Genomic DNA, 72,089 nt, shown 5'->3' on the forward strand with positions numbered 1-72,089 from the left:
GCGACACTTAGGAAAAGTCAGCCCTTTTTCCTGCCTGTGATTGATGCCGGGGGTCTCCGGAGCTGATACCGGAGCATGCATCCGAGGCAGGAAAAAGGCATTTAAAAGCCACTTCATTACCTTAGCGGCTAACCGCTAAGGCAATGAAGGGGTTAACCCACCGTGCCAGCGTTATTGTGGGTAGCGGGGATGGGTGAGGGGGGTATTTGGCCCTGGGTGTGAGTTTAGGACTTGCGGGGGGGATGCGGGGGCACTTAACCCCTTCACGACCGTAGCGGTTAATACCGCTACGGTCCTGAAGGGGTTAAGGCCTCCCGCTACCCACCCGCAAGCTCTAAACAACCACCGTTGGGGCTAATGCCCCCTTCACACCCCCCCACTACCCACAATAATAAAAAAAACACACCCCAGCCCCACAATAACGAATTAAATAAATAATTAAATAATTATATATATATATATATATATATATATATATATATATATATACCCAACAACACCTATACCCCCCTAACATACAGTATAGTAATGGGCAGAATGACTATTATCCACAAATGGATAATAGTGCAGTTGTCCATTTACAATACATACACAACAATAAAGACTTTAAATACATATAGCACTCACCCATGTCCCACTGCCACGATGAAGGCCATCCTCATCTTCATCCTGCCCATGCCCCATCCGCTTCTGCAAAACAAACACAAGAATTACAACATCCAAATTAATGTCCCCTAACCCCTTAATCACCATAGCGGTTATTAACCGCTACAGTTATTAAGGGGTTAAGCCACCATCACCCACATACCCTCCCCCACAAAGCCCCCCAACCACCCTCACCCAATACCCACAGGGGAGTCCTACCAAATACCATTGGGCCTAATACCCCCTCCCCCAGCACATACAGTACAATAATGTGCCAAATAACTATTATCCACATAGGGATAATACATTATTTGGCCATTATTAAACACATTCAATAACGTTAAAATGTAAAGAAAATTGTACTAACCTCATCAATAAGAAGTCTCCGTCGCCAGCATCATCCTTGGGGTCCGTTGCCAACATTAGAAATAGCCACAACATTTGAATATCATTAACATAACACTGAACCCCTTAATCACCTTATCGGGTACTAACCTGAAAGGTAATTAAGGGGTGAAGCCATCCTGCAATGCCTACAACAGTTATGCATAACATCCTCAGTGAAATAAAAACCAATTGCCTAACCAAATTCCATTTAATCATTCAATCTGTAGGCTCACATGCCTCATAAAACATTGCATTTACAGTGTATACATGTAGCATAACATGTAAACTGCATGTACACGCTGCAAATCAATGTTAACAATACAATAATGCCACTCAAATCGCCATACATCACAAGAAGTTTATTATTTAATCCAATAAACTCACCATCAATGAATTACCACACATCAATTACATCCCTAAACAATTAAAATACCATCCATACCAATTACACAATGAACTAAAGCTATCCTAACAGAGAACAACTTCAAAACATAGTCAAAAGTACACCAACAATTACAATATAATAAAGCAAGGCTTTCCATATCCTACTGTACGGCCTGGAAGCCCAAAACTTACATCTGTCTAAAAATAAAATACATTTAGCACACATCAATGCATAGCCACAATGATTAACAATACAGAATTAGAAGCTTTAACAACACTATCATTTCTTACCCTGTATATATATCTGTACACATACATACAGACATACATACAGTGGGAAGAAATGATATGCATTGTAAAAAATGAAAACATGAAAAAGCAACACAAAAAACAGTTACATTAAGTACATTTCTTTATTTAACTTACCATTACTTGCCCCCACCGACTCCCGTTGATCAGCTTACTCACGAACCAATCCACGACACCATCCACGACACCATCCAGGAACAAATCCACGACACAATCCAGGAACAAATCCACGAACCAAACCAGGAACCAATCCAAGAACAAGTGCAGGAACCAATCCAGGAAGCAAGCCACGAAGAAATCCAAGAAACAATCCACGACACGATCCAGGAACAGAACCCATAAAAGAAAAAAACATAACAAATTAAACATTAAAATAATAAAACATGACAATCAAGGGTTGTACTAGTTTTATTCTTAGTGAATCTGTATTACAATACCTTGTTCCGGGGTCTTCTTGACGTCCGGTGCCACGTCCTGGTCTTCAATCTTCAGGAGGAGGTCCGTCCTCCTCGGCATCTGCCTTCAAAATGAGACGACATAGGCTTTTAAAGGCCTATGACGTCACATTTGTCGTCATATGGTTCCCACGGCCCTGATTGGGCCGTGAAAACCATGTGTTTTGGCCGATGTAAAAAAATTGATGACGTCACTTAAAGGCAATGCCAGCACAGCCAATCAGAATGGCTTTGCTGCTATTGCCTTTAAGAAAACGTCATGAAATGACACATGGCCAGACTCACATGGTACTTGAACCAATCAGAGTAGGGATGGAGTTCCCACGCTCTGATTGGCTGGCTTACCATGTGAGTCTGGCCATGTGTCATTTCATGACGTTTTCTTAAAGGCAATAGCAGCAAAGCCATTCTGATTGGCTGTGCTGGCATTGCCTTTAAGTGACGTCATCAATTTTTTTACATCGGCCAAAACACATGGTTTTCACGGCCCAATCAGGGCCGTGGGAACCATATGACGACAAATGTGACGTCATAGGCCTTTAAAAGCCTATGTCGTCTCATTTTGAAGGCAGATGCCGAGGAGGACGGACCTCCTCCTGAAGATTGAAGACCAGGGCGTGGCACCGGACGTCAAGAAGACCCCGGAACAAGGTATTGTAATACAGATTCACTAAGAATAAAACTAGTACAACCCTTGATTGTCATGTTTTATTATTTTAATGTTTAATTTGTTATGTTTTTTTCTTTTATGGGTTCCTGTTCCTGGATCGTGTCGTGGATTGTTTCTTGGATTTCTTCGTGGCTTGCTTCCTGGATTGGTTCCTGCACTTGTTCTTGGATTTGTTCCTGGATTGTGTCGTGGATTTGTTCCTGGATGGTGTCGTGGATGGTGTCGTGGATTGGTTCGTGAGTAAGCTGATCAACGGGAGTCGGTGGGGGCAAGTAATGGTAAGTTAAATAAAGAAATGTACTTAATGTAACTGTTTTTTGTGTTGCTTTTTCATGTTTTCATTTTTTACAATGCATATCATTTCTTCCCACTGTATGTATGTCTGTATGTATGTGTACAGATATATATACAGGGTAAGAAATGATAGTGTTGTTAAAGCTTCTAATTCTGTATTGTTAATCATTGTGGCTATGCATTGATGTGTGCTAAATGTATTTTATTTTTAGACAGATGTAAGTTTTGGGCTTCCAGGCCGTACAGTAGGATATGGAAAGCCTTGCTTTATTATATTGTAATTGTTGGTGTACTTTTGACTATGTTTTGAAGTTGTTCTCTGTTAGGATAGCTTTAGTTCATTGTGTAATTGGTATGGATGGTATTTTAATTGTTTAGGGATGTAATTGATGTGTGGTAATTCATTGATGGTGAGTTTATTGGATTAAATAATATACTTCTTGTGATGTATGGCGATTTGAGTGGGATTATTGTATTGTTAACATTGATTTGCAGCGTGTACATGCAGTTTACATGTTATGCTACATGTATGCACTGTAAATGCAATGTTTTATGAGGCATGTGAGCCTACAGATTGAATGATTAAATGGACATTGGTTAGGCAATTGGTTTTTATTTCACTGAGGATGTTATGCATAACTGTTGTAGGCATTGCAGGATGGCTTCACCCCTTAATTACCTTTCAGGTTAGTACCCGATAAGGTGATTAAGGGGTTCAGTGTTATATTAATGATATTCAAATGTTGTGGCTATTACTAATGTTGGCAACGGACCCCAAGGATGATGCTGGCGACGGAGACTTCTTATTGATGAGGTTAGTACAATTTTCTTTACATTTTAACGGTATTGAATGTGTTTAATAATGGCCAAATAATGTATTATCCCTATGTGGATAATAGTTATTTGGCACATTATTGTACTGTATGTGCTGGGGGAGGGGGTATTAGGCCCAAGGGTATTTGGTAGGACTCCCCTGTGGGTATTGGGTGAGGGTGGTTGGGGGGCTTTGTGGGGGAGGGTATGTGGGTGATGGTGGCTTAACCCCTTAATAACTGTAGCGGTTAATAACCGCTATAGTGATTAAGGGGTTAGGGGACATTAATTTGGATGTTGTAATTCTTGTGTTTGTTTTGCAGAAGCGGACGGGGCATGGGCAGGATGAAGATGAGGATGGCCTTCATCGTGGCAGTGGGACATGGGTGAGTGCTATATGTATTTAAAGTCTTTATTGTTGTGTATGTATTGTAAATGGACAACTGCACTATTATCCATTTGTGGATAATAGTCATTCTGCCCATTACTATACTGTATGTTGTGTATTGCTGCTATGTTTATTGGGGGCACTTGTCCCCAATAAACATGCTACTATGCGTTAACCCCTTCATTGCCTTAGCGGCTATCCGCTATGGTAATGAAGCAGCATTAATGTATTTTAATAATATTGTGCGGAAGCAGGAGGCCCCCTGAGCTGAAGCGCATTTATTTGTGGCTCAGAGACCCCCTTCCTCCCGAGTTACAGGCCCCGGTTTGGGTCATCGGTTACAGTGTGGACGCCATGTTTATTGCGGGGACGCTATAAACATGGCGGCGACACTGCCACCCGATGACACATACCGGGGCCTGTAACTCGGGAAGCAGGGGGTCTCTGCTCCACAAAGCAATGCGGTTCAGCTCAGGGGACCCCCTGCTCACTGTACAGTATAATTAAAAAGACATTCATGCTGCTTCATTACCGTTGCACATAGCCGCCAAGGTAAGGAACGAGTCTTTATTGATGTGTGTGTGTTTTATTTATACTGTACATGTGCAGAGGGTCTCCGGAGCAGAACAGCGTTGGTTTGAGGTCTGGGGACCCCCTGCCCCCCGAGATACAGGCCCCTTTATGGGGTGCCGGTATCCCTCTGGTTTGTTTACAGGTCGCGGTCACGTGATCGGGACCTTTAAACGCCGAGGGATACCGGCACCTCATAAAGGGGCCTGTATCTCGGGGGGCAGGGGGTCCCCGGACCTCAAACCAACGCGGTTCAGCTCCGAAGACCCCCTGCACATGTACACTATGAATAAAAGTTGTTTTTAAATACTTTTTTTGGTGCCGAAGTTTGCGCTGAGAGAGCGGCTTGTCTCTCTCAGCTGCAAACATCTATCGGCACCAAAGGCTTATCGGGAGCCTTATCGGGAGCCAGGCTGTATCGCCACAGCTCATCGGCAGCTTTGCTTTCGCAGTGCTTCAGCAGGGATCGGAAGGATTCGGCCCTTACTGAATACTGCGAGGGCAAATCGCCCAAAAAAAACATTTTCGCAATTCGTGCCGAAAATTTTGTATCGGGGCTTACTGCATGAGGCCCAGAGAGAGAGAGGGTGAGAGAGACGGAGGGAGAGAGACAGAGGGAGAGAGACGGAGGGAGAGAGGGAGTGAGGGAGACATACACACACGGGTACACACACACACACACACACACACACACACACACACACACACACACACACACACACACACACACACACTGGTACACACATACACACACACACACACACAATGGTACACACACACACACACACACACACTAGTACACAGACTGGTACACACAATGTACAATGTATGTATGTAAAATGGTGTACTGAGGTAGGTTTTGGTTACCCCCATAATTTGGTTTGCCCCCTTGCTGTGATTTGTATGAGTAGAATAACATTCTTAAATGTGGGAGGAACCAATTCTCCTTTAGAAGTGGACCGGCATGCTTTGCTTTTCTGTAATCCCTAATCACATGCCCAAACCCTGTCTAAGCGGCTACTTTAGAAGCAGTTTCACTCTTGCTCTGATAATCCGATCGGTTTGTTAAAAAAAGCTTTCAACTGACAGTTTTTGCTCACAACTGCTATTCTCGTAGCTCCGTTATGCAGATCGCTTCTAAAATCGTGGATATTTTTTAACACTACCTAAAGCAGGGGTGCGCAAACTGGGGGGTGCAAAATTTTGTAAGGGGGGCGCAGAGTGAAGCAGGGTGGTGATAGATGCTGGTGGAGATGATGGAGGTGGGGTAAAAATTGCAGTCAGTATATGATCTTATACTACTATGCTGATTTATTTAAAAACAAACCTACTGTATAATATTTGTCATGTTTTACTGGTTTAAAAATGTTATACAGATTAATTAAAAAAAAAATCATGTGATTTGGATTACATCAGACACGGGGGCCCGACTAATATCACGGAGGAAATCGGGGGCTCGTTGTAAAAAGTTTGCTTACCTTGACATAAAGAGGGGCGAAATTGGTATTGCGAGTTACACCCGCTTTCTCAAAGTATAAAAGAGATCGATCAATATGCAAACCAAAGAAAGATATAAAATATGGACACGGGAATTAGATATGCTGCTACAAGATAATAATTGATTACACAGGCTGAATCCAGCGCAAGGTACTCTCAATGGTATATGAAAAAAAGGAACAAAGCATACAATAGTGCAGACGTACTAGAAGCAAAGATCATAAATAAATCCAACTTCCAAATGCCTACTCACATGGGGTAGGTGAAATCAAGCGTCTCAGATAAATCTGGTGGTAGATTTCGGCTGGACGTTCCATGGGTATAAAAGAGAAAAGAGAGATGTGCACGGTGCAGATCAATTTATATTAAAAAGACATAAGCAGTGAGCTACAGGCAACTCTCATGCTCCCAGTAAGGTAAAAGCAGTTTGACCACTTGGGTCCTGTAGTGGCGGCGCTGCGTTCTGTCCCTCAGGCAGGAAGATGTTAACCGTCTTCTCTCTGTCTTTCTGGCTCCACGGCGCTTCCGGGTTGTGCACACAGGCTGCGTCCAACGGCAGGGGCACAGACAGGAGAGAGCTCTGCGGTTCAGCAGCAGGGGACGCACAATGAACGGTGTATACCCCACAGCAGGCAGGAAAAGGACCACCCTACGCGTTTCACTTGACCCAGGTGTGAGCTTCCTCAGGGTTTTATTGATCAATACACTCATAGCTGTTTCTCTCATGAGTATAGTTCGTAGATTAAGATTTAGGAAACAAGAATTTAAATTAGCCCTATATGCTGGTGACCCAATGTACTAGTTTTTTGTTCAAATTTCTTTGATAATGCAAGAATTTACTACGTTTCAGTCTCTTGGGATACAAAATACTTTTCTCTAAATTCAACATTTTCTGGCTAAACAGGGATCAGGACAATCCCCAAAATAAAATGTTGACAATTTAAATCCATATCAGTCTCTGGTGTAAGTGCTTTAATTTAAATGGTCTCTTTCCCAAAGCGTATTTATTTATTACATTTATTACCTCTACTTTTAAGAAAAAAAGACATTCCCAGAATTCGCAAGAGATTCCCCAATTTTATTTGGAATAATAAATGTAACAGGGTATGTCAACCTGTACCTGTTTCTCTCCACATAGTGTATCTGCTATGTAAGCCCTGTTAAGATCCAGGCATTAGCAGGTTAATCTATGGGCCATTGACCCCCCCCCCTTCTGCTTCCCCAGAAAGTGAAGGAAGGTCTGTGGGGACTCATGGCCTGTGTACAGCTCCTTGGAGGTGGGTACAGTCCATGAGCCCGCCCCTTCCAGAAGTTTCTAGGGGAGTAGCCAAAAAGATATGAGTCTTCCCCTCAGCCCTGTATAGGGTGAGGTTGTGCTTGCCCCCTGCTCCTCCTGGAGTAAGGAGGGTGAGAGTGTTCCTCCCTGAGCCCTGGCGAGGGTAAATGAGGTCTATGCTCCCTGTTCCTCAGGGAGTGGGGTGGGAGCTGTGAGTCTTCCCCATGGCGGGGTAAGCTTGCTCATTTTAGGCTGGCTAGCCTAAAGACCACCTGGAGCAGAGCACTAGTGAAGAAGGTGCACCGGCTAGAAAGCCTGGGGCAAGTGGAGTGTGATATGCTGCTAGAAGAGATGTTGCAGAATGCCCTATTATAAAGTACCTTACAAGATACCTCTGCCTCAGGTGTCAGTTCCTGGGCAGGAGGGAGGCAATTGTGTAATGATGGGGGCTGACACCTACACTCCGTGGGATCCATCACTGCTGGAGGCGCTGACACCACCATGACGAACCCAAAGACCTACATGAGCCAGTCCTGTTCCTGTCTCCTTAACATCATGCAGACAACTCAGACCTCCTGCAAACCAACAGGTAGAGTACCATACAACCGTAGTAATGCGCCCACACCCATACACTAGTCCCTGGAGGGGTGGGGCGGTGGGGACACGTGTAACATTAAAAACATAAAATTAGCATATTTACGTTACAAATGATTGAAGGGGATGGTTTAAACGCAAACTTCAAACTCCGCCTGATTAACTAGATACAGTATTGCAGAGATTGGATTATTGATAAATCAAAATGTGTAAATCTTGAAATGGAAAGTCAATTGATCTGCCTGTATTATATCATATCAGCTGGTAGGTCCCACATTTGAACAGCTTAAAACCACATTTCAATTACCTAATAATCACTTTTTTTTATAAGTCCAATGCTATGTAACTCGTTGCTTAAATCTGCAGACCAAGCAATATCCTATGTGTGTTTTTTTTTAAATAAATTAATTCTGTACTATGAGAAAATACTTGTAACATTTAAAAAAACACCAACTCTGAATTACATTTTTAATGTATTATAATGTAACAAGCCTTTTTTGTTTCTATAGCAACCATTTACAAAGTCACACTTACTGCAGAATTCTCCTCTGCAGTCATTTAGTGAACCCCCGAGCCGAATCTTTGCGATCGATCGCAGGAGAACAGATCGATCGGCAACTTATCTAATTACTTATCATTGTGTGGATTGTATTGATGCACATATTACATAAAAAAATTTGAAACGGCAGCTTGGACTGCTGCTTTAAAATGAACTCACAATTGTTTATGACTAATCCATTGGAATCTAATATGAAAGCTTCATTGCAACTTGGTTTCACACCTAAAGTGACTATTTCTATTCCTTTAGTGGAACTACAAACTAACCCGCATTGGATACCCTTATTGAGTAAATGGCAAGTGGATTTTCCTGACCTGATCTGGAAATCCCAATTCCTGGCTTTCCAAGTGTTCAATTTCTTAATTTGACAGATTTAAATGAATGTTTAAATGAATGTAACCGTACATTTCTAGCGCCAAGACAGTTAAATAAATTCAACCACCACGTTTAGGTTAAATGTATGAAATGTTGTTCTGAAGATGATAACATTGCCCATTGTACATGGTATTGTTGAAGGAAAGTGAAAACAATTCTGCGTGAATAAAATGTTACATCTTAATCTCCCTTCTAAGTACGAAGTGATATGTTTTGGCTATTTAGATGAGTGGAAGAGAACGGTTATTAAACTACCACAACCAGCAGGTACAGGGTGGTTGCTTTGCCAGCGCGCACATCCATTCTGGTGCCTTGTGTACAGCAAGAGCAGAAGGCTCCAGACACTCGGACTTTCTGATGTCCTATGATGTCTACTCACACACTAGGATGACCACCTTGCTTAATTAAGATGACACCTTACTTAATATTCCTGGATCCCATTAGGTTTAGGTACAAACCACACTGAGCTCTAAAGAAAAGAATTCCTACAAAACCTTCCGCATGGACCGAGTGTTATTCATTAGATGGTAAAATACTCCTTAGCAGCGAGTCTCAATCATTAGTAGTATCACTGACGTAAGGCAGCCTTACATTTTTGGAGAGTGTTGGTTATTGGAAAAGCAGTACTAATCATTGGGAACAAATGAGACTCATTAGCAGTCACTTAATTGAAACACGTCTTAATCGTCAGAAGAGTCTCTTATTTGGTATAAGTATTACTATTTGAAGTGTCACTCATTAGCAGGCAGTAATTAATATGAAGTGAGTCTCAAACACTGCAGTATAGTTTCTTATTTGGGGCGAGTCTTGCTCATTAGGCGTGCCCCGCTCTGACTGGAACGCAGACTTAATCATTTCCATTGAGTCTCTCGTTGGAAGTCAGTCCTACATACATGTAACATTATTGTCAGCATTAACTTCTGTTGATTTTCTTTTTACATTAAACAGTTACTTTTTCCTTCAGCCTGCCCCTAATAATTGTCTCATCTCACTATTTGGGGGCAGGGTTGTCAGGTGTCCAGTATTGAACCAGTATACAACTGTCTTGTATTTAGACACTGTCCAGTTAAAATGTTTGAGGTAATACTGGACATGTATGTGTTCGGCATTACCTATCTGGGCGTGGGAACTGACCGGCTTGGGTGGGGGCTGTGGGATCTCCCTGAGCGGGGAGGGCTGTTGCTAGAGGGCTGGGCAGTTTACTCCATCCTGATTGCTGCTGGGTAAGGCCGCGCTTATAGTCCCGGCGACGTCGCATCAAAACAGATGTATTGAATCCGTCGCATGCGCTTATAGTAGGAGCGACGCGACGGCGTGACGGAGCGACGGCTTAGTCGTGATCGCTGGAATTTAATTTAATTTTATTTTTTCACCGAACACAGCGTGACGTCAGCGTCACTGTCGCAAGGACTATAAGCGCGGCCTAATGCAGCCAATCAGGAGGTGTCAGGAGCCTGGGGGTGGGACCAAAGAGAGGAGGAAACAGCATGGAGCGGTAAGAGGGGGGTGTGTGTGTCTCAAGCGCATCGCACCTTTCACCATTGTGTCCAGTATTTTTGGAGAAGCCACCTGGCAACCCTACATGGGGCCACAAGGCACTCAGGATTTGAGGTTAGCATTATACTAAGCCCCTTTAGCTTAGGAAATACAAGTCTTTATATATATATAGACAGTTATCCTCCGACCACAAGAAGCCAAAACCTGCAGAATTATTGTGTAAAGCATAAGGCTGCGCTTATAGTGCGGGGGACGGCGACAGCGCGTCAAAACAAATGCATTGCAGCCATCGCGTGCGCTTATAGTAAGCGCGACACGACGGCGGCACTATAAGCGCGGCCTAACAAGTTACATCAGGTAAAGGGGGGAAGGGGCTTTTAGTAACAGAGCTGCAGGATCCTCGTACACATGAGTTGGAAAAAGAAAACCTCAGAGCACATTACTTTGCCGTTGAATACTAATAACAGTAACACAGTGAGGGGATGTGGGCCTAGCTTTCCCATAGACCTATGTGTTTCCTGCCCCCAGCTGCTCTGTGTGCTCCTCAGCAGGAACAATACACTGTCACAGCTCTTAGCCCGCCCCATCCCATACCCGCTCTTCCAATTGGACGGTGCCTGCTGTGTTCTTGATTGACAGTTGCTTTATCACATGTACAATCAGGACCCCCTCCCCAAAGCATCATGGGAAGTGTAGTTCAACCCCCTCGGTGTCGTGGTGTCAGCAACTTGAGCTCAGGATGTGGGCCTATCCCAGTCAGTGGGAAGAGCAGCAGCTACATGTAAATATCCTGGCTACACATGCAGGGTGTCAGCAGGAGTTACACACAGGCCTCCAGCTGCACCTATTTGGTAGGCTCTGTTTGTCTGTTTTATGTCCTGTACCTACTGATAAACTGGTTATAGGGAATTATTATCCCTCCTATTGTGTGTGTACAAATATTATTAATAATATGATCTTTGCATATAGCAAATTACATGTTATTCACAGACTCCAACTGCACCTGTTTTTTTATGTCCTGTACCTATAAAATTCATCTTTACCCATTTAGCAGGTACTGTACCTGTCATGTCCTGGTCCTATTAAATACTTATTTACCTATTTTATCTATCTAGCAGGTACTGTACCTGTCATGTCCTGGTCCTATTAAACACTTATTTACCTATTTTACCTACTGTATTGATGCCAGTGGCTGAAGCTGCAGCTAATTCAGGGCTGTTCTGCAGTGTGTGCGCTTGCTGCGCTGTGCGCGCGCGGCATTTATAGTTGGCTGAGGTTAGTCGGCCATTCTATAATAGGAGCGCGCGTGCGCACGGCAGTGAGCGTGGGACCAGCCGACGGGGGAAGAGGAAGAAAATAAGGAATTCACGCTGCTACTGCCACTGAAATGTGTGTGTGTGTGTGTGTGTGTGTGTGTGTGTGTGTGTGTGTATATAAGTATATACAAATACATAGATATGTATATTTTATTGCTTGTATGATCTTTGCATGTAAGTAAATGGTTCATGTTATTGAGCTTCCTTCAGTGGGGTCACTTTCCTGCCAGCTCCTCTCTCCCACAGCGAGATACTGCAGCAAATAAAGTTACCTCTTCTGTATGTGCCAAATGTTGGCGGGTCTGTAATCATGTCTGTCAGAGTCCGAGGACGTGAGTTTGGTAATAAATTGCATTTTTATAGGAAAGTTTTCACTTGAAAAGGTGAGACTCCACTGAGGTATAAGTAAAGTCAATGTTATTAGTATTATTATTGTTATATTGTGTGTGTGTATGTATATATGTATGTGTGTGTGTGTGTGTGTGTGTGTGTGTGTATATATATATATAAATACTAGCTGAGAGACCCGGCGTTGCCCGGGATGTAAATGCGTAATAGGTAGTATTATTTATAAATCGTGGAACAATAGGTGAGTATTTGTTGTAAAGGTTTGGGGGGGGGGAGAAAGGGGAGCGGGGGGGGGGGGAGAAAAGGGAGCGGGGCGGGGGGGGAGAAAAGGGACCGGGGCGGGGGGGGAGAAAAGGGAGCGGGGCGGGGGGGGGAGAAAAGGGAGCGGGGCGGGGGGGGAGAAAAGGGAGCGGGGCGGGGGGGAGAAAGGGGGGGGGGGAGAAAGGGGGGCGGGGGGGGAGAAAGCGGGGCGGGGAGAAAGTGAGCGGAGCGGGGGGGGGGAGAAAGTGAGCGGAGCGGGGGGGGGGGGGAGAAGGGGAGCGGGGGGGGGAGAAAGGGGAGCGGGGGGGGGGAGAAATTTGCGTACATTTGCACGCCCCGGGCGAGTGGATTTAACATCGTGGCGAGCTCCTATTGGCCCAAGCAACACACGTGTGGTACTAGGTGGCGAGTAGATTTTTTTGTTCGGCGAGTAGATTTTTGGGTGATTTGTCGAACACTGTATATATATATATATATAATCAAAAAATAAATAGATGATACCGTTCTGTGGCTAACGAAATGCTTTTATTTGTGCGAGCTTTCAAGATAAACTGATCTCTTCTTCCTGCGATGTTACAATGAATGAAGCAAGCAAGGGTTTGCTTCAAAACAGCGTCTCTTGGAATGTTATCTGTGCTTGTCCCTCCCCCGGTGGGGATGTGATTCATGGCTAGAGGTGTTAAATGGTTCCTGAAAGTTAGTGATGTAAGAGTGTGTGTGTGTGTATCTGTGTGAATATAAATGAATGGAGAGCCCACAGTGTATACAGTGCTTTACAAAAGGTGTGTGTGGAGTAGGAGTTAATATAAATGGTTTGGGTAGGTGTGGAAATGTGAGAGATTGTAGCATAACTAGAAGTGTGTGTAGATACTATGTGGTCCCTATAGGTGTATAGGGATGGAAAAACAAGGAGTATAGGTATGTGTGAGAGACAGCTGTGTGTACATACATATACACTACCGACACACTTTATTGAAGTGTGGTCGGTACCGCAAGCCGGGAAATCTCCCGGCTTGCTAGTGGCCGCCCCTCGGCGTGCCGCGCGTCATAGACGCGCGGTCACGCGTCATCGGGAGCGTGCGCCCGCTGCACGCGTGTCCAGGGGCTCCCCGAGGGAGCCCTGGTGTCCCGCGATCGCGGGACAGCGGCAGGGGGTTCCGGGGGACCCGGCGGACCCGGCAGCGGTAGGGAGAGCGCCCCGATCGGAGGGCGCTCTTCCGCTGCTTCGGCGTGCGCCCGTCACACTCGGGCGCGCGCCAGGCTACTGCTGCGGCACAGAACGGGCAAAAGCTCGAATAAACTGTGCCGCAGCAGTAGCACAGTATGTGCAGACATGGCCTTTGCGCTCATGGGAAGAGAGTTCACTTGTGTCAGTAATGACTCATATAATTTCGATCTCTGTTTAGGCCACCGTTAAGTATCCAGAACAGTTGCATAAATTTGTATTCATGCAACCGTCTACCTTTCGGTGTTTTAAGATTCCCTTTGAGTATGGCAACCCTCAGATCGTTCATCTTATGGCCAGAGTCAGAGAAATGTTCGCCGACAGGACCGTCTCTTGTTCCGCGTGTGATGCTGTGGCGATGCAGGTTCATTCTCTTGTTAGCCCCTGCCCTGTCTCCCCTATGTAGTAGCAGCCCCCTGGGCATTTCATGCACATGATGAGGTACACGACATTGCTGGAGGAACAGGTGAACCTTCCTCTGATTTTGTATTCCCGATTCCTGTGTGGTATTTGTATTGTGTCCGCTGTGTAGAGCATTGCGCAGGTTTTGCATCTGGCGTCCTGGCATGGTTTTGTTCCGCATTCAGTGGTACTGCTGAATACTTTACTCCTCACCAAAATATTCTTGAGATTATGGGGTTGTCTGTATGATAATAAGGGTGCTTCAGGGAAGACCTGTTGCAGTCTTGTATCTTCCTGTAGGATGGGTTGTAGTTCCCTGGCGATCTTGCGTAGGGCTCCTAGGTGTGGGTTATATGTGACCACCAAAGGTACCCTGTCGCTTGTCTCCTTATGTTTGTATTAAAGGAGATCACTTCTTGGTATTTTGGTCACAGACCCCCAAACAATTTAAATCTGCACACACAAACCCATGTAAACTCAACCCCAGACCCACCTCACTATATATATTTGTCTTAAGGAGTGCTACTGGGCATGTGACATTGTACAGTATAAACACAAGGAAGAGAAGCCCAATGCAACATGATCCTCCGCCGACTTAAATTTAACATGTCAAAAACAGAACTCCTTATATTTCATGCCAAACCTGGCCCTACTACCACCTTCCACATTACTGTTGGAAGTACTACTATACATGCAGTAAACAACAAAACAGGTAGCGCTAACCGCAATGTGTATGGTGTAGTAACTATTACCTTATATATTGAATGAAACTATACATATGGGGCTGCCTAGGACACAAAGCCTGACCCCCTGGTCAGGAAAACAGTATGGACAGGGAATAGTTCCGTGAGCGCCTATAAATTTTACTACATAAAGGATATACGAAAAACCAAGCCTGTTGGTTGTGAAGATTGTTGATCCTCACGGTGGGCTTGAAAACAAAGAGAAAGCACAACACATAGCGTAATACTGTTGAAACATTAAACAAACAACATATAAGACAACATATAACAGCTGAAAACTGAAAAGGTATTTTTAGGACAATAAAATCATTTAATAACAATTAATAATTAATATAATGCACAATTTGCATAGACATATAGATTTAAGCAATTAAAAATCTGAATAGGTGGTTCTAGCACTCCGTAGCACCAATGATGATGGTTGCAATGCCTACTCACCAGATGGAATAGGTTTGCAGGCAGTGGATATTTTAGAGAGTATCCCCTCTCATCTGTGTGCTGCTCTCTGCTTAGCTGGCGTCTCTGTCGGCTCGTGGGTGCAGCTCATCAAGCGGGGACTCCTGCAGCTCCAGGAAGCACGTCTGAGCAGATGGAACTCAGCTGCAGCTGATTCAGCACGATGTCAGCCACGGGCCACCGTGAGCTCGTCTGTCTGCTGCTCACTGCTAGCTGGCGTCTCTGTCCGCTCGTAGATGCAACTTGTCAGCAGGTACTCCTGCAGGGCGCCAAGCAGGGCGCTTGAATAATGGGAAACCGCAACAGCTGATTCAACTCGTCGACGGCTACAAGAGATGGTTAGTTGGCAGCTCACGTTGATTCACCGATGTGTGGGGGATACTGCACCAATGTGTGCGGGGCTTGAACCTCCACCCTACGCGTTTCAAGAGCGATCTGCTCTCTTCCTCAGGGGTATATGAATTAAAAGGTCCAAAATGTCCTTTAAATACTGACTTCACCGTTTGGGTAAATAGTTCCACCTGTAGCTAATTGCACATGCGCGGTGCTTGTAATAAAGTTGCTCTTAGTGTGTTTGCAATCAGACACTGCGCAGTGAGAATGTCATTGAACAATATGGCAAAAAGCTACTTACTATTTTGTAAAGCTGTTATACATAATACACAACATTAAACATGACACAATAAACAATGAACATATACTACTAACAACATATATATTTATGTATATAAACAAAAAATGAATAAAAATGCATAATTTTAAGGTAGGACATAAAATAATATTTAATATAATATTGCGAATTATGATTTAATAAAATGTATTAAACCAGTGATAGTGTACTTATTTATGTAGGAGGAACCTACTGCTATAAGCGAATTTAAACGCTAATGTGTATGACATGTCACCTTATGTGGATGTATTTGGTACTAACCCACCAAAAAGGATTTCAAATCAAATTCTACATTTAAGCCCATTGGGGACAGAGTACATAACTCATAAATCCAATAGGACTCTCTTCTCCCCAATAGGCTCAATGTGTTACCTCCTCTCCAGTGTGGTACAATGCGCTCTATTCCTACGCACCTCAAACCTTTTGGGTCTTTATTGTGCACCTGAAGAAAATGATTAGACACATTGTGTGTAACTAAACCAGTTTTAATATTGTATAAATGTTCATACAAATGTCTTTTTATAGCTCGCGTTGTCATACCCACATACTGCAGACCGCACGGACACTCAAGTAAATATATAACAAAAGAACTACTACTATACATGCAGTAGCCCAAGCACGCTGCCCTGGGGGTCACAGACTCCTCTCTCACATTCAAAAGGTAGCTAAACCTGTCATTTTTTCCTCCGCAATATTACAAAGATACGCCCTTCCACTGTTGCTCGACAGCTAAAACTCTGACACAGACCCTTATTCTCTACCATCTCAAATACTGGAACCGTCTGCTGTCCGGTCTTACTGCCTCTCACCTGTCTCCCCTACAATCTATCCTAAACGCTGCTGCCAGAATCACTCTACTCTTTCCTAAATCTGTCTCAGCGTCTCCCCTGCTGAAATCCCTCTCCTGGCTTCCTATCAAATCCCGTATCTCACACTCAATTCTCCTCCTCACTTTTAAAGCTTTACACTCTTCTGCCCCTCCTTACAGCTCAGCTCTAATTTCTCGCTATGCACCATCCCGACTCTTGCGATCCGCCCAATGATGTCTTCTATCTACCCCTTTTGTATCTAAAGCCCTCTCTCGCCTTAAACCTTTCTCACTGACTGCCCTCACCTCTGGAGTGCCCTTCCCATCAATACCCGACTAGCACCCTCTCTATCCACCTTTAAGACCCACATTCTAACACATCTGCTTAAAGAAGCATGTGAGTAGCTCCGAGGCTGATACTATAGACCGCATACAAAAAGCTTGGCCCATTGCAGACGCACTTACCAGAACGCCCTCCTACTGTCTCTGTATGTTCTACCTACCAATTAGATTGTAAGCTCTTCAGAGCAGGGACTCCTTTTCCTAAATGTTACTTTTATGTCTGAAGCACTTATTCCCATGATCTGTTATTTGTATTATTTATATGATTGTCACGTGTATTACTGCGGTGAAGCGCTTTCTACATAAATGGCGCTATATAAATAAAGACATACAGTACATACATATATCCAACATCCAACATGACAAAGCATACAGTAGCGACATCTTTTATTCGAGTAAATGCCGGCGGCATGCCGGGATCTACCCCAGCTGCCGCCAGTCAGAAACGCGCGCCGCCGCGTTTCCCCCACGCACCCCCCCTCCACATCGCGCGCAATTACCCCCCCAAAGACATACAGTACATACATACATACAACATCCAACATGACAAAGCATATAGTTAAATATTTATCTGTTTCTCTCTCATATGTGGGGTCTGACTTACTTCTCTCTCTCTCTCTCTCTCTCTCTCTCTCTCTCTCTCTCTCTCTCTCTCTCTCTCTCTCTCTCTCTCTCTCTCTCTCTCTCTCTCTCTCTCTCTCTCTCGTATCATCAAGAGGGTAATCTAAAATTAATTTGCAGAATTTCAATAACCCTTGGCATTTGTAAATAGTTTCTTTAGTAAATAAAGAGTTCAATTGAAAATAGATACATTTTATTGAAGAGTTTTAAATATATTCTTAGTAAAATATGTTACAAACTGACTTATAAATATAAATCTTATTTACAGATATTCACAGAGCTTGGCATCAGTTACAGATTAGTCAGGGGTTTTTTTTGTTTTTTTTTGGGCCTAAGTAGCTCATGGGGGAAATAAGTCTGGATGGTGGGTATCCGTAACGTTTAGAGATGTTATGATCCTTCTGCCTCTGAACAAAGCACTGTAGCCTCCTTTTGGAGGTATGTTGACAGGCTTACTCCCTCTCCAGTTGTGCTTTCCTTTTCATAGCCTCTCTCTCCTCTCTCTTTTCTGGGGGAATAGGTATGGAAACCTCAAGCTCTTGGAGAGGCTGTTGACAGAAGGATGGAGTGAAGTTGTCCACTCTACTGGGTACATTGATAGGAAGCTGCAGGTTAGAAAGCTGGTGCTTCTGGTTGAAAGGAGCTTGAATGGGGATAGTGGTTTGGCTGACCTTTTTAATGCATGTCACTGCAGCTTTCCGTTCTATGGATATCACTGGGAAGTGTTTGGGATTCTCTATAACTGAAGCTTTGTTTTCCCCACGTTGTTTGATTTCACTGGTTTTAATGCCAGGAGCTGGAATGGGGATAGTGGTTTGGCTGACCTTTTCAATGCATCTTACTGCAGCTTCCTGTTCCATGGATATCACTGGGAAGTGTTTGGGATTCTCTATAACTGAAGCTTTGTTTTCCCCATGTTGTTTGATTTCACTGGTTTTAATGTCAGGTCTTGTGTACTCATGTATTTTAAATAGCCTAGGCCTGGCATTAATACCGACTCCTTTAATTACAGAAATACTGTCCTGTTTTTTGGCCATGAACCTTTTAATCGCATCAGTAAGAGACCACTGAACATGAGAAGCAGAAGTCTGGTTTTGGCTTCCTTGCATTGGTCCAAGCTTATTTCCAAGTGTAATGGATTCTGCGGGTGCCCCTGGACCTGTGGGACCTGCTTTTTTACCCAATGGGTGAAATACTTGAACAGAGTTAATCATTTGGAGGCTGAGGTTGCTGTGATGGGCTTTCACCTTTCCTTGTTCAGAAGGTTCCAATGACTTCTTGCCCTTCCCAAGAACTTCTGAATTCACTCCAGGCTGATTAGCACTTTTTCTTTTGAGAGCTTTGGGGTTATTATCAGTACCACAAGCCAGCGCTTGCTCAAAACTGAAAACGCTGGTCTGGTTCTTTGTTTTCTTCACTAGCTGCTTGATATTGCTGTTCTGTTTACGTTTGATCCCCATCTCTTGAGATGTCTTTCGCTCAGGACTATGAGTAACTGCAGGAGTTTTTGCATATTTACGTTTGATCCCCATCTCCTGAGGTGTCTTCCGCTCAGGACTATGAGTAACTGCAGGAGTTTTTGCATATTTACGTTTGATCCCCATCTCCTGAGGTGTCTTCCGCTCAGGACTATGAGTAACTGCAGGAGTCTTTGCATCTTTACGTTTGATCCCGATCTCCTGAGTTTTCTTCAGTTTAGGATTAATATGAGTAACAGCAGGTGTCTTTGCATCCATTGAACCTTCACGGCTTTGCAGCATCTTTTCAGATACCTTATTGGAAATGTGGGCACCTGAGAGACAAACACGTTTCATCTTTTTTAACAGAACAGGCTCTTCACCAGATTGTGGGCCATGGGGTGACTTCCCTGGTATAGGAGCAGAAGAATGATTTACTGGCTTTGACATTGGTTTTACCTTCTTTTGCAGTGCAGTTTGAGGGACTTGATCCTTTGCAGCTGAAGAAAGGATCTTTTTCTTCTTTGTTTCCACTGTGGAGCACTTTGGTACCCCCTCAGACTTTGACGGACACTCAGTCTTAACTGAACTCGGCACGTTATTACGAACCTTCTGAGCAATATGTGAGGGGGCCTTCACCTCTGAAGATCTCTTCTCCATATCTTTTAACCCACCCCTTTTCCACACTGGCACACATAACTCTTTGTTGATTTGCACATCAATATGTAACTTTGGGAGGTGGCTCAGCTTCCGAGCTGGTTGAGTTGGGTACATTAGAGGTGGTTCACTTTTTTCATTAGGAGCAAGCTGAACTGCTCCTTGTATAATTAAACTGGCCTGGGAAATATGTTGGGCTCCAAGCGAGGTCTGACACACTGTAACAAAATCAAAAAGGAGAAATAATCAATTATCATAAATACCAACACATTGTACATAATAACACAAAGAAAGAAAAGCAAACACATGCTTAATCCCTTCAGTATTGGCGAGGACTACATACTGTAGAGTTCTATATATTTGTAACACTACAGTGGCGAATGACCGTAATTAAAGATCTTTATAACAGGTAATGGTATCGGTCAAGGAGAAGATTTTGAACAATGATTAGTAAAGATTCTCCATATCTCACCTTGTAAGGTCTGCAACACAATGCAGTGGGGAAAGGGAATGAAGCTAATTACACATGGAAATCAGTGCAAAGAACTACTGTACACAATGCAAAATTATGAGAGATATCCATGTTTTATCACAATAATGATGGTGGAGTGATGAAGACGAAGAGAAGTAGGTTTTATTGGTGGGGATATCATTAGTGATAAAGAGGGCAGATTATGATAAAAGGCCAACAAGAGGTTCACAAGTCCCTGTGTGTTATTTGTCAATGGGAAAACCAAAACACTACAGTAGATACTCAGTTTGTTCATAAATTGATAATATGCAAAAGCGGCATTCAACTTAAGGAACATCCACAAACGTTTAGCTGCAATAGCAAGAACTGGGGGAAATGCTATGATTTGGGCATCTAGATCTATCCTTTTTTGCCCCTTGTGCTCCCCCAACTGAACCTGGTTTGCCTTACCCACCTGACACTCCTCCTACTTTTACATTTTCGGCTATCCTGGTTGCTTGGGGATCAGGGGCTGCCGAATAATGAGCCAGTGGATAGGACGGTCTTGGGCTTTTCCCCCTGGGGGAGGTTATTGGCAGCCCAGTGGGTGTCTGTAAGAAGGAGCCAATCTGTGCTGTGTTGCCACCAGTTGGAGCATATTGGCCAGGAACTGGGTGGTATGTCCTATCCTGAACGTGCATTCCTCTAAGGGGTATGAATGTTGGCTGCTGAAGTTGTGCATACTGGGTGGCCATTATACAAGGCCCTATTGTAGCACGTCTTTCCAAATGTGTGTTGGGACGGAAAGTAACAGGCTGCGTTGTGGCTTCTCCCCTAACCTGTCCTGCAAATCCTGTGTATCCTCCTGTAGCAGTGTGGTAGAATCCTCCGTTCATGTCCGATACACGAGGGTAAGCGCGTGTTGCCTGTGGGATCTGCTGTAGATACATTGGTGTTCCTGCAGACCCTTGCAAAATCATGCCTTGGGACCCATGTCTGTAGACTTCTGTATTCCTCCCTACTGGGTGGAAGCTGTTGCTCCATGAAGGGTAAGCAGTGGTGACTGCAGGAGCACTGCAGGTCGGTGGAGGGTTCACAGCAGAGGAATTTAAAAACTGATCTGTAAGGAAGAAAGGTAAAAGTGAAGGGCCTGAAAAGCACAATCAAGGCACATTTCTTTAACACACAGGGACTCAACTCCAGTCATCAAACCCCCCACAATAGGTCAACTTTTCAGGATATTCCAGCTTTAGCACAGGTGGCACAATCACTCAATCAGCCTCTGATTGAGTCACCTGTGCTGAAGCAGGGACTGATTGAGCGAGCTGTGCTGAAGCAGGGACGGATTGAGCCACCTCCGCTGAAGCTGGGATATCCTGAAAGCCTGACTTTGGGGGGTTAGGACTGCTTTAACAGACCTGCTAAAAGATATTCTTGATATCAAATACATATGAAATACATAGATATGCTCACTTGGCTTGATATTTTTATTTTGCCTTTAAAATATTTGGGGTTTTGGTTCTGGTTTTGAATAAAGTTTTTGGTGGTCTTTGTTTTGTTATGAATAGCAAGCACTAACACGGATAATGGCTTGCTGGGAAAACACATTTATTTGATTATCAATGTTACTTACCACTACTCTGATCAATAGTGGTCAGAAGTTTCAATATTTAAATACATTTTTAAGCAAGCTCCATGATTGCCTTCTATTCATAGCATTGCTGTGTATTGAAACACCAGAGCACTCGTACATTTTAGCTCAATATATGGGTTTTAATCTATATATATATATATACATATATGATGTGTTGGGATGTAACACAGACAGAAAACTATTTCTAGGTAGTTTTCAACACAAAGTGGCAACTGGAACTGGCATATAAAATTGTGCAGTCCATCACCTGCTTTCATGTCCACCTATGAACACAATGACAAATATAGATGTACCATAGCTTTTGGAACTGGATCTTTAAAAATAAAAATAAAAACATAAAAATTGCCTGTTCCTACTGTGGTATTTTGTGGTAATAATATGGTGTGGTATTCTGAGACGCCTGGTATATTGAGGTATCTGGAGGAGCACTCAGGTCAGCTATATCTGTAAATCAAGTGGCAGATTCTGCCCTCGTTTTGTGGCTTTGTCTTTTTTGGGGCCTTTGTATTACTGTAGAGTAGTGGTTTCCAACCTTTTTTTGGTTAAGGAACCATATGTGAAATTCTGAGGGACCCCAACCCTCTCTAACAACGAGTCTAAGATGAGATGCATTGTAATATACCCCAACCCTATCTAATAGTGCGTCTGAGATCAGATGAAGTGTGAGGAACCCCAATCCTCTCTAATAGCGCGACTGAGATAAGATGCATTGTACTGTAAATTCTTCTGTATTAAGTACAATTTTAAAATGACCTGAAAATTACAGCGAACCCTTTAGGGATGCCCGGGGAATCCTAGGGTTCCTAGGATCAGTGGTTGAAAAACACTGCTGTAGACAATAATTTAAGGATATGGCTGAAAGTAGTCGAGCATTACACCCCACGGTGTAGAATTGGTCCAATAGTTATTGACCTAAACTTAGGGCAAGGAAAAAGCATGCCTTATACATAACTAATCCTACTGTATACACTAAGGTTCCTGTGTCTTTTTTTACTATCCCATAGATCCCATAGATGTTTGCCGCTTTGACATTTATGTACAGTATACAGTACATGTGTTCTTTTCTATACATTACTGTTCAAATCATTTAAGATTTTGAATTACAAGCCAGATATGAAAGTAAATACAATAAAACAAATATGTGTGTATGTATTGTGACATAGTCCAAAGATGTTAGGCAGCTTTCTGCCCCATTTTAGAGCAGAAAGTGCAGGAATAGTTAATGATCCGTTCCACAGCTTCCCATTAACTCAGGCAGCTGGATGGAAAATCCAGACCACAGATTACAATGGCTCTAGTTCTCCCTCACCTGCTCTTCTAATCACATGCACAGGTACTTAGAGCAGAGAGGTTTTGCATTTCACTCTCTCTCCTTGGAGCCTGGGGGCTGGGGGTGTCGCTACTCTCCTGCATCCAGTATCGAGGTTGACGGCCTCTCCAAGTATCACAGTACCAGAGGATTTGCCTGGACACGGGACCGAGTTCCCACCACGAACAGATAAGACCAAACAAATGTTTACTGCTGTTGCTAAAGACTGTGCTGTATCTAAGTGACCCTAAATGAGAGGGCATTGTTTTAAGCTGGGGGACCAGGTTAGTTGGCCAGCAGCTGTTAGAGAGACTGATTCTGATGTGTAGTTAGATCCCTGAAAGGGATAGGATTTTGTTTATATCATTTGGTTTCTTTTTACTTGAAATAACAGTGTGGGAAATACTGTAACACTGAAATGAGTGAACTGCTGAATGAAAGTATCTGAGTACCTCTAACCTACACATGTTAAAGCTGCAGTACCTTACTTGGATGAAAATAAAGCAGGCAGAAGCCTGAGTTAAGCAGCTTAATACTTTGCATGATCCTGTTTTTGTGTTAAATAACCCTAGAAGACTGTGTCGGGAAGAACCCAGACAGGCGTCAGCACTACAAAAGAGGGGCGTTTGTCACATATGGTGGAGAATGCGGGCAGACACTAAAAAGTCTGTGGGTTTGCAAATAAATGCGGGGCTTTAAAATGGCCGCCCAGCTGAACTAAAGTACAGATGCTATGAGTGAAGTCTGTCCCACTGTGTATATCAGTTGTGCTTCTAGCATACACAGAGAATGTGCGAAGTGTGGATGCAATAGCACCCTGAACCCAAACAAAAAACCAAAATGTTTTGCTGAAGAAAAAAAAATTAAATTTTTTTTGCATCTAGCAAGTGCTGTTAGTAAAGCTAATGCCTTTTTTTCTGAAGTGAGTGAATTTGCAGCTAGCAAGTGCTGTATGTAAGTTGCTGAAGTGAGTGAAATTGCAGCTAGCAAAGTGTCTCTGCCGGGTTTATAAAATGGCCGACGTGGAATGTTTGTTTTGCAATGCACGTAATCTTGAAAAACAGTGTCCCTTCAGGCCATACGATGATGATGACGACGACTCGTATGTGGCCCCGGGAGGAGAGCCGTACCCACAGATGAATTTAGTATGCTGGGCCTGTCGTGAAGTAGGTCACATGGAAGATGTGTGTCCCAAAATTTTCAAAGACAAACAGCTGCAAAAGCAAGCAACGCCCTATGAGTGCAAGCAAGATGTGGAAGCTGATACCAGTGAGCGTGTGCCCAGTACCACTGATATCTCTGGAGCTAATAAAGCAAAAAGAAAGAAGAAGAAAAAGAAAACTGTTCCTCAAGTCACAGGGGAAGTGACCGAGCCACTTGAACCTGCGCTGTCAGGACATGCGTCAGAAAGGCGCCGAGATGTGCTGCAGACCGGAGTGACCGGCAGAATTGTCACGGGAACAGTGGCAAAGGAAAAGGAGGAGCAAAGGGAAGCTGAATCCTTGAACCAGGATAAAGAGGCTTTGGTTTCTGCACTCCAAGCTGCCCGCCATAATTATGAAGTCCTGTGGCAGGATTTGGTGAAGGAGCGAGAATGGAGCAAGAAGGAGCGAGAATGTTGGATGGAAGAGCGAGAATCGAACGCCGAATTACAGAGGTGTATACTTCCAGCTTTACAGGAGTACGAGGCTTTGAAGAAAACAGAGTCTCTCTTACGGAGTGAGCTGGAAGAGGTGACGACTAGGCTGGAAAAGGCCAACACCGTAATGGCTATCCTAAAACAGAAATACGGGAAGGCTCTACAAGAGGTTCACGCGCTCAGCACAGAGGTGCAAAACTCACGCCTGGAGGGCCACGGTCTGAACACAGAGCTGGGAATGTTGAAGCAAACCCATGAGATTGCCCTGAGTGAGTTAGAGACTGTAAAGCAAGAAAATGAGACTCTGAAATTGGAAAATTCAGATTTGACTGACCAAGCAGAAAAAGTAAAGAAACAGTTGACTCAGGAAAAATTAGAAGTGCAGGAAGCACTACAGAATGCATTGATGCACACTCAGAGCCAGCACCAGGAAGAAATGGACGCTCTGAGAACAGAATTGCGACATATATGCACAAAACAGAATTCTCTCGTGGAGGAACTTAACGTTTTGAAAAAGGAGAAAAGCGTTAGAATAATTCAGAAGCACTGCACAGCTCTTATCCAAGGAAGAAGGTAAAGAGAAAATTATCGGCGTAAACGCGCCGCAACTATCATCCTACAGGCTGCCTACAGAGGGATGAAAATTCGTCAGTTTAATCGCCGGAATAAAGCAGCCTGTGTACTTCAATCATTCTACCGTGCCCGCATGGTACGAAACAGGTTCCTCATTATGAAAGGAGCAACTATAAAGATCCAGTCTCTGACTAGGATGACACAGAACAGGATTCACTATCAAACCCTGAGAAATGCGTCACTGGTTATACAGCGGTATTTCCGCCTTTATAAATGTAGGCCTCAGGAAAGAGAGGCCCAACACTACATGCCTGCCAGCTGCAAAGGTAAAATGCCACAGGGTACAGCCGGAGTTAGTGAGAACCCCATCAAGGTAATCAGTGCTTCATCTTCTAAATACCATATAATTGCCCCAGAGGGGAAATCCCAAATCTCTGAGAGTGATGGTCTTGAGAAAATACATGGCAGTAAGAAGTACCATAAAGGTTCAAAGGTTGCAAAGCAAAAGCGACGAAGGTCAACGCTGGCCTTGAATTTTTCCGGATCTCGCCACTCTGGGCCACAATATAAAGACAAAGACTATCCGGCCCCAGAGTTCTGTCAGAGGCTAAAGAAACAGTCCAGTCATTTGCAGGTTGCAGCAGCCTATGAAATAAAGTCAGGAAATGTAATGGACTGGAAGTCAAAGAAAAAAAAAAAATGTGTTTGGGGAATTGACCGATATTTCTTTTTGTTATTACATGTGTGGACTATGTCACGGACACTTAACTATGCAAATAAGCTATTGTAGTTAAGGTATATTAGGCCTCTAGCTAGAATAAGCATTTTGTCAATATTACAATGTTATATTGGTTCTCTGTGTTGAAAATGTAGCTAAACTACAAATTAATATACAGGGTTGATGGCCCTTTCAGTTGGTAAATTATATAATGAGGTTCATATTCTAGAGTAGAACAACCCAGGGAGGTAATAGAAATTGTCTGGTTTTCTGAATATATTTAGCATATCCTGGGTTGTAAGAATGTGTGCTAGACACTTATTTTTCAAAATAGTTCCCTAATAGAGAGCAACAAAATATGTTTGCCAAATATAGTCTCTTATGACGAAACCTATTGTCCATAATTGCCGTGGGAAAAGTTCATATTCGTGTCATGTGAATACTTAATGTTATACTGAGGAGTTAGCTCAAGTATTTCAGGTAGGACGCTCACCCCAGTGAGGTCCATGGCCGCTCACCCCAGTAGGTGTGAGCTGGGGAGGGGGATATGTGACATAGTCCAAAGATGTTAGGCAGCTTTCTGCCCCATTTTAGAGCAGAAAGTGCAGGAATAGTTAATGATCCGTTCCACAGCTTCCCATTAACTCAGGCAGCTGGATGGAAAATCCAGACCACAGATTACATGGCTCTAGTTCTCCCTCACCTGCTCTTCTAATCACATGCACAGGTACTTAGAGCAGAGAGGTTTTGCATTTCACTCTCTCTCCTTGGAGCCTGGGGGCTGGGGGTGTCGCTACTCTCCTGCATCCAGTATCGAGGTTGACGGCCTCTCCAAGTATCACAGTACCAGAGGATTTGCCTGGACACGGGACCGAGTTCCCACCACGAACAGATAAGACCAAACAAATGTTTACTGCTGTTGCTAAAGACTGTGCTGTATCTAAGTGACCCTAAATGAGAGGGCATTGTTTTAAGCTGGGGGACCAGGTTAGTTGGCCAGCAGCTGTTAGAGAGACTGATTCTGATGTGCAGTTAGATCCCTGAAAGGGATAGGATTTTGTTTATATCATTTGGTTTCTTTTTACTTGAAATAACAGTGTGGGAAATACTGTAACACTGAAATGAGTGAACTGCTGAATGAAAGTATCTGAGTACCTCTAACCTACACATGTTAAAGCTGCAGTACCTTACTTGGATGAAAATAAAGCAGGCAGAAGCCTGAGTTAAGCAGCTTAATACTTTGCATGATCCTGTTTTTGTGTTAAATAACCCTAGAAGACTGTGTCGGGAAGAACCCAGACAGGCGTCAGCACTACAAAAGAGGGGCGTTTGTCACAGTATCTATAATAAATCAGTTTTGACATTTATAAAAAAAAAATATTATCCAATAAAGGCCAGGTACCTAACCCCCCTGGGTGTTGTCTACCTCCGTCCCTCCCCCCCGCCCCCCCACCCCATCCGTCTTCTTTCTCCCATTCATTGATAGGAGTCATGTTATCTGTTCTGTACCCCATAAAACATTGTGAAAGTAAACAGGTCAGAAATATAGATATTATCCATTTCTTTTTGGGTATGTAAAGGTCATGTTGCTTCCTACCTGCCATGATACAGAGTTAAGGTGGAGATAATTAGTCTCTCCGTACAGTGCCACACTTTTCCTATCTCTGAGATGTCCACAAAACTACCGGTTTCCTTCGGGAACTAATTCAAGTCACGCACAAACAAGTTTACATTTGTGTATTTATCTCAGGCGATTCAAGGCGATTCCATGATGTCATTACAGAACACTGCTGCTGGCATCTCCTAGGAGGCTCAATGATGCTGTCTCGTGATGTCACAATAGAGAAATCAGCTACTGTTGACATTTAATTTCAAGTGGTTGAGAAGTGGTTAACTTGAGTAGCAGTCATAAAAATCACAGCTGCTGTGATACATTGTATTACATACATTGGGTGACACAAGTACACATATGGACAGTGCCACTGACAGCAGTGGGATCAACATACTGTATCACTGGGTTCAAATGCATTGACTTCATGGCAAGATAAAGTATCACAGATTATAATGAGATGTATCACAGTCTGCGTCTCTGCCCCAGCATGCACCTTGGGGAGAGTCAGTAGGAGGAGTTGGGGGGGAGTTACATGGTGCACAGATTATAATCAGATGTATCACATTCTGCGTCTCTGCCCCAATTTGCACCTTGGGGAGAGTGAGTAGGATGAGTTGGGGGCAGTTACATGGTGCACAGATTAAAATGAGATGTGTCACAAGTTGCATTTCTCTGATACTTTTTTTTAACCTTTTATTTGCCCAAAACAATCCTCCATATCTGAAGTGCATAAGTCTAACATACCGCGTCAGAAGTAAGAAACTGTTCTTACAGTATATATGCTGCGGCTCTGCTCCAAAAAATAGAGCCTTCCGTCTAAACACAATTACTCTATGTTGCTGCATAGACCTTTTATGTCTAATTCCAGCACTGGGGAAGTGTTCAACTCCATTCAAGGGCAGTCTAAACTAAACTACTACTTTGGTACAGCACTGCACTTTGCTTTAATGCTTCAGACATACGCATTATGGGCTTTGAATGGGTCCCTCTGCTTATTTGTGGGGGGATAGAGATGAGTCTTTTACAATGAGAGTGCTACTGGATCTATGTTCTATATACAGTGACACCTCGCGGCCTTAATTACAATTTATTTTGGGATGTTTTTTGTCAGTACACTAAAACCTCCTCTTGGATAGACACAGGGGGATATTCTAGTAGCTGGGAGTTGTGCAAAAGCGTGCAGAAAGAGCCTTATCCGATTGGATTTCTAGAACAGCGGTGCGCAAACTGGGGGGCACGACCCCCATGGGGGGCGCAAGACTGCCGGCTGAGGGGCGTGGGGTTTACAGAGGCCCCGCGCGCTTCCCGAAGGCACTTAAATTAAGTGCCGGGGGAGCTGCAGGGCCTCTGTAAACCTTCACTTACCTAGGCTCCGGCGGCTTCCTTTCTGCGTCGCCATGGCAACGCGGCATCAAAATGACGCTGTGAGGTCATGTGACGTCACGTTACTAGGGCAACGTGACGTCATGACGCCGGAGCGCAGGTGAGTGGGGGTTCTGCTTTAGATATTGTGAAGCGGGGGCATCCAGACACTGATTAAGGGGTGCAGGAAACTAGTCATTCACACCTGGCTTTTATTTCTAGATCGACATTTACACAGACACACACACACACACACACACGTAACAAGGGCTAATTGTAGTATAATGTAATAAAATAAATATATTTGTCATTTAATTGGATTTTATTCATATGTTTTATTTTAAAGCGGGGTTGGGGGCGGATTTGGGGGCGGGACTAGGGGCAGGGTTGGGGGCGGGACTAGTTGGCGAGTAGATTTTTTGGTTGGGCGAGTAGATTTTTGGGTGATTTGTCGAACACTGTATATATTTATATAGATATTAGTATGTACCATTGACTTTTATACACCAAGTGCAATCCATTTCTGTGCGCTAAACAGCATTTTGGGGCTGGGCGCAGATGGAGAAATTTGAACTTAGTACACGAGTGCAATTTAAGTTTGACATGCGCCGAAACCCTCCACCCCTCCCCCCGCTCAGTTTGCGATGCTTAGTATATTGGCCTCAGTAGGTCTCTCCCTTCCACTTCAAAGTAACGTATTGACAACCAAAGGGGACCTGCTACAGTAGTTTTTGGTGATTTCATCAGTCCCACTTGGCAAATAGTATATTGGAGATTCAAAAAAAGAGAAAGCGCTCGTTAAAGTAACACATTCTTTGATATTTTTTTTTTTTTTTTTTTTTTTTATAACTTGTATTTTATTGAAATATTTTTTTGCGTAAGAAATACAATAAAACATACATTACATAGTTACTTTGTGCATCGTAGTAAAATAAATACAATCTTTGAAACATTGTGCTGTATATAAAGTGGGGGTTCCACGACTTTTCGCGCCCTACTGAGCCGTGGAAAATGGGGTTGAACCGGGGTTGAGGGGGGGGAAAGAGGAAAAAAAAAAGGGGGGGGGGGGTGGGGAAGGGGGAGGAGGGTTAGGAAATGGCAGGGGGGATAGGGAAGGGAGGTAACTGATTACTAGATGTTGGTATCGCCGGGTCACGAGAGATACTCCAGTTGTCAGTCGTAGAATGAGTAAGCTGGTGCCTGAGCGTTGAAGTATATAAGATAGAACGGGATCTTTGAGATCGCTCACTCCTACAGGAGAACGCATCTACCATTATCAATGCCAAATTGTGTTACGCTCAACCCCGGGGATGTCTGTCTGTGCTAACCATGGCAGCCAGACGTTTAGATAATTGTCACCAGTGTCGTTAACCAGACTCGTTAACTTTTCCATCTGGCAGATAAACCATAATCGATTTCGAATCTTTGGGATGTTTGGTATGTCGGGGCGTTTCCATAGTGCTGCGATCTCACACCTCGTTGCAATTGCAAAATGAGAAATTAATTTATTTTGGGATTTTGTTAGATCTTTTAGAGGTCTGTTCAGGAGGAAGAGCCAAGGATCTGGGGGAATAGTGAGGTCAAAAATCCTCTGTATCCAATTTCTAATCTTGTCCCATATTTGGGCTATTCGTGGGCAAGACCACAGCATATGTAACAAGTCGGCCGTTCCTCCGCACTGCTTGGGGCATAGGGGGGAGGAACCTGGCACGAACTTAGATAATTTGAGTGGGGTGAGGTACCACCTCATGAGTACTTTATATGCGTTCTCCTTTAGTGTGGTGCAAATAGAGCTTTTGGCTGTGGCTAAAAATATGGTGTTCCAATCGTCCTCTTCTAGAATCTCTCCTAGGTCCGTCTCCCATTGGTTTCTAAAAGCAGGGGTGTGTTGGTGTGATGCTGAGAGATCGACTACTTCTTTATATATCGTTGATATAAGTCCCTTAGTGTCGGTTTCTGCCCGACAGAGCTTTTCAAATTTAGTCAGGGGGGGGGTATGGGGCCAATTTGTTGTAGAATGCTCTTATCTGGAGATATTTAAAGAATTCTGAGTGGGGGATATTTTGTTCTGATCTGATGTGTTCGAATGTTTTAATTTTAAGATCAAAACCCTCTAGGTCCTTGATCCTATTGTATCCTTTTGATCTCCATACTGAACAATTACTGCCTATTAGACCAGGTGCGAACCTCGGATTATTCCATATGGGGGACATTAGGGAGTTAACTGATGTAAGAGAGTTCTTAATTTTGGAAGCTTCCCAGATCGACAACGAGTTAGTCATTGAGGTGAGCGGCAGATCTATGTGTTTTCTTGAGTTTTTAGGTAGCCAAATTAAACTGCTAAGGCCCAATGGGGAACTAGCAGCACCTTCCAACTCCACCCATCTTTTCAATTTAGGGTCGGAGTGCCATTGTATAATATGACTTAATTGAGCCGCTTTATAATACGATAACAGGCATGGTACCGCCAAGCCTCCCGCTAACACAGATCTTTTCATATTTATTTTATTAACTCTCGGTTTTTTCCCCTTCCAGATGAATTTAGATATTTCAGACTGAAGTGAGAGTATATCCTTCAGTCTGAGTGGCACTGGTAGGGTTTGGAAGAGGTATAGGATACGGGGTAGTAGGTTCATTTTGATGCTATGTATCCTACCTATCCATGAAATTTGCTTGGAGGCCCATCTAGAGAGGTCTTTTTTTAAGGAACGAATTAGGTTGGGATAATTTGCGGAATAGATATTTTTAGCGTTTTTTGTAATTTGAATACCTAGGTATTTTATGGATTTCTTTTGCCAATTAAACTGGAAGTTGAGCTTTAACAATTTCTCGGTGTGACTAGGGAGATTAATGTTTAGAGCTTCTGATTTGGATTGGTTGATTTTGAATCCAGAGACTTTGGAGAATCTGTCAAGTAGGTCAAATAGGTTTGGGAGGGAAGTGAGGGGCTTTGAAATTATTAATAAGATATCATCTGCGTACAGGGCCGCCTTATGAGTTTGTGAATATACGTTTAACCCTGAGATATCTGGGTTGTCTCGGATGTGCGCCGCCAGAGGTTCAATACATAGGGCAAACAGGAGAGGGGATAAAGGGCACCCCTGTCTCGTGCCGCTCTGAATCTGGAATGGGAGAGAGGGGAAACCCTGATGTATAACCTTGGCTGTTGGGCCTGAGTATAGAGATATTATCCATTTCTTTTTGGGTATGTAAAGGTCACATTGCTTCCTACCTGCCATGATACAGAGTTAAGGTGGAGATAATTAGTCTCTCCGTACAGCGCCACACTTTTCCTATCTCTGAGATGTCCACAAAACTAATGGTTTCCTTCGGGAACTAATTCAAGTCACGCACAAACAAGTTTACATTTGTGTATTTATCTCAGTCTCTAAGGCGATTCCATGATGTCATTACAGAACACTGCTGCTGGCATCTCCTAGGAGGCTCAATGATACTGTCTCGTGATGTCATAATAGAGAAATCAGCTACTGTTGACATTTAATTTCAAGTGGTTGAGAAGTGGTTAACTTGAGTAGCAGTCATTAAAATCACAGCTGCTGTGATACATTGTATTACATACATTGGGTGACACAAGTACACATATGGACAGTGCCACTGACAGCAGTGGGATCAACATACTGTATCACTGGGTTCAAATGCATTGACTTCATGGCAAGATAAAGTATCACAGATTATAATGAGATGTATCACAGTCTGCGTCTCTGCCCCAGCATGCACTTTGGGGAGAGTCAGTAGGATGAGTTGGGGAGGAGTTACATGGCACACAGATTATAATGAGATGTATCACAGTCTGTGTCTCTGTCTCAATTTGCACCTTGGGGAGAGTGAGTAGGATGAGTTGGGGGCAGTTACATGGTGCACAGATTAAAATGAGATGCGTCACAAGTTGCATTTCTCTGATACTTTTTTAACCTTTTATTTGCCCAAAACAATCCTCCATATCTGAAGTGCCATAAGTCGAACATACCACGTCAGAAGTAAGAAACTGTTCTTACAGTATATATGCTGCGGCTCTGCTCCAAAAAATAGAGCCATGCGTCTAAACACAATTACTCTATGTTGCTGCATAGACCTTTTATGTCTAATTCCAGCACTGGGGAAGTGTTCAACTCCATTCAAGGGCAGTCTAAACTAAACTACTATTTAGGTACAGCACTGCACTGTGCTTTAATGCTTCAGACATACACATTATGGGCTTTGAATGGGTCCCCCTGCTTATTTGTGGGGAGATAGAGATGAGTCTTTTACAATGAGAGTGCTACTGGATCTATGTTCTATATACAGTGACACCTTGTGGCCTTAATTACAATTTATTTTGGGATGTTTTTTGTCAGTACACTAAAACCTCCTCTTGGATAGACACAGCGATATTCTAGTAGCTGGAAGTTGTGCAGAAAGAGCCTTATCCGATTGGATTTCTAGAACAGTGGTGCGCAAACTGGGGGGCGCGACCCCCATGGGGGGCGCGAGACTGCCGGCTGGGGGGCGTGGGGTTTACAGAGGCCCCGCGCGCTTCCCGAAGGCACTTAAATTAAGTCCCGGGGGAGCTGCAGGGCCTCTGTAAACCTTCACTTACCTAGGCTCCGGCGGCTTCCTTCCTGCGTCGCCATGGCAACGCGGCATCAAAATGACGCTGTGAGGTCATGTGACGTCACGTTACTAGGGCAACGTGACGTCATGACGCCGAAGCGCCGGTAGGGGGGCGCAGGGAAAAAAGTTTGCGCCCCCCTGTTCTAGATTTTGCTTTTCTGTAAGTCCTTCTCACATGTTCACCCCCTCATCCTCTCACTCCCCCTTCTCATCCTCTCACTCCCCTTTCTCATCCTCTCACTCCCCCCTCCTGATCCTCGCACTCCACCTCCTCATCCTCACACTCCTCCCTTCTCCTCCTCTCACTCCCCCATCCTCATCCTCCTCTCACACCCCCCCTCCTCAGTCTCTCACCCACCCATCCTCTCTCACTGTCCTCATCCTCTCACTCCCTCCTCATCCTCACACCCCCCCTCCTCATCTTCTCACCCTCTCATCTTCTCACCCTCTCATCTTCTCACCCCTCCTCATCCTCTCACTCCCCCTCCTCATCCTCTCACTCCCTCCTCATCCTCTCACTCCCCCCTCATCCTCTCACTCTCCCCTTCCTCCTCTTCTCATCCTCTCACTCCCCCTTCTCATCCTCTCACTCCCCCCTGATCCTCTCACTCCCCCCTCTTCATCCTCTCACTCCCCCCTCTTCATCCTCTCACTCCCCCCTCCTCATCCTCTCACTCCCCATCCTCATCCTCTCACTCCCCCATCTCATTCTCGCACTCCCCCTCCTCATCCTCGCACTCCCCCCTCCTCATCCTCTCACTCTCGCCTCCTCATCCTCTAACTCCCCATCCTCATCCTCTCACTCCCTCTTCCTCTCACTCACCCCTCCTCATCCTCTCACGCCTCCCCTCCTCATCCTCTCCTCGTCCTCTCACTTCTTTCTCCTCATCCTCTCACGCCTCCCCTCCTCATCCTCTCCTCATCCTCTCACTTCTCCCTCCTCATCCTCTCCCTCCTCCCTCCTCATCCTCTCACTCCCCCTCCTCATCCTCTCTCTCCCCCTCCTCATCCTCTCACTCCTCCCTCCTCATCCTCTCACTCCTACCTCCTCATCCTCTTACTCCCCCATCATCCTCTCACTCCCCATCCTTATCATCTAACTCCCCCTCCTCTCACTCCCAGTCCTCATCCTTTCACTCCTACCTCCTCATCCTCTTACTCCCCCTCCTCATCCTCTCACTCCTCCCTCCTTATCCTCTCACTCCTCCCTCCTCATCCTCTCAATCCTACCTCCTCATCCTCTCACTCCCAGTCCTCATCCTCTCACTCCCCCTCCTCATCCTACCTATTCCCCCTAATTCTCTAACACCCCTCATCCTCTAACTCATGCCTCCTCCTCTAACTCATCCCTCCTCATCCTCTCGCTTCTCCCCCTGCTCTCACTGCCCCCTACTCATCCTCTCTCCCCCCTTCTACTCTCACTCCCCCTTCCTCATCCTCTCACTCCCCTCCTCATCCTCTCACTCCCCCTTCATCCTCTAACTCACCCTTCATCCTCTCACTCCCCCTCCTCCTCCTCTCTCTCCCGTCCTCCTCTCACTCACCCCTTCTCATTCTCTTGCTTCACCCTTCATTCTCTCACTCCCCCCAACTCTCCTCATCCTCTCCACTTCCTCCACAACCTCTCTGCCCCTCCTCATCATCCCCCTCCTCATCATCTCTCCATGCATCCTCATCCTCTCACTCCTCGTTGTATCACTCCCCCCTCCTCATCCTCTCACCCCCCCTGCTTATCCTCTCACTCACCCCCGCCCATCCTCTTACTCCCCCCTCCTCATCCTCTCCCTCACCTCATCCTCTCACTCCCCGCTCCTCATCCTCTCACTCCCCTCCTCCTCATCCTCTCGCTCCCCCCTCCTCATCCTCTCATGTCTCCCCCTCATCCTCTCACTCCCCCACTTAGTTAAAAATTGGCCAGAGGTCGGGCCCAACTTCTGCGTATGGTTGCTTGGCCTCCGATTTCTGCCAGGCCTCTGCTGCACCGATCCTCACCGGTCCATGCCGGAAGGAGGAATTGTGTGTAATTGTAATAGTGTGTGTGTGTTTTGGGGGCAGAATTGTGTGTATTTGTGTGTGTGTGTAAGGGGGGATTGTGTGTGTTGTCAGTGGGGCGGAGGGTTCAGTGCGAGGAGGGGGAGATTGAGTGAAAATAGGGTGACATTGAGTGATAGCTGAGGGGAGGGGAGAGTGTGAGAGATGTTGGAGTGAGCGAGAGGGAGGGAGAAATAGAGAGAGGGGGTGGTGGGGGAGTGAGTGGAAGTGTGAGAAATAAAAAGATAGAGATGGGGGGAAGAGTGTAAGATTGGGAAAGAGAGAGGAGAAGAAGAGAGAGGGGAGGGGAAGAGTGAGACAGGGGGAAGAGAAATACATTGAGGAGGGAGGTGTGAAAAGGGGGCAGAAAATAGAGGGGGAGGAGAAATAGGGAAATAGAGGGGGGAGCAATAGAGAGGGAGCAGAAAAAGAGGGTGAGAGGGTGAAGAAATGTGTTAGAAGATGAGGGTGGGGGCTCACATGGCCACTGACACTGTTGGCACTGATGGAGACACTAGAGAGGGTTGGGGTTCCTTACAATGCATTGATCAAATACATTGTAAGGAGCCCCAACCCTCTCTAACAGCGCGTCTGAAATCTGCATTGTAAGGAATCCCAACTTTCTCTAATAGCGCGTCTGAGATCCGATGCATTCAAAGGAGCCCCAACCCTCTCTAATAGCGCGTGTGAGATCAGATGCATTGTAAGGAACCCCAACCCTCTCTAATTGTGACCCTTGCACTCACCACGAACAAGGCGGACCCCCGGTACTGAGGTGGAAAAGTAGAAACTGCGCACCCACAGCAGTGGAGGCACGCCTGGATTGTCAGCGTAGCCGGGTCGGGGTTGGAGAGAGAGGGTAGTCCAGATACTTGCCGCGGTCATGGGGAGGAGCCAGTAATGGTAGATGTCCGTTGTGCCGAGGTCGAGGGTTGGAGCTGGTGGGTTAAAAGAATGTCCTATATCTGTGGTCAGGGATGGAGAGATGCAGGTAGTCGAGGGCAAGCTGGGGTCGTTATACAGAGAGCGTCCATGAGTCTAGCCGGGTCGGTACACATGAGGTCAAACTGAAAGCAAGAGAGGCAAGGCACAAGGCAAGGCAAAGCAGGAATGTAGGAACACAAGGCTACTATGGTCTATGCTCAGCAATGTGTAACTGAGCAAGCAGAGATTAAATAGGAGGACTGGAGCAATGAGAGTGAGAGGCGGAAAGGAGGTGTTGCCCCCGCGGGAGCTGTGATTGGACGCAGAGCACAGGAGACAGGTGGGCATTGTTACGGGTGTTGTGTCGCAGCTGGGGAGTGGTGCATGATCGTCCAGTGAGCGCGCCGCGCGTGAGTGACACGTGACGCGAACGGGGGGTGGGACCAAGCTCCATAGAGATGTTTGAAAACCTCCGTGTGTGCGCGCGTTTTGTTGCCGTTCATTTGATTAGATGAGTTATTAAAAGCAAATTGTGTAGTTACTGTACCCTCTCTCCAGTTCATTTATTTTTTCATTCCGGTTGTGCATCGCACATTTTTCACTTTGTACAATCTACCTCGCGAACAACACACCAAAAGGTGCCCTGCAGCAACCCACAGGAGCAGGATTGAACTGATGCACCCTTTGATAACCGTGAGTCTCCACTTTGTTATTATTGAGGATAGAGTCTATGATATTGGCCGACTAGCAAGTCTACAGTTATTGATTTAAAAAGTTAACTAGGTGCCATTCCATGTGAACATTTACGGCGCCATCTTTTCTACATGTATATACTGTAAACCCCTAGACTGATCATTTACACCATTTATAAGTGGAGTTGGTAAGGATACCTTTCTATTTATGAGACAAAGGATTGGACATTACTGTAGTGTTTTTCATTTAAACAAACAGGGCCCCAAATCTACTGTTGGGATTGTTTTTTGGAGCCCCAAATTTGGTCTTTGGACTTGTTTTTGTCATAGTTTATAGACTGCTTGCTCACTGGATTGATTGTACTTAATATGTCATACCAAAATATTACACAACATATGAATTTATAGTCACAAATACATTTTGCGAGAGTGTACGCAACAGCTCTACTCTGGGGGCCATGAAGTTCACTTTTAAATGTCACATCTTCTTTAATATACACTAACGCAACATAGAGCGCTCCCAGATGGTATCAAATTGGTCTAACTGCATCAATACGAGACTCCCAACGTGTTTCACAAACTCTCTTTAGTGTTAAATTGCGTAAGGATTTTAAAAGAATGATCTATCTGTTGGTGGACCTGGGGAAGAAATTATACAACGTTTGAATTAAGCCCAAAAATTAAATGGCACCTATATTGGGTTTGGCAGTGTTGTTAGCCACTAGGTTCAAATAATGAGAACTACATGGTACATAAAACGCACGTGGGTTCATGTTCAACATGTCTTTGAACTCCATTATGCTTTCCCCGCATATTTGCAGCATTGTCATAGCTTTGGCCCTGCATATTTTCTACATTTATATTGAGATCCAATAGTTCCTTTATTATCCAATCACTTAAGATGATGCCATTTCTGCCAAAAAATAAAATGGAAGCCATCACATGGTACATCCACCAATTAGATTGGTGGATATATCATTTGTCAGTCAAATGTGATGTCACAGGCCTTATATAAGGTCTGTCATGTCTTATTTGACCCTATGAAGCCGTCCGATCAACATCTCCCAGACCTGTGAAGAAGAAAAAACCACTCACCCAGGCCTACTCTTCAAGCAACTGAGGATCATGGACCCACCCTCCCCATGGCTTTCTTTCACTCCCCCCATGTCTTTCTTTCACCCCCCCTCCCCATGTTCCTTTCATCCCCCCATGTCTCTCTATCGCCTCCCTCCTCATGTCTCTCTATCGCCTCCCTCCCCATGTCTCTTTCACCCCTTTCCCCATGTCTCTTTTTCACGCCCCACCCCATGGCTCTCTTTCACCCCCCTCTCTATGTCTCTTGCACCCCCTCCCCGTGTTTCTCTATCATCCCCCCCTCCAAATGTCTCTATCACCCCCCCTCTAAATGTCTCTCGATCACCTCCCCATGTCTCTTTCACCCTCCCCTCCCAATGTCTCTTTCAACCCCTCTCCCCATGTCTCTTCACCCCTGCTCCCATGTCTCTTCACCCCTGCTCCCCATGTCTCTTTACCCCTGCTTCCATGTCCTTCACCGCCGCTCCCCATGACTCTTTCACCCACTCCCCATGTCTCTTTCACCTGCTCCCCATGTCTCTTTGACCCCTCCCCATGTCTCTCTTTTAAACCCATTCCCATGTCTCTATTTCACCCCCCTCCCTATGTCTCTCTTTCACCCTCCTCCCCTCGCCATGTCTCTTTCAACCCCCTCCCCTCGCCATGTCTCTCCTTCAGCCCCCTCCCCTCGCCATGACTCTCACCCCTCCACCTTCCTTCCACATGTCATAAACTCACACACACACACTCACACTTAACAATTCTTGGTATATCTATAGAGGGTATTACTGTGCATCTGTATTATTTTTTAGTATAATGCTACTAATAGTAGTACTTTTTTTTAAAACAACTCTGAATTAAAATTTTAATGTATCATAATGTAACAATCATTTTTTGTTTCTATAGCAACCATTTACAAAGTCACATCCCTTTCCTCTTTTGAAACAGGCTCTGGCAACCCCCCCCCCCCCTTTTTTTGAACACTGCCCTCTCCCTAGCTGTGCAAAACTCAATTGTATCCAGTGACTGCCTGGTCACATGATCACCCCAGAGAACTTTGCATTTTTGGTCCTCTTCTGCTGCACTGGCAACCATTTAGTGAACCCCCTAGCCGAATCTTCACCGATCAATCGCAACTTAGCTAATTACTTATCAATGTGTGGATTGTATTGATGCACATATCAAAGGAATTTTTTTTTTTTAAACGACAGCTTGGACTTCTGCTTTAAAGGTGGGCAGAGTAAGTTTGGAAACGGGGAGGAGTCACAGACCTCCAAACAATTTAAATCTGCGCACACAAACCCATGTAAACTCAACCCCAGACCCACCTCACCATATATATTTGTCTTAAGGAGTGCTACTGGGTATGTGACATTGTACAGTATAAACACAAGGAAGAGAAGCCCAATGCAACATGATCCTCCGCCGACTTAAATTTAACATGTCAAAAACAGAACTCCTTATATTTCATGCCAAACCTGGCCCTACTACCACCTTCCACATTACTGTTGGAAGAACTACTATACATGCAGTAGCCCAAGCACGCTGCCCTGGGGGTCACAGACTCCTCTCTCACATTCAAAAGGTAGCTAAACCTGTCGTTTTTTCCTCCGCAATATTACAAAGATATGCCCTTCCACTGTTGCTCGACAGATAAAACTCTGACACAGACCCTCATTCTCTACCATCTCAAATACTGGAACCTTCTGCTGTCCGGTCTTACTGCCTCTCACCTGTCTCCCCTACAATCTATCCTAAACGCTGCTGCCAGAATCACTCTACTCTTTCCTAAATCTGTCTCAGCGTCTCCCCTGCTGAAATCCCTCTCCTGGCTTCCTATCAAATCCCGTATCTCACACTCAATTCTCCTCCTCACTTTTAAAGCTTTACACTCTTCTGCCCCTCCTTACAGCTCAGCTCTAATTTCTCGCTATGCACCATCCCGACTCTTGCGATCCGCCCAATGATGTCTTCTATCTACCCCTTTTGTATCTAAAGCCCTCTCTCGCCTTAAACCTTTCTCACTGACTGCCCCTCACCTCTGGAATGCCCTTCCCATCAATACCCGACTAGCACCTTCTCTATCCACCTTTAAGACCCACATTCTAACACATCTGCTTAAAGAAGCATGTGAGTAGCTCTGTGGCTGATACTATAGACCGCATACATAAAGCTTGGCCCATTGCAGACGCACTTACCAGAACGCCCTCCTACTGTCTCTGTATGTTCTACCTACCAATTAGATTGTAAGCTCTTCAGAGCAGGGACTCCTTTTCCTAAATGTTACTTTTATGTCTGAAGCACTTATTCCCATGATCTGTTATTTGTATTATTTATATGATTGTCACGTGTATTACTGCAGTGAAGCGCTTTCTACATAAATGGCGCTATATAAATAAAGACATACAGTACATACATACATACAACATCCAACATGACAAAGCATATAGTTAAATATTTATCTGTTTCTCTCTCATATGTGGGGTCTGACTTACTTATCTCTCTCTCTCTCTCTCTCTCTCTCTCTCTCTCTCTCTCTCTCTCTCTCTCTCTCTCTCTCTCTCTCTCTCTCTCTCTCTCTCTCTCTCTCTCTCGTATCATCAAGAGGGTAATCTAAAGTTAATTTGCAGAATTTCAATAACCCTTGGCATTTGTAAATAATTTCTTTAGTAAATAAAGAGTTCAATTAAAAATAGATACATTTTATTGAAGAGTTTTAAATATATTCTTAGTAAAATATGTTACAAACTGACTTATAAATATAAATCTTATTTACATATAGTCACAGAGCTTGGCATCAGTTACAGATTAGTCAGGGTTTTTTTTTTTTGTTTTGTTTTTTAGGGCCTAAGTAGCTCATGGGGGAAATAAGTCTGGATGGTGGGTATCCGTAACGTTTAGAGATGTTATGATCCTCCTGCCTCTGAACAAAGCACTGTAGCCCCCCATTGGAGGTATGTTTACAGGCTTACTCCCTCTCCAGTTGTGCTTTCCTTTTCATAGCCTCTCTCTCCTCTCTCTGTTCTGGTAGAATAGGTATGGAGAACTCAAGCTCTTGGAGAGGCTGTTGACAGAAGGATGGAGTGAAGTTGTCCACTCTGCTGGGTACATTGATAGGAAGCTGCAGGTTAGAAAGCTAGTGCTTCTGGTTGAAAGGAGCTTGAATGGGGATAGTGGTTTGGCTGACCTTTTTAATGCATGTCACTGCAGCTTTCCGTTCTATGGATATCACTGGGAAGTGTTTGGGATTCTCTATAACTGAAGCTTTGTTTTCTCCACGTTGTTTGATTTCACTGGTTTTAATGCCAGGAGCTGGAATGGGGATAGTGGTTTGGCTGACCTTTTCAATGCATCTTACTGCAGCTTCCTGTTCTATGGATATGACTGGGAAGTGTTTGGGATTCTCTATAACTGAAGCTTTGTTTTCCCCATGTTGCTTGATTTCACTGGTTTTAATGTCAGGTCTTGTGTACTCATGTATTTTAAATAGCCTAGGCCTGGCATTAATACCGACTCCTTTAATTCCAGAAATACTGTCCTGTTTTTTGGCCATGAACCTTTTAATCGCATCAGTAAGAGACCACTGAACATGAGAAGCAGAAGTCTGGCTTTGGCGTCCTTGCATTGGTCCAAGCTTATTTCCAAGTGTAATGGATCCTGTGGGTGCCCCTGGACCTGTGGGACCTGCTTTTTTAAATACTTGAACAGAGTTAATCATTTGGAGGCTGAGGTTGCTGTGATGGGCTTTCAGCTTTCCTTGTTCAGAAGGTTCCAATGACTTCTTGCCCTTCCCAAGGACTTCTGAATTCACTCCAGGCTGATTAGCACTTTTTCTTTTGAGAGCTTTGGGGTTATTATCAGTACCACAAGCCAGCGCTTGCTCAAAACTGAAAACGCTGGTCTGGTTCTTTGTTTTCTTCACTAGCTGCTTGATATTGCTGTTCTGTTTACGTTTGATCCCCATCTCTTGAGGTGTCTTTCGCTCAGGACTATGAGTAACTGCAGGAGACTTTGCATATTTACGTTTGATCCCGATCTTCTGAGGTGTCTTCCGCTCAGGACAATGAGTAACTGCAGGAGTCTTTGCATTTTTAAGTTTGATCCCCATCTCCTGAGGTGTCTTCCGCTCAGGACTATGAGTAACTGCAGGAGTTTTTGCATATTTACGTTTGATCCCCATCTCCTGAGGTGTCTTCCGCTCAGGACTATGAGTAACTGCAGGAGACTTTGCATATTTACGTTTGATCCCCATCTCCTGAGGTGTCTTCCGCTCAGGACTATGAGTAACTGCAGGAGTCTTTGCATCTTTACGTTTGATCCCGATCTCCTGAGTTTTCTTCAGTTTAGGATTAATATGAGTAACAGCAGGTGTCTTTGCATCCATTGTACCTTCACGGCTTTGCAGCATCTTTTCAGATACCTTATTGTAAATGTGGGCACCTGAGAGACAAACACGTTTCATCTTTTTTAACAGAACAGCCTCGTCACCAGATTGTGGGCCATGGGGTGACTTCCCTGGTATAGGAGCAGAAGAATGATTTACTGGCTTTGACATTGGTTTTACCTTCTTTTGCAGTGCAGTTTGAGGGACTTGATCCTTTGCAGCTGAAGAAAGGATCTTTTTCTTCTTTGTTTCCACTGTGGAGCACTTTGGTACCCCCTCAGACTTTGACGGACACTTAGTCTTCACTGAAGTCAGCACGTTATTACGAATCTTCTGAGCCATATGTGAGGGGGCCTTCACCTCTGAAGATCTCTTCTCCATATCTTTTAACCCACCCCTTTTCCACACTGGCACATATAACTCTTTGTTGCTTTGCACATCAATATGTAACTTTGGGAGGTGGCTCAGCTTCCGAGCTGGTTGAGTTGGGTACATTAGAGGTGGTTCACTTTTTTCATTAGCAGCAAGCTGAACTGCTCCTTGTGTAATTAAACTGGCCTGGGAAATATGTTGGGCTCCAAGCGAAGTCTTACACACTGTAACAAAATCAAAAAGGAGAAATAATCAATTATCATAAATACCAACACATTGTACATAATAACACAAAGGAAGAAAAGCAAACACATGCTTAATCCCTTCAGTATTGGCGAGGACTACATACTGTAGAGTTCTATATATTTGTAACACTACAGTGGCGAATGATCGTAATTAAAGATCTTTATAACAGGTAATGGTATCGGTCAAGGAGAAGATTTTGAACAATGATTAGTAAAGATTCTCCATATCTCACCTTGTAAGGTCTGCAACACAATGCAGTGGGGAAAGGGAATGAAGCTAATTACACATGGAAATCAGTGCAAAGAACTACTGTACACAATGCAAAATTATGAGAGATATCCATGTTTTATCACAATAATGATGGTGGAGTGATGAAGACGAAGAGAAGTAGGTTTTATTGGTGGGGATATCATTAGTGATAAAGAGGGCAGATTATGATAAAAGGCCAACAAGAGTTTCACAAGTCCCTGTGTGTTATTTGCCAATGGGAAAACCAATACACTACAGTAGATACTCAGTTTTGCATATTATCAATTTATGAACAAAGCGGCATTCAACTTAAGGAACATCCACAAACGTTTAGCTGCAATAGCAAGAACTGGGGGAAATGCTATGATTTGGGCATCTAGATCTCTCCTTTTTTGCCCCTTGTGCTCCCCCACCTGAACCTGGTTTGCCTTACCCACCTGACACTCCTCCTACTTTTACGTTTTCGGCTATCCTGGTTGCTTGGGGATCAGGGGCTGCCGAATAATGAGCCAGTGGATAGGACGGTCTTGGGCTTTTCCCCCTGGGGGAGGTTATTGGCAGCCCAGTGGGTGTCTGTAAGAAGGAGCCAATCTGTGCTGTGTTGCCACCAGTTGGAGCTTATTGGCCAGGAACTGGGTGGTATGTCCTATCCTGAATGTGCATTCCTCTAAGGGGTATGAATGTTGGCTGCTGAAGTTGTGCATACTGGGTGGCCATTATACAAGGCCCTATTGTAGCACGTCTTTCCAAATGTGTGTTGGGATGGAAAGTAACAGGCTGCGTTGTGGCTTCTCCCGTAACCTGTCCTGCAAATCCTGTGTATCCTCCTGTAGTTGTGTGGTAGAATCCTCCGTTCATGTCCGATACACGAGGGTAAGCGCGTGTTGCCTGTGGGATCTGCTGTAGATACATTGGTGTTCCTGCAGACCCTTGTTGCAAAATCATGCCTTGGGCCCCATGTCTGTAGACTTCTGTATTCCTCCCTACTGGGTGGGAGCTGTTGCTCCATGAAAGGTAAGCAGTGGTGACTGCAGGAGCACTGCAGGTCGGTGGAGGGTTCACAGCAGAGGAATTTAAAAACTGATCTGTAAGGAAGAAAGGTAAAAGTGAAGGGCCTGAAAAGCACATTCAAGGCACATTTCTTTAACACACGGGACTCAACTCCAGTCATCAAACCCCCCACAATAGGTCAACTTTTCAGGATATTCCAGCTTTAGCACAGGTGGCACAATCACTCAATCAGCCTCTGATTGAGTCACCTGTGCTGAAGCAGGGACTGATTGAGCGAGCTGTGCTGAAGCAGGGACTGATTGAGCCACCTCCGCTGAAGCTGGGATATCCTGAAAGCCTGACTTTGGGGGGTTAGGACTGCTTTAACAGACCTGCTAAAAGATATTCTTGATATCAAATACATATGAAATACATAGAGATGCTCACTTGGCTTGGTATTTTTATTTTGCCTTTAAAATATTTGGGGTTTTGGTTCTGGTTTTGAATAAAGTTTTTGGTGGTCTTTGTTTTGTTATGAATAGCAAGCACTAACACGGATAATGGCTTGCTGGGAAAACACATTTATTTGATTATCAATGTTACAGACCACTACTCTGATCAATAGTGGTCAGAAGTTTCAATATTTAAATACATTTTTAAGCAAGCTCCATGATTGCCTTCTATTCATAGCATTGCTGTGTGTTGAAACACCAGAGCACCCGTACATTTTAGCTCAATATATGGGGTTTAATATATATATATATATATATATTTTTTTTATATATATATATATATATATCTATATACATATATACATATACATATATTGAAAATTGTGCCCTTTGTATTCTCCAACGTCTTAGCGTGAAAATACACCGTCTGCCAACTCTGGACGACTCCAACCTCCGCAGGATTTACCACACTCTTATAGCGCTGATGACCTGGGAAAACAAAATGGCGGACGAGCTCGGGAGAAGACAGTAATTGATTCAGACAACCAGTGAAGCTTTATCAAAAACTGTTCTCTCATTTATTGAAGGTCTACAGCCAGTTTATATAGCAAACTTGAGCATAGAAAAAACAAAGATATGAGAACATACTTCCCCTTTTACTTCACAGTCTGTCTATCTCAGCAAAATGACAGTTAGACAGTTTATGGTCTGAGAAAGGGGCTCAATACCGAGTTAGGAGGCCGTTAAGGAAATGGCAGTATGTTGTGAAATGCATTGTTGTGTAACTTATGCCCAGTATGGCTGAAGACAAGTTCCTGTTTTCTACAGGGCAAAATAAGTCTGAATAAGTCTGAACAAACACAGTTCAGCTAAAGATAAGTAGGTGACAGGTCAAGTCACATTCTCAGACCTGCCTGCACAGCACAATTGCGTATGGCATATGGCATGTGACTAGTTCCTGAGACTTAAACGTTAGTACAGAATAGTTATAGAAAAATGGTTATCCAGCAATCAAAATGGAGTCCCCCCTTATATGCACATTTACATATATGATGTGTTGGGATGTAACACAGACAGAAAACTATTTCTAGGTAGTTTTCAACACAAAGTGGCAACTGACATATAAAACTTGTGCAGTCCATCACCTGCTTTCATGTCCACCTATGAACACAATGACAAATATAGATGTACCATAGCTTTCGGAACTGGATCTTTAAAAATAAAAATAAAAACATAAAAATTGCCTGTTCCTACTGTGGTATTTTGTGGTAATATTATGGTGTGGTATTCTGAGACGTCTGGTATATTGAGGTATCTATAGGAGCACTCAGGTCAGCTATATCTGTAAATCAAGTGGCAGATTCTGCCCTCGTTTTGTGGCTTTGTCTTTTTTGGGGCCTTTGTATTACTGTAGAGTAGTGGTTTCCAACCTTTTTTTGGTTAAGGAACCATACAGTATGTGAAATTCTGAGGGACCCCAACCCTCTCTAACAACGAGTCTAAGATGAGATGCATTGTAATATACCCCAACCCTATCTAATAGTTCGTCTGAGATCAGATGAAGTGTGAGGAACCCCAATCCTCTCTAATAGCGCTTCTGAGATCAGATGCATTGTAAGGAGCCCCAACCCTCTCTAATAGCGCGTCTGAGATAATATGCATTGTACTGTAAATTCTTCTGTATTAAGTACAATTTTAAAATGTTTAAAACCAGAGACATAACATAAAACACAGACAAAGCTCAGTGCACATCCAGAAACACTTATATACGGTACAGTGCCTAAATATACATGTATAAATAACTAATAAATAAAATGGTCTTTTAGTTTAACATTTTGGCCAAATTGTTGTAAGCCCTTGAGCCAAACTTCACGGCAGACCACGTTTCAAGGGTCCCTACACTAATATAAATTCTTAATAACCTGTGCATTACCAGGAAGAATGATTTATAATAAATCTGTCAATATAAGTTGCAAAAGTTCTAAAGCTGAATGAAGCTTTTATTAACCTGTACATTACCAGGAAAAGCACTCTATAATAGATTTGTCACAATCACACTGCATGCAGGCAAGTTCCCCTGATAGTTGGAGATGCCATGGAGTGAGCTTTTAACCATTTAAATGTGGGAGGGAGTGAGCTTCAATTGGATAGGAGGTTGCCACCCTCCAAAACAGCTTAGTCTATGTTTTATGTTATGTCTCTGGTTTTAAATATATATTGCCATGCTCAGTAGCGCTCCTCTGTGAAACTTATATGCTTATATATATGTTGTGGGTATTTTGGGGGTTCAATTTGAGCTTGTAGGTGTTAAGTATGTTTTACAATTTTAAAATGACCTGAATATTACAGCGAACCCTTTAGGGATGCCCGGGGAATCCTAGGGTTCCTAGGATCCGTGGTTGAAAAACACTGCTGTAGACAATAATTTAAGGATATGGCTGAAAGTAGTCGAACATTACACCCCAGGGTGTAGAATTGATACAATAGTTATTGACCTAAACTTAGGGCAAGGAAAAAGCATGCCTTATACATAACTAATCCTACTGTATACACTAAGGTTCCTGTGTCTTTTTTTACTATCCCATAGATCCCATAGACGTTTGCCGCTTTGACATTTATGTACACTGGCGACACAGTTTATTACACTGCGGCCAGATCCGCAAGCCGGGAGATTTCCCGGCTTGCTAGTGGCCGCCCCTCGGCGTGCCGCGCGTCATAGACGCGCGGTCACGCGTCTTCGGGAGCGTGCGCCCCCTGCACGCGCGTCCAGGGGCTCCCCGAGGGAGCCCTGGTGTCCCGCGATCGCGGGACAGCGGCAGGGGGTTCCGGGGGACCCGGCGGACCCGGCAGCGGTAGGGAGAGCGCCCCGATCGGAGGGCGCTCTTCCGCTGCTTCGGCGCGCGCCCGTCACTCTCGGGCGCGCGCCAGGCTACTGCTGCGGCACAGAACGGGCAAATGCTCGAATAAACTGTGCCGCAGCAGTATACAGTACATGTGTTCTTTTCTATACATTACTGTTCAAATCATTTAAGATTTTGAATTACAAGCCAGATATGAAAGTAAATACAATAAAACAAATATGTGTGTATGTATCTATAATAAATCAGTTTTGACATTTATAAAAAAAAATATTATCCAATAAAGGCCAGGTACCTAACCCCCCCTGGGTGTTGTCTACCTCTGTCCCTCCCCCCGCCCCCCCCACCCCATCCGTCTTCTTTCTCCCATCCAATGATAGGACTCATGTTATCTGTTCTGTACCCCATAAAACATTGTGAAAGTAAACAGTTCAGAAATATAGATATTATCCATTTCTTTTTGGGTATGTAAAGGTCACATTGCTTCCTACCTGCCATGATACAGAGTTAAGGTGGAGATAATTAGTCTCTCTGTACAGCGCCACACTTTTCCTATCTCTGAGATGTCCACAAAACTACCGGTTTCCTTCGGGAACTAATTCAAGTCACGCACAAACAAGTTTACATTTGTGTATTTATCTCAGTCTCTAAGGCGATTCCATGATGTCATTACAGAACACTGCTGCTGGCATCTCCTAGGAGGCTCAATGATACTGTCTCGTGATGTCATAATAGAGAAATCAGTTACTTTGACATTTAATTTCAAGTGGTTGAGAAGTGGTTAACTTGAGTAGCAGTCATAAAAATTACAGCTACTGTGATACATTGTATTACATACATTGGGTGACACAAGTACACATATGGACAGTGCCACTGACAGCAGTGGGATCAACATACTGTATCACTGGGTTCAAATGCATTGACTTCATGGCAAGATAAAGTATCACAGATTATAATGAGATGTATCACAGTCTGCGTCTCTGCCCCAGCATGCACCTTGGGGAGAGTCAGTAGGAGGAGTTGGGGGGAGTTACATGGCACACAGATTATAATGAGATGTATCAGAGTCTGCGTCTCTGCCCCAGCTTGCACCTTGGGGAGAGTCAGTAGGAGGAGTTGGGGGGAGTTACATGGTGCACAGATTATAATCAGATGTATCACATTCTGCGTTTCTGCCCCAATTTGCACCTTGGGGAGAGTGAGTAGGATGAGTTGGGGGAGTTACATGGTGCACAGATTAAAATGAGATGTATCACAAGTTGCATTTCTCTGATACTTTTTTTTAACTTTTTATTTGCCCAAAACAATCCTCCATATTTAAAAGTGCCATAAGTCTAACATACCGCGTCAGAAGTAAGAAACTGTTCTTACAGTATATATGCTGCGGCTCTGCTCCACAAAATAGAGCCATGCGTCTAAACACAATTACTCTATGTTGCTGCATAGACCTTTTATGTCTAATTCCAGCACTGGGGAAGTGTTCAACTCCATTCAAGGGCAGTCTAAACTAAACTACTACTTTGGTACAGCACTGCACTTTGCTTTAATGCTTCAGACATACGCATTATGGGCTTTGAATGGGTCCCCCTGCTTATTTGTGGGGGGATAGAGATGAGTCTTTTACAATGAGAGTGCTACTGGATCTATGTTCTATATACAGTGACACCTCGTGGCCTTAATTACAATTTATTTTGGGATGTTTTTTGTCAGTACACTAAAACCTCCTCTTGGATAGACACAGGGGGATATTCTAGTAGCTGGGTGTTGTGCAAAAGCGTGCAGAAAGAGCCTTATCCGATTGGATTTCTACAACAGCGGTGCGCAAACTGGGGGGCGCGACCCCCATGGGGGGCGCGAGACTGCCGGCTGGGGGGCGTGGGGTTTACAGAGGCCCCGCGCGCTTCCCGAAGGCACTTAAATTAAGTGCCGGGGGAGCTGCAGGGCTTCTGTAAACCTTCACTTACCTAGGCTCCGGCGGCTTCCTTCCTGCGTCGCCATGGCAACGCGGCATCAAAATGACGCTGTGAGGTCATGTGACGTCACGTTACTAGGGCAACGTGACGTCATGACGCCGGAGCGCAGGTGAGTGGCGGTTAGGGGGGGCATGGGAGTGAGGGGACCGCCGGTAGGGGGCGCAGGGAAAAAAGTTTGCGCCCCCCTGTTCTAGATTTTGCTCTTCTGTAAGTCCTTCTCGCATGTTCACCCCCTCATCCTCTCACTCCCCCTTCTCATCCTCTCACTCCCCTTAATCATCCTCACACTCCCCCCTCCTCATCCTTGCACTCCCCTCTCCTCATCCTCTCACTCCCCATACTCATCTTCTAACTCCTCCATCTTATCCTCTCACTCCCCCCTCCTGATCCTCGCACTCCCCCTCCTCATCCTCACACTCCCCCTCCTCCTCCTCTCACTCCCCCATCCTCCTCCTCCTCTCACACCCCCCCTCCTCATTCTCTCACCCACCCATCCTCTCTCACTGTCCTCATCCTCTCACTCCCTCCTCATCCTCACACCCCCCTCCTCATCTTCTCACCCTCTCATCTTCTCACCCTCTCATCTTCTCACCCCTCCTCATCCTCTCACTCTCCCTCCTCATCCTCTCACTCCCTCCTCATCCTCTCACTCCCCCCTCATCCTCTCACTCTCCCCTTCCTCCTCTTCTCATCCTCTCACTCCCCCTTCTCATCCTCTCACTCCCCCCTGATCCTCACACTCCCCCCTCCTCATCCTCTCACTGCCCCCTCCTCATCCTCTCACTCCCCATCCTCATCCTCTCACTCCCCCCTCATCCTCTCACTCTCCCCTTCCTCCTCTTTTCATCCTCTCACTCCCCCTTCTCATCCTCTCACTCCCCCCTGATCCTCTCACTCCCCCCTCCTCATCCTCTCACTCCCCCCTCCTCATCCTCTCACTCTCGCCTCCTCATCCTCTAACTCCCCATCCTCATCCTCTCACTCCCTCTTCCTCTCACTCACCCCTCCTCATCCTCTCACGCCTCCCCTCCTCATCCTCTCCTCGTCCTCTCACTTCTTTCTCCTCATCCTCTCACGCCTCCCCTCCTCATCCTCTCCTCATCCTCTCACTTCTCCCTCCTCATCCTCTCCCTCCTCCCTCCTCATCCTCTCACTCCCCCTCCTCATCCTCTCTCTCCCCCTCCTCATCCTCTCACTCCTACCTCCTCATCCTCTTACTCCCCCCTCCTCATCCTCTCACTCCTCCCTCCTCATCCTCTCTCTCCCCCTCCTCATCCTCTCACTCCTACCTCCTCATCCTCTTACTCCCCCCTCCTCATCCTCTCACTCCTCCCTCCTCATCCTCTCACTCCTAACTCCTCATCCTCTTACTCCCCCATCATCCTCTCACTCCCCATCCTTATCATATCACTCCCCCTCCTCTCACTCCCAGTCCTCATCCTTTCACTCCTACCTCCTCATCCTCTTACTCCCCCCTCCTCATCCTCTCACTCCTCCCTCCTCATCCTCTCACTCCTCCCTCCTCATCCTCTCACTCCTACCTCCTCATCCTATCACTCCCAGTCCTCATCCTCTCACTCCCCCTCCTCATCCTACCTATTCCCCCTAATTCTCTAACACCCCTCATCCTCTAACTCACGCCTCCTCCTCTAACTCACCCCTCCTCATCCTCTCGCTTCTCCCCCTGCTCTCACTGCCCCCTACTCATCCTCTCTCCCCCTTCTCCTCTCACTCCCCCTTCCTCATCCTTTCACCCCCCTTCTCATCCTCTCACTCCCCTCCTCATCCTCTCACTCCCCCTTCATCCTCTAACTCACCCTTCATCCTCTAACTCACCCCTCCTCATCCTCTCACTTCTCCCCCTCCTCATCCTCTCACTCCCCCCTCCTCATCTTCTTGCTCCCCCTCCTCATCCTCTCACTCCCCCCTCCTCCTCCTCTCTCTCCCGTCCTCCTCTCACTCACCCCTCCTCATTCTCTTGCTTCACCCTTCATTCTCTCACTCCCCTTCCACTCCCCCCAACTCTCCTCATCCTCTCCACTTCCTCCACAACCTCTCTGCCCCTCCTCATCATCCCCCTCCTCATCATCTCTCCATGCATCCTCATCCTCTCACTCCTCGTTGTATCACTCCCCCCTCCTCGTCCTCTCACTCCCCTCATCCTCTCACTCACCCTCCTCATCCTCATCCTCTCACCCACCCCTCCCCTCATCCTCTCACCCCCTCCTCATCCTCTCACTCAACCCCTCCTCATCCTCTCACTCCCCCCCTCCTCATCCTCTCAATCCCCCCTGCTGAACCTCTCACTCCCCTCATCCTCTTACTCCCCCTCCTCATCCTCTCACCCACCTCTCCTCATCCTTTCACCCCCTCCTCATCCCCTCACTCACCCCCTCCTCATCCTCTCACTCCACCCCTCCTCATCCTCTCACTCCCCCCTGCTGAACCTCTCACTCCCCTCATCCTCTTACTCCCCCTCCTCATCCTCTCACCCACCTCTCCTCAGCCTCTCACCCCCTTCTCATTCTCTCATTCACCCCCTCCTCATCCTCTCACCCCCCATCTCCTCTCACCCCCTCATCCTGTCACTCCCCCTGCTCATCCTCTTACCCACCCCTCCTCCTCTCACCCCTATCCTTATCCTCTCTCCCCTTACTCTCCTCATCCTCTACTCCTCCTCATCCTCTCACTCCCCCTCCTTATTCTCTTACTCACCTTCCTCATCCTCACTCCCCACTCCTCATCCTCTCACTCACTCCTCCTCATCCTCTCACTCACCCCTCCTCATCCTCTTACTCCCCCTCCTCATCCTCTCACTTCTCTCCTGCTCATCCTCTCTCTCCTCTCCTGCTCATCTTCTCACTCCCCACTCCTTAATCTCTCAATCTCCTCTCCTCATCCTCCCCCTCCCCTTATCCTCTCACTCCCCCCTCCTCATCCTCTCACCCCCCCCCCTGCTTATCCTCTCACTCACCCCTGCCCATCCTCTTACTCCCCCCTCCTCATCCTCTCCCTCACCTCATCCTCTCACTCCCCGCTCCTCATCCTCTCACTCCCCACCTCCTCATCCTCTCGCTCCCCCCTCCTCATCCTCTCATGTCTCCCCCTCATCCTCTCACTCCCCCACTTAGTTAAAAATTGGCCAGAGGTCGGGCCCAACTTCTGCGTATGGTTGCTTGGCCTCCGATTTCTGCCAGGCCTCTGCTGCACCGATCCTCACCGGTCCATGCCGGAAGGAGGAATTGTGTGTAATTGTAATAGTGTGTGTGTGTTTTGGGGGCAGAATTGTGTGTGTTTGTGTGTGTGTGTGTGTAAGGGGGGATTGTGTGTGTTGTCAGTGGGGCGGGGGGTTCAGTGTGAGGAGGGGGAGATTGAGTGAAAATAGGGTGACATTGAGTGATAGCTGAGGGGAGGGGAGAGTGTGAGAGATGTTGGAGTGAGCGAGAGGGAGGGAGAAAGAGAGAGAGGGGGTGGTGGGAGAGTGAGTGGAAGTGTGAGAAATAAAAAGATAGAGATGGGGGGGAAGAGTGTAAGATTGGGAAAGAGAGAGGAGAAGAAGAGAGAGGGGAGGGGAAGAGTGAGACAGGGGGAAGAGAAATACATTGAGGAGGGAGTTGTGAAAAGGGGGCAGAAAATAGAGGGGGAGGAGAAATAGGGAAATAGAGGGGGGAGCAAAAAAAGAGGGTGAGAGGGTGAAGAAATGTGTTAGAAGAAGATGGTGGGGGCTCACATGGCCACTGACACTGTTGGCACTGATGGAGACACTAGAGAGGGTTGGGGTTCCTTACAATGCATTGATCAAATACATTGTAAGGAGCCCCAACCCTCTCTAACAGCGCGTCTGAAATCTGCATTGTAAGGAATCCCAACTTTCTCTAATAGCGCGTCTGAGATCAGATGCATTCAAAGGAGCCCCAACCCTCTCTAATAGCGCGTCTGAGATCCGATGCATTGTAAGGAACCACATCCCTCTCTAATTGTGACCCTTGCAGTCACCACGAACAAGGCGGACCCCCGGTACTGAGGTGGGAAAGTAGAAACTGCGCACCCACAGCAGTGGAGGCACGCCTGGATTGTCAGCGTAGCCGGGTCGGGGTTGGAGAGAGAGGGTAGTCCAGATACTTGCCGCGGTCATGGGGAGGAGCTAGTAACGGTAGATGTCCGTTGTGCCGAGGTCGAGGGTTGGAGCTGGTGGGTTAAAAGAATGTCCTATATCCGTGGTCAGGGATGGAGAGATGCAGGTAGTCGAGGGCAAGCTGGGGTCGTTATACAGAGAGCGTCCAAGAGTCTAGTCGGGTCGGTACACATGAGGTCAAACTGAAAGCAAGAGAGGCAAGGCACAAGGCAAGGCAAAGCAGGAATGTAGGAACACAAGGCTACTATGGTCTATGCTCAGCAATGTGTAACTGAGCAAGCAGAGATTAAATAGGAGGACTGGAGCAATGAAAGTGAGAGGCGGAACGGAGGTGTGGCCCCGCGGGAGCTGTGATTGGACGCAGAGCGCAGGAGACAGGTGGGCATTGTTACGGGTGTTGTGTCGCAGCTGGGGAGTGGTGCTCGATCGTCCCGTGAGCGCGCCGCGCGTGTGTGACACGTGACGCAAACGGGGGGTGGGACCAAGCTCCATAGAGATATTTGAAAACCTCTGTGTGCGCGCGCGTTTTGTTGCCGGTCATTTGATTAGATGAGTTATTAAAAGCAAATTGTGTAGTTACTGTACCCTCTCTCCAGTTCATTTATTTTTTCGTTCCGGTTGTGCATCGCACATTTTTCACTTTGTACTATCTCCCTAGCGAACAACACACCAAAAGGTGCCCTGCAGCAACCCACAGGAGCAGGATTGAACTGATGCACCCTTTGGTTTCATAATCTCCTTTGGTGTCATCCAAAATGGCCTGGCGAAGAGTTTTTCCGTAGAGTCGCTTGTAATGAACTTTGTTATTATTGAGGATAGAGTCTATGATATTGGCCGACTAGCAAGTCTACAGTTATTGATTTAAAAAGTTAACTAGGTGCCATTCCATGTGAACATTTACAGCTGATTTGTGATAGCTCAATAACAGAGCAGAACCAGCCAGGCGCCATCTTTTCTACATGTATATACTGTAAACCCCTAGACTGATCATTTACACCATTTATAAGTGGAGTTGGTAAGGATACCTTTCTATTTATGAGACAAAGGATTGGACATTACTGTAGTGTTTTTCATTTAAACAAACAGGGCCCCAAATCGACTGTTGGGATTGTTTTTTGGAGCCCCAGATTTGGTCTTTGGACTTGTTTTTGTCATAGTTTATAGACTGCTTGCTCACTGGATTGATTGTACTTAATATGTCATACCAAAATATTACACAACATATGAATTTATAGTCACAAATACATTTTGCGAGAGTGTACGCAACAGCTCTACTCTGGGGGCCATGATGTTCACTTTTAAATGTCACATCTTCTTTAATATACACTAACGCAACATAGAGCGCTCCCAGATGGTATCGAATTGGTCTAACTGCATCAATACGAGACTCCCAACGTGTTTCACAAACTCTCTTTAGTGTTAAATTGGGTAAGGATTTTAAAAGAATGATCTATCTGTTGGTGGACCCTTGGGAAGAAATTATACAACGGTTGAATTAAGCCCAAAAATTAAATAGCACCTATATTGGGTTTGGCAGTGTTGTTAGCCACTAAGTTCAAATAATGAGAACTACATGGTACATAAAACACACGTGGGTTCATGTTCAACATGTCTTTGAACTCCATTATGCTTTCCCCGCATATTTGCAGCATTGTCATAGCTTTGGCCCTGCATATTTTCTACATTTATATTGAGATCCAATAGTTCCTTTATTATCCAATCACTTAAGATGATGCCATTTCTGCCAAAAAATAAAATGGAAGCCATCACATGGTACATCCACCAATTAGATTGGTGGATATATCATTTGTCAGTCAAATGTGATGTCACAGGCCTTATATAAGGTCTGTCATGTCTTATTTGACCCTAAGAAGCCGTCCGATCAACATCTCCCGGACCTGTGTAGAATAAAAAACTACTCACCGGGCCTACTCTTCAAGCAACTGAGGATCATGGACCCACCCTCCCCATGGCTTTCTTTCACTCCCCCCATGGCTTTCTTTCACTCCCCCCATGTCTTTCTTTCACCCCCCCTCCCCATATCTCTTTCATCCCCCCATGTCTCTCTATCGCCTCCCTCCTCATGTCTCTCTATCGCCTCCCTCCCCATGTCTCTTTCACCCCTCTCCCCATGTCTCTTTTTCACCCCCCACCCCATGGCTCTCTTTCACCCCCCTCTCTATGTCTCTTGCACCCCCTCCCCGTGTTTCTCTATCATCCCCCCCCTCCACATGTCTCTCTATCGCCCCCCCTCTAAATGTCTCTCGATCACCTCCCCATGTCTCTTTCACCCTCCCCTCCCAATGTCTCTTTCAACCCCTCTCCCCATGTCTCTTCACCCCTGCTCCCATGTCTCTTCACCCCTGCTCCCCATGTTTCCTTACCCCTGCTCCCATGTCTCTTCACCGCCGCTCCCCATGACTCTTTCACCCACTCCCCATGTCTTTCACCTGCTCCCCATGTCTCTTTCACCCCTCCCCATGTCTCTATTTCACCCCCCTCCCTATGTCTCTCTTTCACCCTCCTCCCCTCGCCATGTCTCTTTCACCCCCCTCCCCTCGCTATGTCTCTCCTTCAGCCCCCTCCCCTCGCCATGACTCTCACCCCTCCACCTTCCTTCCACATGTCATAAACTCACACACACACACTCACACTTAACAATTCTTGGTATATCTATAGAGGGTATTACTGTGCATCTGTATTATTTTTTAGTATAATGCTACTAGTAGTAGTACTTTTTTTTTAAACAACTCTGAATTAAAATTTTAATGTATCATAATGTAACAATCATTTTTTGTTTCTATAGCAACCATTTACAAAGTCACATCCCCTTCCTCTTTTTAAACAGGCTCTGGCAACCGCCCCCCCCTTTTTTTGAACACTGCCCTCTCCCTAGCTGTGCAAAACTCAATTGTATCCAGTGACTGCCTGGTCACATGATCACCCCAGAGAACTTTGCATTTTTGGTCCTCTTCTGCTGCACTGGCAACCATTTAGTGAACCCCCGAGCCGAATCTTCACCGATCAATCGCAACCTAGCTAATTACTTATCAATGTGTGGATTGTATTGATGCACATATCAAATGGATTTTTTTTTTTTAAACGACAGCTTGGACTGCTGCTTTAAAGGTGGGCAGAGTAAGTTTGGAAACGGGGAGGAGTCACAGACCTCCAAACAATTTAAATCTGCGCACACAAACCCATGTAAACTCAACCCCAGACCCACCTCACCATATATATTTGTCTTAAGGAGTGCTACTGGGTATGTGACATTGTACAGTATAAACACAAGGAAGAGACGCCCAATGCAACATGATCCTCCGCCGACTTAAATTTAACATGTCAAAAACAGAATTCCTTATATTTCATGCCAAACCTGGCCCTACTACCACCTTCCACATTACTGTTGGAAGAACTACTATACATGCAGTAGCCCAAGCACGCTGCCCTGTGGGTCACAGACTCCTCTCTCACATTCAAAAGGTAGCTAAACCTGTCGTTTTTTCCTCCGCAATATTACAAAGATATGCCCTTCCACTGTTGCTCGACAGCTAAAACTCTGACACAGACCCTCATTCTCTACCATCTCAAATACTGGAACCTTCTGCTGTCCGGTCTTACTGCCTCTCACCTGTCTCCCCTACAATCTATCCTAAACGCTGCTGCCAGAATCACTCTACTTTTTCCTAAATCTGTCTCAGCATCTCCCCTGCTGAAATCCCTCTCCTGGCTTCCTATCAAATCCCGTATCTCACACTCAATTCTCCTCCTCACTTTTAAAGCTTTACACTCTTCTGCCCCTCCTTACAGCTCAGCTCTAATTTCTCGCTATGCACCATCCCGACTCTTGCGATCCGCCCAATGATGTCTTCTATCTACCCCTTTTGTATCTAAAGCCCTCTCTCGCCTTAAACCTTTCTCACTGACTGCCCCTCACCTCTGGAATGCCCTTCCCCTCAATACCCGACTAGCACCCTCTCTATCCACCTTTAAGACCCACATTCTAACACATCTGCTTAAAGAAGCATGTGAGTAGCTCCGTGGCTGATACTATAGACCGCATACAAAAAGCTTGGCCCATTGCAGACGCACTTACCAGAACGCCCTTCTACTGTCTCTGTATGTTCTACCTACCAATTAGATTGTAAGCTCTTCGGAGCAGGGACTCCTTTTCCTAAATGTTACTTTTATGTCTGAAGCACTTATTCCCATGATCTGTTATTTGTATTATTTATATGATTGTCACGTGTATTACTGCGGTGAAGCGCTTTCTACATAAATGGCGCTATATAAATAAAGACATACAGTACATACATACATACAACATACAACATGACAAAGCATATAGTTAAACATTTATCTGTTTCTCTCTCATATGTGGGGTCTGACTTACTTATCTCTCTCTCTCTCTCTCTCTCTCTCTCTCTCTCTCTCTCTCTCTCTCTCTCTCTCTCTCTCTCTCTCTCTCTCTCGTATCATCAAGAGGGTAATCTAAAGTTAATTTGCAGAATTTCAATAACCCTTGGCATTTGTAAATAATTTCTTTAGTAAATAAAGAGTTCCATTAAAAATAGATACATTTTATTGAAGAGTTTTAAATATATTCTTAGTAAAATATGTTACAAACTGACTTATAAATATAAATCTTATTTACAGATAGTCACAGAGCTTGGCATCAGTTACAGATTAGTCAGGGGTTTTTTTTGTTTTGTTTTTTAGGGCCTAAGTAGCTCATGGGGGAAATAAGTCTGGATGGTGGGTATCCGTAACGTTTAGAGATGTTATGATCCTCCTGCCTCTGAACAAAGCACTGTAGCCTCCCATTGGAGGTATGTTGACAGGCTTACTCCCTCTCCAGTTGTGCTTTCCTTTTCATAGCCTCTCTCTCCTCTCTCTGTTCTGGTGGAATAGGTATGGAGACCTCAAGCTCTTGGAGAGGCTGTTGACAGAAGGATGGAGTGAAGTTGTCCACTCTACTGGGTACATTGATAGGAAGCTGCAGTTTAGAAAGCTGGTGCTGCAGGTTAGAAAGCTGGTGCTTCTGGTTGAAAGGAGCTTGAATGGGGATAGTGGTTTGGCTGACCTTTTTAATTCATGTCACTGCAGCTTTCCGTTCTATGGATATCACTGGGAAGTGTTTGGGATTCTCTATAACTGAAGCTTTGTTTTCCCCACGTTGTTTGATTTCACTGGTTTTAATGCCAGGAGCTGGAATGGGGATAGTGGTTTGGCTGACCTTTTCAATGCATCTTACTGCCGCTTCCTGTTCTATGGATATCACTGGGAAGTGTTTGGGATTCCCTATAACTGAAGCTTTGTTTTTCCCATGTTGTTTGATTTCACTGGTTTTAATGTCAGGTCTTGTGTACTCATGTATTTTAAATAGCCTAGGCCTGGCATTAATACCGACTCCTTCAATTCCAGAAATACTGCTCTGTTTTTTGACCATCCACATTTTAATCCCATCAGTAGGAGGCCACTGAACATGAGAAGCAGAAGTCTGGCTTTGGCTTCCTTGCATTGGTCCAAGCTTATTTCCAAGTGTAATGGATCCTGCGGGTGCCCCTGGACCTGTGGGACCTGCTTTTTTACCCAATGGGTGAAATAATTGAACAGAGTTAATCATTTGGAGGCTGAGGTTGCTGTGATGGGCTTTCACCTTTCCTTGTTCAGAAGGTTCCAATGACTTCTTGCCCTTCCCAATGACTTCTGAATTCACTCCAGGCTGATTAGCACTTTTTCTTTTGAGAGCTTTGGGGTTATTATCAGTACCACAAGCCAGCGCTTGCTCAAAACTGAAAACGCTGGTCTGGTTCTTTGTTTTCTTCACTAGCTGCTTGATATTGCTGTTCTGTTTACGTTACGTTTACCCCATCTCCTGAGGTGTCTTTCGCTCAGGACTATGAGTAACTGCAGGAGACTTTGCATCTTTACATTTGATCCCCATCTCCTGAGGTGTCTTCCACTCAGGACTATGAGTAACTGCAGGAGTTTTTGCATATTTACGTTTGATCCCAATCTCCTGAGGTGTCTTCCGCTCAGGACAATGAGTAACTGCAGGAGTCTTTGCATTTTTAAGTTTGATCCCCATCTCCTGAGGTGTCTTCCGCTCAGGACTATGAGTAACTGCAGGAGTTTTTGCATATTTACGTTTGATCCCGATCTCCTGAGGTGTCTTCCGCTCAGGACTATGAGTAACTGCAGGAGTCTTTGCATTTTTAAGTTTGATCCCCATCTCCTGAGGTGTCTTCCGCTCAGGACTATGAGTAACTGCAGGAGTTTTTGCATATTTACGTTTGATCCCCATCTCCTGAGGTGTCTTCCGCTCAGGACTATGAGTAACTGCAGGAGTCTTTGCATCTTTACGTTTGATCCCGATCTCCTGAGTTTTCTTCAGTTTAGGATTAATATGAGTAACAGCAGGTGTCTTTGCATCCATTGTACCTTCACGGCTTTGCAGCATCTTTTCAGATACCTTATTGGAAATGTGGGCACCTGAGAGACAAACACATTTCATCTTTTTTAACAGAACAGCCTCGTCACCAGATTGTGGGCCATGGGGTGACTTCCCTGGTATAGGAGCAGAAGAATGATTTACTGGCTTTGACATTGGTTTTACCTTCTTTTGCAGTGCAGTTTGAGGGACTTGATCCTTTGCAGCTGAAGAAAGGATCTTTTTCTTCTTTGTTTCCACTGTGGAGCACTTTGGTACCCCCTCAGACTTTGACGGACACTTAGTCTTCACTGAAGTCAGCACGTTATTACGAATCTTCTGAGCCATATGTGAGGGGGCCTTCACCTCTGAAGATCTCTTCTCCATATCTTTTAACCCACCCCTTTTCCACACTGGCACATATAACTCTTTGTTGCTTTGCACATCAATATGTAACTTTGGGAGGTGGCTCAGCTTCCGAGCTGGTTGAGTTGGGTACATTAGAGGTGGTTCACTTTTTTCATTAGCAGCAAGCTGAACTGCTCCTTGTGTAATTAAACTGGCCTGGGAAATATGTTGGGCTCCAAGCGAGGTCTGACACACTGTAACAAAATCAAAAAGGAGAAATAATCAATTATCATAAATACCAACACATTGTACATAATAACACAAAGGAAGAAAAGCAAACACATGCTTAATCCCTTCAGTATTGGCGAGGACTACATACTGTAGAGTTCTATATATTTGTAACACTACAGTGGCGAATGACCGTAATTAAAGATCTTTATAACAGGTAATGGTATCGGTCAAGGAGAAGATTTTGAACAATGATTAGTAAAGATTCTCCATATCTCACCTTGTAAGGTCTGCAACACAATGCAGTGGGGAAAGGGAATTAAGCTAATTACACATGGAAATCAGTGCAAAGAACTACTGTACACAATGCAAAATTATGAGAGATATCCATGTTTTATCACAATAATGATGGTGTAGTGATGAAGACGAAGAGAAGTAGGTTTTATTGGTGGGGATATCATTAGTGATAAAGAGGGCAGATTATGATAAAAGACCAACAAGAGTTTCACAAGTCCCTGTGTGTTATTTGTCAATGGGAAAACCAATACACTACAGTAGATACTCAGTTTTGCATATTATCAATTTATGAACAAAGCGGCATTCAACTTAAGGAACATCCACAAACGTTTAGCTGCAATAGCAACAACTGGGGGAAATGCTATGATTTGGGCATCTAGATCTCTCCTTTTTTGCCCCTTGTGCTCCCCCAACTGAACCTGGTTTGCCTTACCCACCTGACACTCCTCCTACTTTTACATTTTCGGCTATCCTGGGTGCTTGGGGATCAGGGGCTCCCGAATAATGAGCCAGTGGATAGGACGGTCTTGGGCTTTTCCCCCTGGGGGAGGTTATTGGCAGCCCAGTGGGTGTCTGTAAGAAGGAGTCAATCTGTGCTGTTTTGCCACCAGTTGGAGCATATTGGCCAGGAACTGGGTGGTATGTCCTATCCTGACCGTGCATTCTTTATAACAGGTAATGGTATCGGTCAAGGAGAAGAATTTGAACAATGATTAGTAAAGATTCTCCATATCTCACCTTGTAAGGTCTGCATTCCTCTAAGGGGTATGAATGGTGGCTGCTGAAGTTGTGCATACTGGGTGGCCATTATACAAGGCCCTATTGTAGCACGTCTTTCCAACTGTTTGTTGGGACGGAAAGTAACAGGCTGCGTTGTGGCTTCTCCCCTAACCTGTCCTGCAAATCCTGCGTATCCTCCTGTAGCAGTGTGGTAGAATCCTCCGTTCATGTCCGATACACGAGGGTAAGCGCGTGTTGCCTGTGGGATCTGCTGTAGATACATTGGTGTTCCTGCAGACCCTTGTTGCAAAATCATGCCTTGGGCCCCATGTCTGTAGACTTCTGTATTCCTCCCTACTGGGTGGGAGCTGCTGCTCCATGAAGGGTAAGCAGTGGTGACTGCAGGAGCACTGCAGGTCGGTGGAGGGTTCACAGCAGAGGCATTTAAAAACTGATCTGTAAGGAAGAAAGGTAAAAGTGAAGGGCGTGAAAAGCACAATCAAGGCACATTTCTTTAACACACGGGGACTCAACTCCAGTTTTCAAGCCCCCCCAACAGATTAACTTTTCAGGATATTACAGCTTTAGCACAGGTGGCACAATCACTCAATCAGCCTCTGATTGAGTCACCTGTGCTGAAGCAGGGACTGATTGAGCCACCTGCGCTGAAGCTGGGATATCCTATAAGCCTGACTTTGGGGGGTTAGGACTGTTTTAACAGACCTGTGAAAAGATATTCTTGATATCAAATACATATGAAATACATAGAGATGCTCACTTGGCTTGGTATTTTTATTTTGCCTTTAAAATATTTCGGGTTTTGGTTCTGGTTTTGAATAAAGTTTTTGGGGGTCTTTGTTTTGTTATGAATAGCAAGCACTAACAGGGAAAATGGCTTGCTGGGAAACACATTTATTTGATTATCAATGTTACAGACTGCTACTCTGATCAATAGTGGTCAGAAGCTTCAATATTTTAAATACATTTTTAAGCAAGCTCCATCCACAGTAAAGCATAAAGCAACTGTAAATATTCCTGTATATTCATTTGCATGTCTTAGACAGGTCTGCAACCCTGTCTTTCACCCTTATCACCCAGCACACAGCACTTCCACTGCAGCAAGGGATTCTGGGAAATGACATGCAAATGAGCACACAGTGCCACCTTTTATCTCAAGCTCACATTACATGAGCAACCCATAGCCAATGCATGCTGCTTTAGACACAGCTTTTAAGCAAGGGCTTGGGAGATGCAAAGCCAGTTAACCCACTCACAGCATATATATATGTATATGTATATATATATACACATTAATGATGTGCTGGGATGTACCACAGACAGAAAACTATTTCTAGGTAGTTTTCGACACCAAGTGGCAACTGACATATATAACTTGTGCAGTCCATCACCTGCTTTCATGTCCACCTCTGAACACAATGACAATTGTAGATGTACCATAGCTTTCGGAACTGGATCTTTAAAAATAAAAAAATAAAAATTGCCTGTTCTTACTGTGGTAGTTTGTGGTAATATTATGGTGTGGTATTCTGAGACATGTCTGGTATATTGAGGTATCTGGAGGAGCACTCAGGTCAGCTATATCTGTAAATCAAGTGGCAGATTCTGCCCTCGTTTTGTGGCTTTGTTTTTTTGGGGGCCTTTGTATAACTGTAGAGTAGTGGTTTCCAACCTTTTTTTGGTTAAGGAACCCAATGTGAAATTCTGTGGGACCCCAACCCTCTCTAACAGCGAGTCTAAGATGAGATGCATTGTAATATATCGCAACCCTATCTAATAGCGTGTCTGAGATCAGATGAAGTGTGAGGAACCCACGCGCTTCTAAGATCTGATGCATTGTACTGTAAATTCTTCTGTATTAAGTACAATTTTAAAATGACCTGAAATTACAGCGAACTCTTTAGGGATGCCCGGGGAATCCTAGGGTTCCTAGGAACCTTGGTTGAAAAACACTGCTGTAGACAATAATTTAAGGATATGGCTGAAAGTAGAGCACAGCTGCAGACGCCCTGCAATGTGAAGCAGGGAAAACAAAGCCAGGCCACTCCGCAATAGTAACAAAAAGTGTATTAAGCAAGCAAACACATACAGGGAACAAAAATAGAACAGATAGAACGCACCTACGCGTTTCGTACAATAGTACTTTATCAAGGTACTATTGTACGAAACGCGTAGGTGCGTTCTATCTGTTCTATTTTTGTTCCCTGTATGTGTTTGCTTGCTTAATACACTTTTTGTTACTATTGCGGAGTGGCCTGGCTTTGTTTTCCCTGCTTCACATTGCAGGGCGTCTGCAGCTGTGCTCTATCTTCACCAACTATCCTTCTGGACTTCTTATCTGATGGACTGCACGCTACTGATCCTGAGAGTGCCCCCCCCGGATGTGCAGGTAAAGTGCCAATGAGCCTTATCTAAACCCTGCTACTCAATGGACATAGTTCCTTCAATTATATACTGCTAGGGTGTTTATTGTGTACATCACAGTGGCTGTCCCAACTGACTCCACTTGTCACTTCCCCTACAGCTATTACGCATTATTGCCTTATTGAGGGGCACTCCGTCGTCGCCAGACCACCAAGCCTATGGTCTCAATCACAATTATGTTACAGAAGCTACCGGTCTGATTCTGAGCACCACATATACCACATTTCCTATGGCTGAAAGTAGTCGAACATTACACCCCAGGGTGTAGAATTGGTCCAATAGTTATTGACCTAAACTTAGGGCAAGGAAAAAGCATGCCTTATACATAACTAATCCTACTGTATACACTAAGGTCCCTGTGTCTTTTTTTACTATCCCATAGATCCCATAGACGTTTGCCGCCTTGACATTTATGTATACAGTACATGTGTTCTTTTCTATACATTACTGTTCAAATCATTTAAGATTTTGAATTACAAGCCAGATATAAAAGTAAATACTATAAAAAAAATGTGTGTATGTATCTATAAGAAATCAGTTTTGACATTTATAAAAAAAAATATTATCAGATCAAGGCCATGTACCTAACCCCTTGTGTGTTGTCTACCGCCCCCCCCCCCCCCCATCTGTCTTCTTTCTCCCATCCATTGATAGGAGTCATGTTATCTGTTCTGTACCCCATAAAACATTGTGCAAGTAAACAATTCAAAAATATAGATATTATCCATTTCTTTTTTGGTACAGTATTTAAAGGTCATGTTGCTTCCTACCTGCCATGATACAGAGTTAAGGTGGAGATAATTAGTCTCTCCGTACAGCGCCACACTTTTCCTATCTCTGAGATGTCCACGAAACTACCGGTTTCCTTTGGGAACTAATTCAAGTCACGCACAAAAAAGTTTACATTTGTGTATTTATCTCAGTCTCTAAGGCGATTCCATGATGTCATTACAGAACACGGCTGCTGGCATCTCCTAGGAGGCTCAATGATGCTGTCTCGTGATGTCATAATAGAGAAATCAGCTACTGTTGACATTTAATTTCAAGTGGTTGAGAAGCGGTTAACTAGAGTAGCAGTCATAAAAATCACAGCTGCTGTGATACATTGTATTACGTACATTGGGTGACACAAGTACACATATGGACAGTGCCACTGACAGCAGTGGGATCAACATACTGTATCACTGGGTTCAAATGCATTGACTTCATGGCAAGATAAAGTATCATCCCCTTATGTATGTCACATGTAAAATGCTGAGAAGTTACTGTGTATGTCAAACAGAGTAAATAACACCACCTGCACGGATACAATCAGTCATTTGTCAGCTCCTACTAAGGCCAGGCTCAGTATTTCTCCTTTTTAAACACATTTGAAGCTCTCTCTCTGGGGTCTATGTATCAAGGCAATTTTGGAGCAAAACCCTGCACTTACTGTATTTACTGTATCTAAGCCTTTTGCTCCAAATTGTGCCCCATCTTCCTCAGCTTGTACATTGGGGAGAGTCAGTAGGAGGAGTTGGGGGGGAGTTACATGGTGCACAGATTATAAGGAGATGTATCACATTGTGCGTCTCTGCCCCAGCATGCACCTTGGGGAGAGTCAGTAGGAGGAGTTGGGGAGGAGTTACATGGTGTACAGATTATAAGGAGATGTATCACATTGTGCGTCTGTCCCAGCATGCACCTTGGGGAGAGTCAATAGGAGGTGTAGGGGGAGTTACATGGTGCACAGATTCTTTTGAGATGTATCACAACTTGCATATCTCTGATACTTTTTTTTTTAACCTTTTATTTGCCCCCCAAAAATCCTCCATATCTGAAGTGCCATAAGTCTAACATTGACCAGGTTCAAAGCCCAAGCAGTGGCAATAGCAGCTTGTCTGAACAAACACCTGTGCTGTGGGTGGTGGTTGTTGTTGTTGATTTTTGTTTCTGTTTTTTCTAACAGTCCAAAAACAGGGGAGAGCGCGCACGCAGTCCCCCACTACCAGAAATTGTGCAGTCGAGTTTCCCGCATGTGGGGAAATCGCAGAGGTCAGCTAGCTCCAAGTGCAATGAGCAAGCCTCGCCCTGGGAGAGCCACCTGCAGGATCGTGGCTGTATAGTGTACTCCCCTGCCAGGTAAGTATGAGTTGGAATGGCGCTGGGGGGCAACTAGCCCTGTCCCAGGACAAGTGTCACCCTTGTGGAGAGAGCAGCCTGGTCATTGGTGCAGCGGCAGCAGCAGCGGCAGCAGCCAGCAGCGGCAACCACCACAGTAGCTGAGGCCTAGTATCTGAATCACCTGCAGGATCGTGGCTTTTTTTTAAACTTTTTTATTCAACACATTTTTTAAATTTACAGACTTTTTGGCAACCAAAAAAAAACACACCATATTAACAGCCATATGACATTAGCAAACCACAAAAACATGCTATATTTACATTTTCTTCCTCCTTTCTTTCCCCACAGAAAATTACTGTTCAAACTCACAATTACACACTCTTTCATCCCATTCTGTCGCCATTCTTCCTTCCCAGCCATCCCTCTCTTCCATACATTTCCGTATGCTTTTCCCCCACGGCACCCGCCGTGGAGGGGAGCACCGGCCCACCTCTTCTCTCCGGTAACTCCACGTAAAGGGACCCAGACTGTACTACTGTACTTCTCAAAAAAACTCAAACTCTTCCTCATAAATACGCTCTTTCCCTTTCCGTAAAAGCAAACGCATTCGCTCACTTCCATTCCCACTCACACAACTCATAACCGGTAAATTCAAACACTTTTTCTATTACCTCCTCGAATTCTCATTCCCAAAAGTAATTCACATTATCTCACGATGTACAATCCCCTTTTTCCTTACGATCTGACAAAACATACTTCAAATTCATACAAGTTACAAACCCCTCCTCCTCCTTCTCTCTAGTTGACTCTTCTAACACATAACCATCTTATTCCAGCTATTCACTTTCCACAATGCATCACTTTCCATTTTCCCCAAACTTTTCTGATCCAACAAGTAGTATGTATACATTTTACTTAAAATAATCCTAGTACATGCTTTCACATCTAACGTTTCATTATTGAATATCATCATACTTCTCACCATCCACACAACCTCTTTTACACAATTTATTATTTTTCATAATACCCAACCTTTTTCCCCTTTTAACTCACTTAACCCATAAAGCATCATATTAAACTCCAATATATGGATTCCTCCTAGTTCTCTAATTAGCTTCGCTAGGTTTTTCCACACAGCCCTCACAAAAGAACAGTTCCAAAATAAATGTACTATGTCTTCTACGCCACCACAGCCTTCCCTTGGACACCTATCCGTCACTGTCATACGTCGTCTCTTTTGAAAGACTCGGACTGGCAGACACTTGTGCACAGCCATCCAAGCAATATTTTTGTGAATATTAGATAGACCCTTAAAATCTATGTTCTTCCACATCAGTTTTAGTTGTGACATATTCAGATTTCCGCAGCATTCATAACTGTCTCTCTCCAGAATCACAGCCCTTATTTTCCTGTGATCTTCCCATAAGGACTTTTCTACATCCCTTAAATTAAAACCTCTTATGAAATGTTCAATGACCCTATAATTATCTGGGGTCACAAAACAGAGTGGCCTCCTCAAATCTGTCCTGAACAGTCCCAGCCTCCTTAACATACCCCCTGCCGCATAACTTGCTAAACAGGCCGCCTTTGTATCCTCACTCTGAATTCTCTTTATACAGAGCTGGGCATATTTTGCTCCCAGGATAACTTCTATCCTGGGGGCCCCTTTTCCACCTTTCCCTTTTTCCTTCCATACAATTTCTCTATTTAATCTCTCATTTGATGACCCCCACAGGAACATGAACAAAAACTGAGTAATTTTTCTAATCCATTTTGCCGCAGGGGGGAACACCAGCCCTATATGCAGCAAAATTGGTACCAACACCGCTTTTGTCACCAATATCTTCCCTTCCATAGAAAGCTTCCTTAGGGTCCAAAGATTGATTTTTTTTTCTATTCTTTCCCCTACCTTTACCCAATTTGACTCCCCTGTAAAATCCTCATCGAAATAAACCCCTAACAGTCTTAGCTGTTCCCCTTCCACAGGGATCCCACACTTTCCTAAATCATGCCAATCCCCAAAGGCCTTACAAGCACTTTTCCCCCAATTCACTCTCAGCCCTGAAGCGTGACAAAAGGTATCAATATGTAACTGCGCTCTATGAAGAGCCGCCTGTGTAGTACACACCAGGGTTAGGTCGTCCATGTAACCTAGGACTTTTATGTTTCTTCCCCCACTTCCTGGGATTTCAACCCCTCTCACGACCTTGTCCGCTCTGATAATTTGCAGCAAAGGCTCTATAGCGCAAATAAAAGCCAACGGGGACAGAGGACACCCCTGCCTTACCCCTGATTTCACCCAAATTTTCTCAGTAAAGCAGCCGTTTACTAAAACTCTACTGTTAATACCTTTATATAAACTTCCTATCCATCTAACGATTTCCATTGGTATTCCTAACTTTCCCAGGACTTTAAACAAAAAGGCATGAGACAAAAGATCATAAGCCTTCTCAAAATCAATATTTGCAATAACTAGTGGTTGCTTCCGCTCCAAACAATACCAAATTAAATCCCTCAGGAGAATTAGATTCCCTACCATCTGTCTCCCTGGTACACCACACACCTGCTCCTCTTCCACCAATTTACATAAGAAAGGCTTCAGTCTTTGCATTATCACTTTTGCCACAATTTTATAATCTGAATTCAGCAGGGTTATGGGACGCCAATTTTTAAGGTCTCTTTTGTCCCCCTTTTTTTTGAATATTAATGCAATTATACCTTCTTTAAAGGATTCCGGCATTTCTCTTAACTTAAAAATTGTGTTGCATAACTTAAATACCTCTTCTCCAATTATGTCTCACATATAGGAGTAAAATTCATGTGGTAACCCATCCTTGCCAGGTGATTTCCCTTTCCTTCCATTCCTTATCACCTCATTTAATTCTTCGCTGTTTAAATCTCTCACCAAGAAAACCTGATCATCTTTACTTAGGTTTTTCGCAATTTTTTCAACTAGATCTTTTTCTAAGGACATATCACGATCCTTTTCCTCATATAATTTGGAATAATAATTCTCACAAACTTTCAGAACTTTTTCCGTTTCCTTTACCTCTGCCCCCTCTTCATTCAACACAGGAATTGGGCTTGACTTCCCTGTAAACGCTTTTTTAAAGAAAAAAGAGGTACATTTTTCATTCTTTTCAACCGCTTCCACTCTTGCAGCATGAATTATCCTTCTACCTCTTTTTTCCAGTAATTCCTCAGACTCCACCCTAACCCTTTTAAGATCTCCCTCCACATCCTTTCCCATCTCTTTTAACCTGAGGAGAAACTGTTTTCTCAAGATCACCCTCCTGTAATCTTCCTCCTGTTCTTTTGCCAACTCCTTACCTTTCCTAATAAAAAACTTTTTTTGTTTCAATTTTTACCCACTCCCACCATTCCAATATTCCCTTGTATTCCCCTCTTTAAATAAACATACAATTTCCCATACTGATCCTTGATCCCAGGTTTTTCTAATAGAGAAACATTAAGTTTCCAGTAACCCCTTCCATACTTTTCCACCCCCTCTACTTCTATTTTACATACAACACATGCATGGTCAGAGAAAAGTACTCTTAACCCCTTCCAGCTCTCCACCTTCAACCCTTCAGAAATAAAAATATGGTCAATTCTAGACTTTACCCCTCCACTCTCACAAAACCAAGTGAATTCCCTTTTTTCTTTCCCCCAAACCTGCAAAGTATCCCTAAAAGAAAAATCTCCCATAATTGTTTTCAACAGTATCCCAGAATTGTCAGGCTTACTCCTGTCTGCACCCCCCACCCTATCCCCCTCCCTAATTATACAATTAAAGTCTCCTAACACAAAAGTTTTCATTCTTCCTGGTAAAAACAACCTAAGTTTCTCAAACAGTAACCTCCTTTGTTTCTCCTTTGGAGCTGCATATATATAAAATATTCTGAAACATTCCCCCTTCCACTTCACCAAAACAAAAAATAACCTTCCCGGTTCAATTACCTCACATTTGCATATTTTGAACTCTTTTCCCTTAAATAATATCCCAATCCCACTATTGCTGCTCTCTAGGCAACATGACCACGCAGATTCCCCCCACACCCACTCTTCTTCTTTTGGGGGTTCAGTGATCGTACATTCTTGTAAACAAAAAATATCACATCTTTCTTTTGCCAGTAAGTCAAATATTCTCACTCTTCTTGTACGCTTCTTTAAGCTCCGTACATTTAATGATGCCAGCGTCAAAGTCATTTCTTCTTATACTAGCGAAACATGAAAAAGGCACAATCCCAAGTAACAATTATCAAATTATACTTAGCTCTGTCCAGCACCTTCCTCCAGAGGGGACCCCAGAGGTTAAAATCCAAGCATCAACTTCTCTGCCGCAGCATCATCCGCATAGGAAAGGCTCTGCCCTCCTGGTGAACCCTGCCCATCCGCCACGCCCGTCAAAGGATATGCCGGGGAGCGCAAGGGGCTAGCATCCAACCCACCACGCCCCACCACCTCCCCCGAATCAAAAATCACACTGATCTTCTCTTCCTCTTCTCCTCCCAGGCATTTTGCCTTTGAAGGAGCAAGATTTTCTTCCTCCATCTTCCTCTTCGGCGGACGTTCCCCTCCTTCCAATATCTCCATACCCTCTTCCGTAATTTGCTGATTAAGGCCTTCCACATCAGAACACATAGCCTTCAGTCCGGGGGTTCCCTCGCCTTCTCCTTGCATCAGGTCAGGCTCCTCCCCCTCTCCTGTGTCCGGCTCCGCCTCCTCCACTGTTGCTTCCCCCCATGCCTGGCCCTCGTTCTGGAGAGCATTCTCAGCTGAAACCACGGGCGTTTCCTCCATACGCTCACCCAGCTCTGATTCTGAATCTGGCAGCTCCTCCTCAGCTGCTGCTTCACCCCTCGTTAAGGCCTCATCAGTGGGAGCCTCCGCAGCTGGTTCCACGGGCGTCACCTGACTGCTTTCAACTCCATGCCGCTTATCATACTCACTGTCCGCACTAACCCATCCCTCTGGGCGCTCAGCAGTCTCCCTTCTCCTCACAGTCTCTGCATACGACTTCTTTTTTGCACAAAATCTCGCCATGTGCCCTGTTTCTTGACACAAGTCACATGTAGCTGGCTCCGGGCACTGCGCAGCGTGGTGTCCCTCCTTCCTGCATTTGCGGCAAATTCCTACATCTTGCTTAGCACAGCCCTCCTGCGTGTGCCCAAACTCCATGCACCTCCT

At 44.8% G+C, this 72,089-nt stretch overlaps 1 long non-coding RNA gene and 1 pseudogene across 1 annotated transcript; one reads left to right on the plus strand and one right to left on the minus strand.

Moving 5' to 3' along the window:
• The first annotated feature begins 11,438 nt into the window (after positions 1-11,438).
• On the plus strand, positions 11,439-46,200 carry LOC142465309 (uncharacterized). The gene is made up of 2 exons (XR_012787843.1): positions 11,439-11,564; positions 45,774-46,200. It is a non-coding gene; the product is annotated as an uncharacterized LOC142465309 (long non-coding RNA).
• A 20,552-nt stretch (positions 46,201-66,752) lies between these two features.
• Positions 66,753-66,925, minus strand: LOC142465329 (U1 spliceosomal RNA; annotated as a pseudogene).
• Positions 66,926-72,089: the final 5,164 nt, after the last annotated feature.

The sequence above is a fragment of the Ascaphus truei genome, chromosome 13 (assembly GCF_040206685.1).
Source record: "Ascaphus truei isolate aAscTru1 chromosome 13, aAscTru1.hap1, whole genome shotgun sequence".
Lineage (NCBI taxonomy): Eukaryota > Metazoa > Chordata > Amphibia > Anura > Ascaphidae > Ascaphus > Ascaphus truei.